The 72,089-nt window shown below is 34.5% G+C and overlaps 2 protein-coding genes and 1 pseudogene across 2 annotated transcripts; 1 reads left to right on the top strand and 2 right to left on the bottom strand.

The window, feature by feature from the left end:
* Nucleotides 1–39: 39 nt before the first annotated feature.
* LOC120197124 (isocitrate dehydrogenase [NADP]-like) lies at nucleotides 40–4,548 on the bottom strand. The gene is made up of 16 exons (XM_039198736.1): nucleotides 4,396–4,548; nucleotides 3,776–3,819; nucleotides 3,564–3,673; nucleotides 3,418–3,455; nucleotides 3,205–3,282; nucleotides 3,056–3,109; nucleotides 2,868–2,969; nucleotides 2,687–2,778; nucleotides 2,479–2,582; nucleotides 2,313–2,381; nucleotides 2,116–2,231; nucleotides 1,955–1,989; nucleotides 1,375–1,517; nucleotides 1,163–1,285; nucleotides 884–982; nucleotides 40–343 (listed from the first exon to the last, which is right to left on the bottom strand). Exons 1-15 carry the CDS (start codon nucleotides 4,442–4,444, stop codon nucleotides 901–903), a joined length of 1,239 nt encoding a protein of 412 aa, XP_039054667.1. The 5' UTR covers nucleotides 4,445–4,548; the 3' UTR covers nucleotides 40–343; nucleotides 884–900.
* A 14,603-nt stretch (nucleotides 4,549–19,151) lies between these two features.
* On the bottom strand, nucleotides 19,152–19,932 carry LOC120197111. The gene is made up of 2 exons (XM_039198726.1): nucleotides 19,864–19,932; nucleotides 19,152–19,811 (listed from the first exon to the last, which is right to left on the bottom strand). The coding sequence occupies exons 1-2, from the start codon at nucleotides 19,930–19,932 to the stop codon at nucleotides 19,152–19,154; spliced, it is 729 nt and encodes a 242-aa protein (XP_039054657.1).
* A 37,159-nt stretch (nucleotides 19,933–57,091) lies between these two features.
* Nucleotides 57,092–63,129, top strand: LOC120197110 (annotated as a pseudogene).
* Nucleotides 63,130–72,089: the final 8,960 nt, after the last annotated feature.

Raw genomic sequence — 72,089 nt, 5'->3', positions numbered from 1 at the left:
TAAATAACGTTCAATAAGGTCAAGTCATCATCACATTTCTTTTCCAAATATCTATTCATTTATTTGCTGCATCATACCATGCAATACGAGTAAAAGCTGTAGTGTACGAATGGAAAATTTAATCAAACTCCAAATCCATTGAATAAATGTTGCATTAATAATCAAAAGACATAAATCAAGTGAGACTGCGCTTTTTGCATCTGAACAAATGGTTGCTTAAATCGTCAACATCCCCTACCCACCACTCTCACCTCATTCGCGCTCCCACACTAACGCTTTTATTATATATTAATTCCCAGCAAAACCATCAACCGTAACCCTCCATCCCCTTGCTATTTCCGACCTGCAACAAATAAATTATGCAAACGTTACCAGCACTGTCTAGGCAATCTTTCCGACGAACACAGCAAAAGAGAGATTTTACCACAAAATAAATTGTTCAACTCGCCCTTCACAAAAGCAAACATCATCCAAAATTTCCAAGGACTTGAAACATAATCTCTTCCATTACCATTTAGTTTTAGACAAGAAAATACTTCAAAACATATATGCCTAACATTCATGCAGTTACCCTTATCAAGTCACCCTTAACCTTGCTTGAAAAAGAATTACTCCGATCTCCACTAATATATCAATAAAAGCATGAAACATGCTAAAAGGATAATACGTTCACATGGTTACCCAATCTTATAACATCTATTGAAAAATGTGACTTGCCAGGGAGTTTAAGTGCAACCACATTTGTCATCATATAAAACGTTTTAGACTTATCAATTACGATTAAAACTTCATTTAACATATTTATCTTCCGAATAAAATGGCCTCTTCAAGGTGTAGGAGATAAAAAGAACCACAAAAGGTATTATTGGTTAGGTGTAATTACCATGTTCAGAACTATGCTTAAACAGAGAGTCTTGCTTTCAGATCTGCTGCAACAGCATCAAGGAACTCCTCAGTATTCAGGTAATGGTCCCTAGAAAGCCTGCAGCATTCATATCAATGTTACAACCATGTTCTGTAGAACACATTTATACATGTATGCAAACTGAAAATAGAACAATCATGAGCATCCATTGACAGGTACAGTTCTTACATAGGTAGACCACAAAGTGTACGTTATTGGGCATTTAAATTGCTTAGAACATGCTTGACAAATTCTTACTTAGAGCCGTGAATAATAAGTGCAAGATCTTTGGTCATCTTTCCGGATTCCACAGTTCCAATACAAGCTGCCTCCAGTTTCTCAGTGAAATCCAATAGTTTAGGATTGTCATCCAATTTTGCCCTGAAAGAAGGTAATTCCAGTGAACATTTTAAAATTCCCATTCCGTGCCAACACGTAAAAGAAAAAAGCTTAAGTGCTATAATGACTACCTGTGTGCAAGTCCACGAGTCCAGGCAAAGATAGATGCTATGCTGTTTGTGCTGGTTTCACCACCTTTCTGGTGAACTCTGTAATGTCGCGTAACAGTACCATGAGCAGCTTCTGCTTCTATTGTCTTCCCATCTGGGCAAACCTGAACACAAACCAATTCGTTCTGTAGTTAGGGTACATTTGGCATGTAGGATGGTAGTCAGATAGGATCAAACTTGCATCATCCCACATGTTTGGTATTCCTCTTGAGAGGAAGATTAGATAGACTAGTACCCTTGGATAGAATGAGTAAATACCATGGAAAAGGACGGTATTTTGGTCCTATGAATCAGGATGATAGATACAACAAAAGTCATCACATTCTACCCTTGTAAAATTATCAAACAGTACCCTCAATCATTGCAACACCGAACATAAGATAGGATAGATATTAGTTAACCCAATCCACTTCAACTTCTATTTTATATTATCTACGTTATCCTATGCATCAAACAAACCCGTAGTCCCTTATATATAAAGTTATTTATCGCCAACGTATAAGAAGAAAAAAATGAAAGGAACTGTTGCCATGGGATATACCAGCACAGATGTCATCAATCCAAGAGATCCAAACCCTACAAAAGAAATTCAGGTTTAGTTCCAGAGCATTATAGCTTACAAGCCACAAGAATCATGCAAAACTTCATCAAATAGGCTGAAAGGGGAAAACATTAGTCTGGATATTAGTTTGCGACACCAACCTTGGGCTAAGAAATCACTCTGGACATCACCATCATAGTTCTTGCATGCCCACACATAACCACCTTCACTCTTTAGGGCATATGCCACCATATCATCAATGAGACGGTGTTCATACCTTCAGTTAGATCATATGAATCAATATTTGACACGGACATAGAGTATTGATTAATGTCTTTGAAACCAGAAAGATAATTACCATATCCCAGCAGCCTCATATTTTGATTTCCAGTTCGCTTCATAAACCTCTTGAAAGATATCCTTAAATCTTCATTAAAGAAATAAACATGGACTATAGGAGTCAAAAATTGAATAATAAAGTGCTTCTACTAGTAGAAGTTTTACTTATTATGCACGTCACATACCTTCCATCATACTTCTTAAGGATAGTATTCTTGGTACTTAGATAAAGAGGCCACTTCTTCTGATAAGCAGTGTTCATGGAAGCCTCAGCAAAAGCACGAATGGACTTCATTTCCATGTCAAAGATAAAGCAAAAGAATTCAGACACTGCTAGAACCCAAAAAAAAATTAAGCTACAACAAGACCATCAAAAGACTCATAGGTTTTTACCTCATCTGTGTTATACATAGCAAGTGAAACTCCTCCCTCACCGGTGAAGTTGAAAACTTCATACTCTGTCGTCTCACCCTGTCCCTCTGGAACTGCCAACAATGGCAATCAATGCTAGTTAACCACAAATCAAAATAAGCAATGCAATATCAGGAATCATCAAGCAAAGCAAAGATTTTACCAAAAACAAGTTTAAGTTTCCCAGCTCCTTTAATGACAGCGTCAGTAGCTCGATATTGATCACCAAAGGCATGCCTTCCAATGCATATAGGCTTTGTCCAACCTGATGGCATAAGAAGTCAACATATCTTAATATAAATGTAAGTAAATAAAAAAATATAAACTACAAAATCAAGAAAAACTGAATACCTGGGACCAGTCGAGGGACATTTTTGCAAATAATTGGCTCTCTAAAGACAGTGCCTGAAAGATTACTCCATCAATAACAGCTAATAATGAACAATGCACAAAATAATAGGAAAATTTTTCTAGAAAGATATGAATGCATTAAAGCTAACCATTCAAAATGTTCCTAATAGTCCCATTAGGGCTCTTCCACATCTGCTTCAAGTTAAACTCCTTAACACGAGCTTCATCTGAAAATCACCAAAATCATATTGTAAGAACTTGCTGAATTTGATGAATACTATCATTGTGATAAGAAAGAAAAATTCACTAATTCAACAAGTAAATGCATGCATCTATCCAGTAAAAAATTCAGCCATGCATACCTGGAGTGATTGTAGCACACTTGATGGCAACATTGTACCTAAAATAAGAACCAGAAACACTCAAAATCAGCAGAAAAAAACACAAATAACACAATGCAAGTACATTCACTGAATTAAACACAAGAGTGAAAACAACTAAAACATACTTGAGAGTAGCTTCTGCACTTTCAATTGTAACTTTGTCTTCGGTAGCATCCCGACATGGAAGCCCAAGGTCAAAGTACTTTATGTCCAACTCCACAAACGGCAAGATGAGCTACAGAATAATCAAAATGATATTACGCCATAAGAATCTCTTAAAAGTCTTCAACAAAAATTAGGTACATGTCATCATATAGATTATAGATCAATGAACCACCTTATCCTTGATTGATTTCCAAATAACTCTGGTCATTTCATCTCCTGCGCCACAGAAATGGTCAAATGTAAACAAAACTTTTGGTTTCCATATAGACAAGTTGTTATGATCAGCCATGCAGTGAGAGTAAGATGGCATGCTTCAGATAATCCCTTTTTGTTCATTAGTAAACCACCAAATATGGTTTTGATAATCCTTTTTATATAAAATACATTAAACATAAATGAAAGTTCTGCTGATTCCAATCCAATCAACTTGACGTGAAGCTCAAAATACGGCATATGATAATAAACATAATCGAATTAAAAAGATGGTGAAAACCGAAGTGTTTCACAAGTTAGGTTGGCCTAACAGACTGAAAGGATGTTGTTAGCTTTCAGTTTATAAGATCTGCATCGAGATTCATTTTTAATATCGGTTTTCATTTCTGTTTACTTCGAAACTGTTCATAAGAAAGCCGATCGGAGTCAGAAGAAACACGAACAAAGAGCAAAGAAAAATGGACCAGATCTGAGTGTGAAAGCAACAGCTTATGTATTGAATCGAAGCAAATGAAATCCGAAGGTGAATCTGAATCTGAATCTGAATCTGAAATGAAAAAGAAAAGAAAAAGGAGATACCGTCCATCTCAACGATGGGATTGGCGACCTTGATCTTATCTAAACCCATTGCTTTTCCACTGATTTGAGCTTTCTTTACTTTTCAGATGAGAGAACTAGATGAAAAATAAGAATTGAGGAGCCGAGTTTTACGAAGTCTAGTTTATGTAGATGGAGCCGTGTTTTATGGGCGATCCTCACCTAACCCATAACCATCTTCATTTTAGGCGTTTAGCACTCTAACTATTATTGTTATTCTACTTTAATCACTCATTTAGTATTTTTTAAAATAATATCTAATATTATGTTTTTATTTCATTTTGATCAAATTTAATAGAATTGATGTTGTGGTATTAAAAAAACGTTTAATAGTAATACATTATCTTATGATGACACATTAATATAACCGTTAATTTTTTAACAGTGAGTGATCAAAATAAAATCAAAAGATAAAATTAGATATGTTTTTGCATAAAAATATAATTAGGTTACCAAAATGGAATAAAATTAATAGTTAGAGTGCTAAAAGTGTAGTTTACTTTTTTTCCTAGATTAATGTCTTAGCGGCGGTCCCCACCAACCGATATTATAGTATCCTATATAATTACTCATCCGCCTCCATCTCCACCTAATCCCGGATGACGGTTTCCATTTTTTTTTCTTACTGAAAAAAAGGGGGTTTGGGATAGCTACGTTTTCAACACAGTTGACAAAACCAAATTGAACATAGCATCAATTGGGTCTTCGATTTTGTTCATTGGATACTAGCATAAAATATCAAATTTAAAATTACATATCAATTTTGATAAAATATATAATATTATTTATAAATTTTGATTATATTTGTTTTTAAAATTTTTATTCAATTTTTATAAAGCATCAATATTGCGTAGTAGAAGTATAATTGCACAAAATATAATCAATTATAATTGTATATAATTTAATTGAAAATAAAAATATTTAAATGACATCAGTATATTTTAAAACTTCAATTAATATAAAACTATAGCTGAATTTACACATATAATTTTTTATATAAAATTTCAATATAAAATTCTAAAAAGTTTTTTTTTTTGCCTTCAGGTTCCCAAGGATCTGTCTTGACTAATCTGGACTGACCCGATCACACACCTAGTTTTAGTGGGTGAGTCTCTCAGCGGGTATTTTCTGCATACACAATGACTTAAACTCAAAAATTGTTTAAACGATATCAAGTTGCTTACCACTTGAACCTACCTAAAATTTAAAATTTTCAACAACTCAAAATTAATATTAAGTCAAAATCTTATAGATTGGTAATAACAAAAACTTAAGGGTCCATTTGATATTTTTATTGGTTTATAACTATCATATAATACCTAAAACTATGAATAACAACATGAAAAGTGAATACTAAAAGTTTTTCTTCGATAATCTAAAATAATTATAAGATAATATCTGTTTAAAATCTTATTTAGTCATTGACAAGAAACATACTCTACAAATGTAGCTATTTAAATTTGAGACCTTAAGGGATAATAATACTCTTTAAAAATGCTTGAAGAGTTTTAAATACCAAAAATTGAATGTAAAGAAAAGCAAAATTAGATAGGTTAGGTTAGGTTTCAAATCAGCATCTACCCATCTAATTGTATTTGGCATTTCTCTTTCAAGTAATATTTTTCATATTTTCATGAAAGGATGACAAAAGAAATATTTTTCAATAAAAGAAAACAGACATGAAATAATTCTGTCTTTGCTAGTAGATGCTAGCACTCAAATTTTAACTTAATAGATATTGCCTTTCATATATAATTTATATAAATTAATTGAATTAAACTCTGAATATTTGAAACATAGATGAAACACAAATATGAGTGTCTCAAAGGTTTGAGCACCTCATAAGTTGTATGATTAAAGGAACCAATAGTAAGGACCATCATGGAGACACGCCAAAATGCAATTAATGAATCTCATTATTTTAATTTGTTAATGGTAATGTTTTTTTTGGTAATAATAGGGACCCACTAAAAGGTTAGTGACGATATCTTTGCTCCATTGCAGCACGATCAGAGGCTAGCATTCTTTGAGCCTCGGTGGGGAGTTGCTAGTATATTTTAAGCTCTGGGTTTGGCCCTCGATCAAGACTTGATATTTTATCAACCAGGCAGTTGTCCTCGCGGGAAATATGCTTAAATTTAAGGTTCCAAGGGAGGTTAATGTAGGCCCTTATCCTTCGAACAATGGTCGGCTCATTGGGACCATTCTTGGTGCCGAAAAAAGCAGAAAACTTCCATGTTATCAGTTTCAACTTCCAGGTTCCGAATGTCGCGCTCCCAAGAGATCTAAAGCTCAATTGGCCAAAGCTCAGCTAGTAGGATGGTAGCACAGCCGATATTTCTTGAAATTCCTTATATATGTTGGGAAATAAACGAGTAACAAGTAATTTCCCTATAACCATATTAGTGAGAATGCGAAATAAAAGCGAAAAAATAATACTTGAAATTGATAACGGAGTTCAGCCAATTGTGCCTACGTCTCCGGACTGCTGCAGATCTTTTACTAAGAGAGAAAATTTACAGGTGTTTACAAAACACTCACTACTCACAATAAAACTCTCTAGTATTGGGAGAAATAAATGATTTGGGATTTTGGGATGATTATGAAGCTAAATGAGCTAGGTTATTTATAGTTGAAATTTAAGGACTAATTTGTAAATACCGTAAAAATTCAAGGACTCAATTTTATAATTATCACTTGATAATTTCAACAATTTGGTGCTGCCCAAATTGTTGAATTCTTCAGCCACCAATGTGGGAAAAAAACCAGCTGCCCCACTTGTTAATATTCAACAATCTCCCACTTGAAGACTGATTTTAATCTGTCTTCACACCTCGATCAATGCAGCAACATTTATGCTCTTGTTACTGTAGCATGCCAACTGAAGCTAAACACAACTTCAGTTTGTCCGTAGTCATCGGCCTGTACACCCACTTGTTATTGGGCAGTTTCTGCGTGGTTGCCTTGTCTCTCAATGTCTTAGCTCCTTTCGAATTTTGTCCACTGGTCTTTGAAGGATTGTTCCTCACTTGAACATCCACGGTAAGCCCTTGCTTCGACCCTTCTCTTAAGATGGTCTCTGAAGCCATGTTCTCTACACGAACATGCTCGACAAATTCCTTGGACATGGACAACTCCTCCTACACTTAGCTTCTACTCGTCTTGGCAGAAATGAACCTTATTGAGACAACTCTCAATGCCTCTTCGATCCTGGGTTCGTCCTCTTCTTTAGACAACTCGATCTCGGGCTCATCCATCACCTTGGATGACTCGGCTCCCCTCGGGTAATTTTGGAACACTTCTGGCATCTTAAGTCTGTGCCCCCTCGTTTGCTTGACTTTTACCCTCGGTTTAACATCTTTGACACTCAAACTTGTGCCAAGACTGCACACATTTTCACCAGATCCACCATCTGACTCATCTATGAGTGGACTTTCTTTGCCACTCGAGGAACAACCTTCCTTATCCTCTGACTGGCCTTCATTACGGAATCTCTTGCCGCTACCCTCATATTTCGGCTTTGCTTTGGAAGTCTTGTTCTTCTTGACTTCAAATTCTTTGATGGACTCTATGGTTGTCAAGGCTTCAAATAATCCATTGACTTCCCTTCGCTCCAACATTTTCTTTGCCCATGGCTTCAATCCGAACATGAAGGTGAAGAATCCATTTTCTTCAGTCAAACTTGGGACTTTGAGCATGAGTTTTCTGAATCTACTCACATACTTCTTAAGTGTCCCTTTATGCCTGAGACGCCTCAACTTAGACCACGCCTCCATCCCGGCATACTGTGAGTGGACTTGCTCACATTGCACACTTGGCTTGATAGCTTTATCTCTTGCTATCGCACCGGGTCCCTTCTTGTGTTCGACTGCTTTGACACCCGCAGTCTCGTCACGTTTTCTTCCGGGTTCGGCTGTTTCAACATCAACAACCTTGCCTCGTCTCGATCCTTGCTTGGCCGCATTGATCTCATTAATCGGGCCAAGTCTTTTTGCTAGCTTGGTAGCTTTAACACTTACGACCGCATCAATTCCCAGTACTTCTCCTTCTTCCATCCTCTTCATGATGGCTCTAAGGCGACACTTCTCGGGGCATCCTCTAATCAAATGAGGACCATCACAGAAGTAGCATTTCAATTTTTCCTTGCTCTCATTCTTCTTTACACCTGACTTAGCCTTGCCATTCTTTCCCGATGGCTTTCCTTGGCTACGAATAGTCGATGGCTCACCTTGGCCATTCGAAGAGCTTTCTCTACTATTTCTCTGTTGCATCTTTTCCCTATCTCCACCATTGTTGCCACTATCTCTGGGCATGAGCCTGGACGACACATCGCTACTTGGCTTGTTACCTACAAGCTCAGTCAGCTTTCGTGCTACATCTATGGCCTCCGAAAGTCTCTGGGCATTTCATTTCTCTTCCTCGAGCATTACCCCTAGTCTAAGTCCTTCCAAGAAGGTCTTGAGCGCATCCCATTCACTCATTGTTCCCTTGCATCTAAGTAGCTCCCTCTTGATCTCATCAACTTCGTTTCTCAAAGTCATAGCTCCCACTCGAATCTGGCTTCTTTGGATCGTTTCTGACAATTCTTGCAAACCACCGTGTATTAGAACACATCCGTCGATAAATTCGTATCACCGACAAAATATTTACTATTCAAAAAATTCACTATTCACGAAATTCACTATTCATGTAAATAGTAATGAATAGTAATCTCGCAAAAAATTGACAAAATTCACAACCAAAAGCTCTGATTACCAGTTGTTGGGAAATAAACAAGTAACAAGTAATTTCCCTATAACCAGATTAGAGAGAATGCGAAATAAAAGCGGAAAAATAATACCCGAAATTGATAACGGAGTTCATCCAATTGTGCCTATGTCTCCGGACTGCTACAGATCTTTTATTAAGAGAGAAAATTTACAGGTGTTTACAAAACACTCACTACTCACAAGAAAACTCTCTAGTATTGGGAGAAAGAAATGATTTGGGATTTTGGGATGATTATGAAGCTAAATGAGCTAGGGTATTTATAGTTGAAATTTAAGGACTAACTTGTAAATACCCTAAAATTCAAGGACTTAATTTTGTAATTATCACTTGACAATTTCAACAATTTGGTGCTGCCCAAATTGTTGAATTCTTCAGCCACCCATGTGGGAAAAAAACTAGCCGTCCCACTTGTTAATATTCAACACTATCAAATCCCCAAGCTCATTCCAAAAAACACCATCGTAAGAAGCCTTCATCGTCGTGGGGTTTATGGAACCATCCGTATTGAGTTTGATGTAACCAGTTTGAGGCAGCTTCCAATGGTCTCTTCTTCTGCTCGAGCAATTGGAAAGATTACTTTGTTGCGCTTTCTTGACGGTTCTCACCCACGATTTAGCCGATTGAATAGTCTCCATTGTTGCCCGTATTTTTCAATTGAAGACGAAATCATTTTTGTTCTTCCAAAGCTTCCAAATGAGGATGCCAAAAAGATGCTTCCAAAGCCAATCCTCAGTTTTGAAACCTGCAATAGTGTTAAGATTAAACTGCAGCCAATCTAATAAATCAGGGAATGAGAAAATTTGAGATTAAAGTTGGTCCGGAGTAGCTGGTTCCAGATATTTCTAGCTTGATAGCAATCACGGAGTAGATTCAACGTTGTTTCTTCCGAAGCCCCACAACTCGGACAACTAGGATTCTTGCAATACTGGACCAACAGCTTGGCCAGGGCATTCCTATGATCCACTGAAGCACATCGCCATCCATGAACTATTTTCACTTATCAATATTTCAGCCCCCATTTCTAGTGATAAAGTGACGCACAGCAGCTTGGGTTAAACAATCCGAGTAGGCAAAACTAGACCGACTAGGGGGTAAAAGCAGGGAATCCAGGCATTTAACCAGAAACTTGTACTCCTTGCATCACATATCGACCAATAAACGTTCTCTCGAATGTGAGGCCAAACATGAGAAAGATATTTCCATATAAAGGAACCATTCCTTGCCTCGAGAGTGCTTGGCATAATTTCCTTGACTTTGATTGTCTTCGTCGAGTCTTGAGAACTACCCCAAATAAATTTATGAGTGATTTGCTCAATTTTATTACAAACGCCTTTGGGAATGGCCACTATCCGCATAAAATAGTTGGGAATGGCAATGAGCGTTGACTTGGCAAGATTGACTCACCCAGCTAAGAAAATTTTAGAAGCCACCCAATTGTTCAACTTGTTGCGCACTTTATCGATAATAAACTGGAAAGTGTCTTTAGTAACTCTGCTGTGGAAGAGGGGCATGCCTAGGTACTTTGTGGTCAGAGAATCTGCTAAATTGGTCCAAAATTGCTACCATCAGGTTAACCTGAGCAGAGTTAGCCCTGCAAAAGAGAATGAGATTGTAACACCCAACTCGTACCCGACCCAGATACGAGTCTGAGATGTCACATTGACTTTTTAAAGCAATATTCTTATAAAATAACAAAACGTTTCGACTTATATTAAGAAAATATGATAATATATCACTGAATTATGTTCATTATAACAAATTTAAGGAAAAATACATTTTTATGAACATTAATATATGGTATGAACAGTACCGTGAATAGTGTTACAGTGTACCGATGCACTGCTACAGTGTACCAATGCACTGCTACAGTGTACCGATGCACTGTTACAGTACTACTACAGTAACTTCATCAAAACATACATAAAATTCATAAAAATTTAACCTTTCATCGTTATACAGTTACCATTTACATAAATATTTAAAACATTACAAAACTCGGTCAGAGCATAAATACTATTTACTGACTTTGTTTACATGCCAACCTATTTATAACATGATAATACATAATGTGTAATTTACTTCTGATCTGATCTTCAAGTGGAGATATGTTGTTCTGTTGCTTAGCTTTGATCCTCTCATTTTTCAGTACCTACGTGTAAATCACTTACACACTAAGTCATAGACTTAGTGAGACTTAACATATAATAATAATAATGCATTTCATATACATATGAACATATCATCTACTTATTCAATCAAGTCATGTATGATCCATGTAATAATAATAACATGCTAACATATAATAACACAAACACTTTTTATACCTTTTGTAAGCCCATGTACATTACTGAGAACTCAAGGTATTTGAGTACATTGAGGTTGTGCACTATTGCTGTCACCATAGCTCATATGGGATCCCACTAGGGGCATGTGAAATTTGTCTCGAATGACCTATGTATTTGTCCTGAAGGACCTCTGTATATGTTCCGAAGGACCGCGTAGACCCTCGACTCTTGGCATGCCAACTATACCTATAGCTCTCGTATCATATACCATGGGCATTATTTTTATGTTTCATATGTTCATGTACTCTTGTCATTTCTCTTCTGATCACATATACCTTTTCTTCTGTCACATACCACATGTATGTGTAAACATCTATGTAATTTCATATAACATGTAATATATATTGCATATTCATGTAAGCATGTATATCCTGTCACATATAATATACTATACCCATTTTCATGTATTCATGCATATATAAGAATCACAATCAAATAACATTTTAGGAGGACCTTATCACCAGCCAATGTTCGTTCAATAACATAAGAACAATTAAAATTGCACTCACCTTAGCCTTGCTTGCTTTGAATAAATCCTAATTCTTCGATTGTTTCGAAATTCGTTTAGGCTCTGTATCTACATAAATATAATTTTCAAGATATCAAATGCCTAAACCTTGTAATTTGATACTAATAGCTTAAACTAATTGAATGAGCTAAAATTCTTATTTTACTTTAGGAGTGTACCGATGCATTATGGGTGCATCAGTACCCAAAATAACATCAAAATTTCCATTCATCGATGCACACCTTATGTATCGATGCACCTTCAAAATTGGTCTTAGTGCATCGGTACCCATTCATAATGTATCGATGCACCTATCAATAATAAACTGGTTTCACCCAAAAATTCTACTACTTTTCATTAAATTTCCTCATATAAAACTCCTTTCATACCACTAAACTCAACTACAACCATTTTAACTAACTTTTATCATTCCAACACTTTATAATCTCCCATATTTCATCCAAATTCTTAAGGCTAAGAATCATACCAAATTTTTCATGTTATCCAAACTTAATTCTAACACTTATAACTTCTTATTCTCATAGACGACAAGTCAAATTCAACCTCCAAATTCATTTAAACACTATTATTCAAAATTTCACTTTGAAACCCATTTTCTTTAATCTTTCATAACTTCTTCATCTTTTGATTATAAGATAACTTAAGATTTTCTTAAGCTTAAGTATCACTTAAGGATCATAACCCAACCTTTAATTCAACAAATAATCAACTAATTAAGAAACTCACATTTGCTTGTATGCTTCACGGTGAAGAAGGAGAAGAAGATGAAGAAAGAAGAGAGAAGAGTTATCTGGAAACTATGTTTCCCAAAACATGATCCATGTGGGTTATAAAATAACCCCACAATTATTATTTTATTCCATCCTTTGATCAATGACCTTTTTACCCTTTTACTTCTCATTCATTTGTTAATTCATCCTACACCAAATACTTCAATTAAATACTTGAATTTCTCAATTTATTTAATTTAGTCACTGAAATTTTAAAATTTCACACTTTGGTCACTAACCCGGTATTGAGGATGTTACAAATCTCCCCCTTAAGAAAATTCGTCCTCAAATTTTCATTGCACAAACAAATGAGGGTACTGATGCAACATATCCTCTTCACGTTCCCACGTTGCTTCCTCTATCTTGTGATTCCTCTACAATACTTTGACCAATGGAATAGTCTTATTCCTTAGTTGTTTCATCTCGTGAGCTAATATTTGAACATGTTCTTCCTCATAAGTCAAGTCAGATCGAACTTCGATTTCTTTTGGTGTCACAATATGAGAGGGATCAGATATATATCATCAAAGCATTGAGACGTGAAAGGCATCATGTATCTTTTCCATCTCATGTGGTAAAGCTAGTTGATATGCCACAGATCCTACTCTCTTTACAATCTCATAAGGTCCAATAAACCGAGGACTAAGCATTCCTTTACGTCCAAACTGTAATACTTTCTTCCAGGGAGATACTTTAAGGAAAACTTTATCTCCAACTTCAAATTCAATCTATTTTCTTTTAAGATCAGATCTGATTTTCTCAAACTTTCTCTTCCACATCTTGATAAGAACATCCCTTCTACTATTCTCCTGTTGCTTCTCTTACCTAATCTTTCTTGTCACTTTTAGAATATTTCTCAACTACCTTCTTCCTTTATATCCATCTAATGCCACTTATAATATAAATAATAACTAGTAATCTTAATCATTTTCAATCAACATCATGAATCAAAATACTTCATCATTAATCTTTAATTACCTTACAACAATAACCAAATTTCTTGTTCTTATAACATCTTTATTTAAATCACAATACTCATATTCTTTTATCATCTAGAAGATAATACTCTTATCTTGCTTGATCCTTTAACTCTATCATTTTCATTTCTTTCTCCATTTATCCTTTCATAATCAAAATCTCCTTATTACATAACAAATCATATCTTTCACTCATTTTCTTCTATTCTTTTCGTATCACTTATACTTATCTCTGATTATCCTTCTCTTTATTCCCTCTTCATAACTCTTATAATCCATATGAATTGCTCAAAATCTTATTCTTATACCATATCTTTATTCTATCTATTACTTTCCTTTGAATACATTCATCTAAATCCACATCATACTTGATTAACTTAGTCTTATATCCTTTTCACATATTATAATTATGTCTCCTTATTATTACAACTATTCAATTTATGGTACAAACCCTAATTAACCAATCATATACATCCTTTCTAATCAGAATTATCTTAACCATAGTTTATTTAACTTATCAAATCCACATTCATTCTCATACACCATGAAATTTCCATTATTCAAACTCAACATTCTAACTTCATTTGTCTTATAAACTGATTACTGATGTATCCATTCATAAACTCTTCTTATCAATCCTTAGCTTTACTCAAACATATGAATCCTTACTTTCTTCACTATCTCATATTACTATGATCAGAATATATACAATTGTATCCATATCCACTTATATTTGGTTATCTTAACATGATAATATATTATAATCTTATAATTCCAGCACATTTTCATCACATACTCTTGTTAGCCAACGCTAACTCTTTTCATCTAGACTGTCAACCCTTATCATATCCACTCTTATTTATACACAGTAATATCCCTTTGTTTGGAATTCATACTTCTAGTTTCATTTATCTTATAAACTTATCACTGATGCACTCATTCTTGAACTCTTCCAAAACAATATTCTCCATTTCTTGGTCTTTTAATATTCTCCTAATAACATACATCCCTTCTACTTTATCTTGTCAATGTAGCAAAGAAATCACTCTATTTCAGAACGATAGAGATCCTCTAACACTATAATTTTCAATCCATCTGAACTATTTAACTTTACTATTTTCAATTTGCAATTGACATTTGTATGCTAACTATATAACTAGTTCGGTCTCAATTATTACTTCAAATCCCTCGAATAATAATTCCGTCAAATTAGTTGGGAATTCAATTTTTTGAATTCTAATGAAACACCCTCAACATATCTTATTTATCTAAACACTGTGCCCTAATAAAGTTGTTGTTACCATATCACTATAAATATCTTCTAATTGAATTCTCATTTCTCTCACCAATTTACTACTAATATATATATATATATATATATATATATACATATGCAAACTCAGATCCACCAATATCATCACGCATTTAATATACAATAGAGTTGAAATATAGCTGCTATTAACTCTGGATCTTCACAGTCTTCATTGGTTTTTATGTTATATACTCTAAGCAGTAGAGCGTAATTCCTGTTGAGTAGAAGATTCAGGTTGACTTCTACCTATTCCTCTACCTCTTCCTCTTTGAGACATCGAAGCATATCGCTCCAACTGTGTAGGCTCTCCACCCTCAACGAACAATCCCTCATGTAATGCCTTGTTTCTCTACATCGAAAACAAGCTCCAGTAACCACTCTACACATTCCACTATGGTTTCTTCCACAAAGCTGGCATTGCCTAATTTGACCTTGTTGTGCTCGCCCAACACCAGACCCTACAGATTGAGTCTGTCTAGCTCTCATCTGATTTTGTTCTCTAGCAGAGGATACCATCGATTGTTACTGTACTTGAGATCGAAAACCAAAATCTCTACCTCTTTTGGGTAGTGCAAAACTTGATGAAGCCCCAGTTCTTTTAGATGGTTGAGTTCTTTGATCCCCAAACCTTTCATTATAAGCTCTCTCTCTAGAGCTTTAGCACGATTTACTACTTTTTGAAATGATGACAAGTTCAACACAATCAACATTTCTTTTAATCTCAGGCGCAAGCCCTCCACAAACCAATCGCATGAATCCTTCTATGTCGGAACTAACTCAATCGCAAAATGACTTAACTTATTGAACTCGCACTCATATTCATACACAGTGCGATTCATCTATTTCAAATTCAAGAATTATTGCTTCATTTTCCTAATAAACTGATCTCATATATACTTGTGCTTAAATTCTTTTAAAAACAAAGACCAGGTCACTTGGTCACTTGTCATTCTCAAAGTGACATTTGTCCACAAGATTCTCGCTTACCCACGAAGTAAGGAGACCACTCCATCTAATTTCTCCACATCAGAACAGTGGAGTCCCTCTAACATAATTTTCACATCATTGAGCCAAAGGTCCGCAGCAACAGGACCTTCCTCTGCTTCACCTTTGAATTCAGGAGCTCCTAATCTCTTTAACTCTTTTGCTACATTCATCCTCTGAGTAGAGGAATTAGGAGGCTGTTAACGCGTCAAAATAGCGTCCAACATCTTGAAGAAAACATCTTGATCTTGTACAGGCACTCCAGAGGGTGCCTGTTCTTCACCTTGCCTGGCTAGGGCAGGTGAATTACTACTCTTAATGGGTTGATCATCTCCCGCTTCACTTTGAGAACTATCATGTCCGGACATCTAATAAAATACAACCATATAATTTTATTAGCAAAACAACATACTTGTTACTCATGTCAGATCAAAAGTTTTCACATCTATGTTGGCATGTAATACATATTGCATATTCATGTAAGCATGTATATCCTGTCACATATAATATACTATACCCATTTTCATGTATTCATGCACATAAAATCACAAATCAAATAACATTTTAGGAGTCACTTCTTACCATAGTAACTCCATCACTGGCTCATCGCCAACCAATGTTCGTTCAATAACATAAGTACAATTAAAATTGCACTCACCTTAGCCTTGCTTGCTTTGAATAAATCATAATCCTTCGATTGTTCTGAAATTCGTTTAGGCTCTGTATCTACATAAATATAATAAATAGATGATTATCAAATGCCTAAACCTTTAATTTGATACTAATAGCTTAAACTAATTGAATGAGCTAAAATTCTTATTTTCCTTTAGGAGTGTACCGATGCATTATGGGTGCATCGGTACCCAAAATAACTTCAAATTTTTCATGCATCGATGCACCCCTTAATGTATCGATGCACCTTCAAAATTGGTCTTAGTGCATCGGTACCCATTCATAATGTATCGATGCACTTATCAATAATAAACTGGTTACACCCGAAAATTCTACAACTTTTCATTAAATTTCCTCATATAAAACTCACCACTAAACTCAACTACAACCATTTTAACTAACTTTTATTATTCCAACACTTTATAATCTCTCATATTTCATCCAAATTCTTAAGTCTAAGAATCATACCAAATTTTTCATGCTATCCAAACTTAATTCTAACACTTATAACTTCTTATTCTCATAGATGACAAGTCAAATTCAACCTTCAAATTCATTTAAACACTCTTATTCAAAATTTCACTTTGAAACCCATTTTTTTAATCTTTCATAACTTCTTCATCTTTTGCTTATAAGATAACTTAAGCTTTTCTTAAGCTTAAGTATCACCTAAGGATCATAACCCAACCTTTAATTCAACAAATAATCAACTAATTAAGAAACTCACCTTTGCTTGTATGCTTCACAGTGAAGGAGAAGAAGATGAAGAAAGAAGAGAGAAGAGTTATCTGGAAACTATGTTTCCCAAAACATGATGTGGGTTATAAATAACCCCACAATTATTATTTTATTCCATCCTTTGATCAATGACCTTTTTACCCTTTTACTTCTCCTTCATTTGTTAATTCATCCTACACCAAATACTTCAATTAAATACTTGAATTTCTCAATTTATTTAATTTGGTTATTGAAATTTTAAAATTTCACACTTTGGTCACTAATCCGGCATTGAGGATGTTACAGAGATCATCAGCGAAAATGATGTAAGAGGGAGACGGTCGTTAGGATAGAATCATAGGCTCCCAGAGCCCAATATCCATAGCATAGTGAACACTATGTCCAAGCCTCTTCATGTAGAGCAAAAATAGATAAGGTGACAAGGGGTAGCCTTGTGTGATTCCTCTGGATAGTTTGAATTTTTCAGTGAGCATACCATTCCAGAGAACTTGCATGAAAGAAGAGGAAATCGACTCCATCATTATTCGATGGATGTTACTCGAACAACCCATATCAATGAGAGAGTCCAAAAGGAAATCTAAACCAACTCTATCATATGCTTTCTTTAAGTCCACTTTAGTAGTCATCCAATAGGTTTCCCCTTCTGCTGTTTCATCGAATGAATAGCCTCTTGAGTGACAATAATATTGTCGTTGAAGCTTCACCTTGTAATAAAACTAGCTTAGTTCCAAGAAATAATTATGGAAAATATTGCTTTGAACCTATTAGCAATAATTTTCATAACTAACTTGTAAAAGACAGAACATACTAATTGGACGAAAATCAGCATAGGTGACAGGATTGTCCACTTTTGGAATGAGGACAATAAGAGTTTTATTGAGTTCAGCGTCGATAACATTACCATTAAAAATACCTTTAACCCAGCTACAGACTGATTCACCTACGGTTTGCAATTGATTTTGAAAAAACATGGGATGGATACCGTCTTTTCCAAGGGCTTTGAGTGGATTCATGTCGGAAAAAAACTTTATTTATTTCTTCATTATTAACCGCGCACTTGAGGCTATGAATTTTCGCCGGTGTAAACTTGGGAGACATGCCTTTTATAGGGAAGTTATCAGTTCTCTTTGCATCTTCTCAATAAAGCTCTTTAAAGAAATTTGAAGCCTCCCTTCGAAGTTTATTATCGACGTAACACCATTGCCCATCAATTTTCAAGGCTTGGATGCAATTGGATCTTCATCTGTTCAAGGCATGCATGGCTATGGAAGAACTTGGTATTTCAGTCACCATCAATGGCCCAATTACTTCTCGATTTTTGAAGCCAGAGCAGTTCTTTGTGATCGAGAATGTCCTCCAGTTTGGTTCTAATTTCAAGTTCTTTGGCGATAAGTTGGTCCGTATCGTTTATGTCGCGCTCATGCTGGATGGCAGAGAGATATTTTTTGAGTTTCCTTTTCTCCTGGATGATGTGCCCGTACACCTCTTAATTCCAATTATCCAAAGAATTAGTAATATTATGTAAAGAATTTAGCAAGCTACCTTCGTGCTCCAGTTACTGCGAACGAAGTTGGAGAAGTCTGAGTGTTTAGTCTACCCGACAAGAAAGCGAAACGGTTTGGGCAGGTGACCGTTAGTCGATTAGGCCGGAAGGAGGAGAATAGGACGGTGGTCTAACTTGATCCGGTATAGATGTTGAACAGAGTAGTGAGGCGCGAAATCATTCCACTGGTTGTTGGCTATTATTCGATCTAACCGTTCAAAGATTCCAGCTCGGTTCCATGTATATTGAGACCCTTTAAAACCTAGATCAACCAAATTAAAATTATCCATAATCTCAAGAAAGTGTTTACAACCTTTACATCTGTTGGCTCCACGTTTTTTCTCGTTTCTAGCCAATAGGGAAATAATCACCAGCCAATATAGCCAAGGGGAGTCCTCGGCTACTTGGATGTTCTGGAGGTCAGACCACAAGGCCTTACGTTTCGTCCTATCTGGGTGATCGTACACAATAGTGACAAAAAAATGATAGGGAGGCTTATTCCATTCAATGCTGACATGAACAAACTGAGGATGAGCTGCCAACACAACACCGTCTGGGAGGGAATTATTCCATATGAGCCATATTCCACTAGAGAAACCGGTTGCCTCAACTCTATAGGACATGTCATAACCAGTGCGCTCGATAATCCGATCGGCTTTGCTCTCACTCACACGAGTTTCAAGGAGAGCTACCATATGGGGATTATTCTCCTTAGTATATTCTCTGAGAATTCTGGGAAATCTCCTCCCGTCACTACCCTGACAATTTCAAGTAAAAAGTTTAAAATTCATGGATACAGAGATAGGATACCTTAGTGACCGTTGCCTTTAGCAACGGCTTTTGACTCTTGCACCCCTTCATGCGGATTATTCTACTCATGGCTTTCTGCTAGATCTATCAAGGATTTCTTAAGGGTTGATCGAGCTTGGTTGAGTCCTTTCATTTTGGCCCCTTTGTTTCGAATGATATAGGGAGAAGCTCTATCCTTTGAAGTATGGGAACGTCGACTGCTAGAAGTTCCCTGGGATTCTAGTTTGCTTGAATTTTAAGCGTCAATGAAAGCGGCGACGTTATGAAAGTTAGTTTTTAGAGTAGTTTCCACCGCCTGGCCCTTAAGTCCGAGTGAATTTTCGAAGATAGGATTATTGTTCGACTGAAATTGAGATCCATTGAGCGTGACTACTTCAGCTATTTTAGACACGTTATTTTGCATGGGAATGGGTCCCTGTCTAAGACTCTGAACGTGCTCCACTTGCATGGGTTCTGAGACTTGCGAACTAGTGCCCACGTGCCCAACCTGCATGTCCAAAGAATTTAAATTAGAAACCATGTGTTGGACAGGTTGGGAAGAATTTACCTGTGTTAAAGCCATGAGTTGCGGGCCCCATGGAGTTAGTGTCCACCATTTTGGGGCCATTAATGTTGCCTTGTTTTCCATTTTTATTTTATGGTCATTGAACATGAATGCCTGAAGATTGATTGGTCTTTTGGTGACACCTCACGTCATTTACGGGCGAAGATTGAGGTTGAGTGGCCATGATTTTATTGCTTTCACTAATTGTGGGATGGATCTTGGGTAATATATTATTACCGTTCGCCTCGATATCCAATTCGATTTGACTAGGCGTCTTTCCATTCTTTGGGATTCCTCAATTAAGGCATCATATCGTGTTCCAAATTTCTTGGTTCCCTTATTCTGTTGATTTCTTCGATCCGTCGAACGTTTGTTTTCGACGTCGCTTTTCAACCACCATCCAAGGTCCGTATGGGGCCAAAATCGAATTGTTTAGATCTTTGTTGTTGTTTACAGCGTTCGCCCGCCCCATTGTTGGCTTGCGTGTTAATGGGGTCTGAGGTAATATTGGAACAAGTAGACTGGTTCTGTTCTGTGCATTCATGGCTTTGGTTGGCTAGCTCGCAAGTCTCTTTCAGGTGACCAAACCTGCCACAAGAAAAGCAAATAAGCGGAAGATTCTCGTATTCAACCATTTGAATCTTCTCGCCTACCACCACTTTGGAAACTAGAAGTTTTGTCAGGTTCACAGTGACTGCTATTCTGGCAAAACGTCTTCTGTTGCTAGTGTCTTTGTGGAAATCTAACTTAGCAGCCTTTCCGATGAGATTCCCAATGCTATTGAGAACCTTCCTGTTATAAAGATATTCCGGTAGCCCTGGAAGTCGGATCCAAGCAACAACGGTGGTAGGATACGGTTGGGATGTACGAAAGTCAAAAGTCCATGGTTACACTGTGAATTGGCCAAAAACAATCCAAGGATCCTCTGCCAACACTTTGATATAGTCTTCATCTGATTGAAACCGGGCAAGGAAATATCCGTGTTCCAGGTCCATAAGCGTGAAGGGACGGAATGGTTTCCATAAGGTAAACCTTATTATTTAGGACATTTAGTCCTCGTCGGAGATGTCAATCTCTTCTTTGATGAAGTCATTTGGTGTGCCATTCTCAGTATCGATCCGGTATTTTCCGGCTAGGATTGCAGCATATGAGGGGGCCGATTTAACTTGATTCTCTGTTTCGGTGGATGGTGTCTGGTCTTCCGTTGCCATTTCAACATCATGGACGAATTGATCCCCCGGTTCTTTGAATCTCACCTTCTTAGTGGCGTCGTCTTCTTCCTGAACCACCCTGGCAGAGACAACGGCTTCTCTTTCACTTTGTATGAAGACATCTTACGTGAAAAAAAATGTATGGTATATTTACGATGCAGTGCTACTTTATTTATGTGTGTTGTTTTTACTAGGGAAAAGAATGTTTACGGTAGTAGTAGGTGCGAGTACTTGGGTGGAGCCGAAAATTTTAAGTTAATTTAATGAAATTTAATTCTATTCTAATTTACTTTTTAGAATTTAATTAAGTTTAGCTTTTATATAAGAATAATTCTTGTATAAGTGAAACTCAAAAACATACATATAAAGACGTCAAAGGGTCGGGTTTTTGGTCGACTTGACCCGAAAATATGCACCCTCCACCTGAATCATGCTCGACCCAAAAATTTTATGCCCTCTATCGACTCGACCCGAAAATATTGTTGGGATTATTGAAGCTCAATTTGAACAACCAAAAAAAGTACAAGAGTGATGAATTGGCAAATTGTGTTTAGGGAGTAAGGAGAAAGAAAAGATATACAATTTGGCACAACGATTTATAATGGTTCGACTTCTCAACTAAGTCTACATCCACTACATAAGCTCTTCACTTAGAATTTTCCAACAAATCTACTAATTTGTTATTTCTTTTTCAAGGACAAAGAGATAACCTTTACACAACTCACTAGCTTTTCAAAGGCTCAACAAGAACCAAAACCCCTTTACAAGGAAAAAGATGTAAACAAAGAAAACCTCTAAAAAAAGAAGATGTTTACAAAGAATTAAAGCTCACAAGAACAAATATTTACAAGAGAATATGAATAAAAACTCTTCTCTTGTGTTTGATTGCTTGGATAGGTGTTCTAACCTTCTTCAAGTGTCTTCAACTTGTTATATGTTGAATATTTGTAGTCGTTCTAGCCTTTGGGGATAATTTCTAGCCGTTTGGGGATGTTTTCTCTGCAAATAAACTGCCCAGTACAGAGGGTATCAATACTCCTATACATTTTATTATTATTATTATTAATATTTATCATTATTAATATTATTATTATTATTATTATTAGTATTTATTTATTATTAATATTATATATATTATTATATTATTATTATTTAATAAATAATTACAACTGGACCGGCCCAGTTACAAGCCAACTAGAACCGGTCCAGCCAACCAGAAACCCTAAACAAATTAGTAAGGTTTCAGCTAGGGTTTCTAAACCCTAGCCACACCCCCGCCTCTGATGCTTCCAGATCCCAGCCGCCGCCTCACTGCCAAGTGTCCAATGGCCCACTGCCCGACGCCTCCGCCGCTGCCACGTCCCGAATGAAGGCTCCAGAAGATCAACGCCGCCGTCCACGCCAAGGCTACGGGTGAGTCACCACTGGTAGTCCGGTGACTCACCAAAGCCCTCTCTTCGGACCGGTCCGATGACCGCACCGGTGTGGCTATAAAAGCCACCACCCACCTGAAAAAAAAAAAGGAGAGAGCAAAAGAGAAAAAACAGAAAGAAAAATACAGAGAAAAATAACAACAACAACACTACCAACGATCCCAGTCCACAGCAGCAGAGCAAAAATAAGAAAGAGAGAAGAGAAGCTTACCAAGGAAGCTTTGACCACCACCGGAATCACTGAACATCGGAAAATCAAAAATACCGAAGGTATTTACAGATCTGCTCTGATTGGGAGCCATTTAAGGAAAAACATCGGAACCGTCCTTAGGACGGTCCGATCTATCTACTAGTATAAGAATAATTTTTTCCGGCCACCGATGCGGTGGCCGCGGTGACATTCACGGCGGCACACGGTGGCCGACCGATGACCGGCTTCCCTCCGGTGAGGGAAGCTAGAGAGAAGGCAGAGAGTTTGAAACTCTCTCGGTTTAGAGAGAGAGAAGAAATGAGGAATGAAATGGTTGGCCCTTCGGGCCAGCCGATATTGGACATTTATAGTCCTTCCCGAACGACGTCGTTTCGGGAAGGACTATGCGCGTAATTACAAATAATTAAATCCCTTCCGCAGTCCTTAGTACTTGTAAACTTACATTTTAGTCACTAAATTGAATCCAAAATTCATTATGATGAACTAAAAATTATGAAAAATCATTAAGCTTTAAAATGTTCATCATAACATATTTCAACATACATGATATAAAATTATTTAAAATCAAAGCTCATGCATGCTTAAATCAAATGAACAACCAATTAATCAAAGCAAAAACATTAAGCTTAGGGGTTACCCATTCCTTTTCAAGTGTGGTTAGAGCATTTGAGTATCATCACTTTCATCACCATTGCTCCCACACTCCTACAAGACATATAAGTGTTTTGTATCCAAATTGCTTTGGAGCCTTGGATGTTAGTTTCAATGCATATTGTTCACTTAGGAACCCATATTTGTCTAATTTTAAAAGATTTCTTTTCTTTATAGGACAAGCATGTTCCATGTGACCATGAAAATGACAATGTGAGGCTTTTTCCATTTTTAAACATAATGAGTTGTTTTTAGAATTAATTCTTTTTCTTTAGTTAAGCTCTCAAGTTTAACTTTCAAATCAAAATTTTCTTTTTCTAATCTTGATTTTGACTTTTGAAAGCTCTAATCATTTTTCAAAGATTCATTTTGTTTTCAAAATCATGTTTGCTTTCAAAACCAAATCATTTTCAACTTTAAGTTTGAAATTAATTTCTTATATTTGGAATTCATGGTCTCAAATTACAATACAACTCATTGTAAGCACTTGTAACTCACAAAATAATAAGAATCTAATTCATTTGAGCTAGAAGTTACTAAAATATTCTCTGATGCTATGAGGCATAGATGGCTACGTCAATTCATCATTAGAGTCATCTTCATCACTCCAATCCACCACAAATGCCTTTTTCTTGCTTGATCCCTTCTTTTTTAGGAGGGACTTCATACTTGACATGCCTCGTTCCTTGACATTCGAAGCACATCGGGGGACTCTTCTTTTGCTCGATTCATGCTTTACTTTCTTAAAAGTCATGAATCTCTTAAATCTTTTGAAGAGCTTGGCCATCTCTTCTTCATCATCATCGTCTTCATCCACCTCTTCATTTGAATCTTGATTGCTCTCATTGGTGGATTTGAAGGCAATGCATACCTCATTTTTTTTTATTGTTTGCTTCTTTTCATCTCTTCCTTTTCCTTCACCATCAACTCATGAGTGAGAAGAGAACCATAAGCTCATCGAGAGTAAAGGACTTTAGGTTTTTAGCTTCAATAATCGCTGTCTTCTTCGATTGCCAAGACTTTGGAAGAGAGTATATCATCTTCATCACAAGCTTCTCATTAGGGATTACTTCTCCAAATCCCTTAAGACCATTGACAATCACAAAAAATCTATCCCTCATAGCTTTGATATCTTTATTCAGTTTCATCTTGAAATTTTCGTAGCTATGGTTGAGAAGACTTATCTTGGTTTCCCTCACTTCATCGGCTCCTTCATGAGTGACTTGGAGCTTGTCCCATATCTCATTGGAACAAAGAGAATCTTCCTATTCATCCTGGCCTAATGCAAAATAGAATGTCTATAGCCTTAGCATTGAGTTAGAACTTCTTCTCCACCACTTCTATCCATCTCACCGGTGGAATGAAGTTCTCTTCATGATTGAGTTCCAAGCTCCTAGATCATTGGCTTGAATGAAGAGCATTTCTTCCGATAGCATATTTACTGCATTGAAGTAAGGTGGCTTATTGACATGTTGAGAATCTTTAATGTAGTAAGAGCCGGAGGTCGAAGCCATCTTCTTGTCGGTTGTGTAGGGAATCGGTAGAGTTTCTTCTAGGACTGTCTCAAGGTGATTAAACATTCTAATGAGTCAGCTCTGATATCAATTTTTGGGATTGTTGAAGCTCAATTTAAACAATCGAAAAAAATACAAGATGAGTGAATTGGCAAATTGGTTTAGGGACTAAGGATAAAGAAAAGATAGACAATTTTGCACAACAATTTATAGTGGTTCGATTTCTCAACTAAATCTACATCCACTATTAAGCTCCTCACTTTGGATTTTCCAACAAATCCACTAATTTGTTCTTATTTTTCAAGGACAGAGAGATAACTTTTATACCTCCTTAGCTTTTCAAAGGATCACTAGAACCAATCCCTCTACAAGGAAAAACAGTAAAAAAGAAAACCTCTAAAAGGAAGATGTTTACAAAGAATTAAGCTCTCAAGAACAAAATATTTACAAGAGAATAGGAATAAGAGTGAAAAGCTCTTCTTGTGTTTGATTGCTTAGATAGGTGTTCTAACCCTTTTTCATGTGTCTTGAACTTGTATTTATATGTTGGAATGTGTTTGTGGGCATTTTTAGCCGTTGGGGATGATTTCTAGCCGTTTAAGGATGTTTTCTCTGTAAAATAAAACTGCCCAATACATAGGGTATCAGTACTCCTATAGGGAGTATCGGTACTACCTTTGTTATTTTAAATAAAACTAGCTATTACTAGCCGTTGGGCCCGACGTTATTGATACTAAGCCTATGGTATCGATACTACTATGTAAAGTAATATCAGTACCCCTTTGGGTATCGATACCTATTTTGCATTCTGGAATTTGTGCAAGCTGGTAGTATCGGTACTACCTTGAGAACATCGATACTTCTCTTACCTAGGATATCAGTACTACATGAACAATATCGATAATGTTCATATAATATCGATATTGTAAGAATAGTATCGGTACTACGTACGTTGAAAAATAATTTTGTGCTCAAATTCACTTTTAACGGACTTTGAATTATTTTTGAAAACTCTGAATAAATTCAATTCAAGTCCAAAAACATTTTTCCTTAAATTGTTATATCAAAACATTATAAAAATGGTTCAACAAATATATACTCCACTTGACTACGACCCGACCCAAAGTTTAAGAGCATAAATCAGACCCAACCAGATATAAAATAAGGACTTAATTAAAATAATAATAATAAAATTTTTAAAGAAATTATGTTATTATCCTCAGGTTTTTTCACCCTTCACCCGAACTCGGCTCGACTAACCCAACCTAAACCTGAATTTTTAAAAAAATCGGAAGCTATCTGGTTGGATCGGGTCGAAACCCGTCGAATTCGGATTATATTGTCATCTTTACGTACATATCTTAATGTAAGTGAATTTATTTTGTTTTAATTTTTACATCCCAACCAAACATTCTTATGGAAATGAAGGTGAGGGAACAATAATATGTTGGTAACTCGTCTTTAGTGATAACATGAGAATGGGAGGTTGAGGGAATCTAAGATCATGAAGACGCTTGCATGCATAAACAACCAAGATAAAATGTTGTTAGTTAGGGTGAATAAAATTTGATTTGATTAATAAAATTATTTTTAAATTTTGTGCTATTGAATCGAATTATTAGAATTATTCTATTCAGTTTGATTAGTGGTTCCATTTTTAGTTTGAGTTAAGTTTTAATTTTACCAATTCAAAAAACTGAATTTTAAGAAGACATTATTTTGATTTTTAACTAAGTAATTTAACAATTTTGTGATTTAGTCCTTAATTTTCTTATTTCTTCAATTTCTCCTTCATTTTAATTCTATTTTTTTATCAAATTTAAACTGCGTGCTCCTAAACCACAGTCGAATATATATGTAGCTTCAATTTTTTGTTTAGAAAGAAATTTCCTCTTTTTGTAGTTTAGCATTGACATTACATAATTTCCTTGTTTCTTCATTCCTTTTTTATTTTAAGTCTATTTCAATAAGTTTAATTGCATGCAACTCTAAAACTGTAGAATACCTATGTAACTTTAGCAATCGTTGAGTCTTCTCCAAGTCGCATGGAACCATACACATCTTCAAAGATCACTGTAGAAAATGCCCTATTTGGGTAAATAAATTGTTGGGTAGATTATTTGGGGAAATAAAATTTCCCCATGCATTATCCTAGCAAAAATTTCATTTAAAGATAGAATTATTGAAAATAAAGGGTAAATTATACCAGTGACTACTTAACTATTGCCCATTTTCATTTTTGACCACTATTTTGAAAATTTTCAGTCAAGGTCACTCAACTATTTAAACCATTCAATTAAGCCACTTGTCGTTAATATTTAACGGAGAAGTTGATGAGGCAGTTAAAATATTTGGTATAATTACACATTTGATCATTGTAACTTATATATTCTATCGATTTGGTCCTAATTTTTAATAAATTAAAATAAATTTAACCCTCAAATCAAATGGTGTCATGTGTCACTGGTGCCAAGTGTAATGACATGTCTCACCATCTGATTAGATGATTAAATTTATTTTTAATTTAATATATTTGCATTAACCAAAGGGTGACACGTGTCACCCTCTAGGAAAGAAAATTTAGGCGCTTAAATGATGCCTAGGGGATTCAAAGCTAGGGTTCCTAGGTTGAAGACACATGACTCAACCATTAAACCAAAGTAGTTATTTGGTTAAACTTGACTATATAAATATATTTGTACATTAGTGTAAACTTAATTTCTTAATATCGTACGTATCTTAACTTTAATTCACATATTAAATTAATTTTACATCTTAACGTTAACAAAAAAAAATTCTTAACTTATTAAATATTTTACTATTTTTAACCTAATAATATTTTATTCCTATTTTAATTCAAAAATATATTTTAATATTATCTTAAATTAAAAAATTATAATTTCTTATTATCTTAACTTAAATATTTATATTTATTTTAATAATATTTTAAATTTGAGATAAAAATGTATATTTTGTAGTTAAGATAAAAATAAATATATTTGTAGTTAAAAAAAAATATATTTTTAAGTTAAAATAAGAATAAAAGATATTTTTACGTTAAAATAAGAATTAATTATTTAATAATTTAAGTTAAGAATATAATTTATGTAATCAACTTTTTTGAAGAAGAGTGATTTTGTCACTTAGCTTCTGGCTTCTCCTTACAGTTATTTTCAACTAAACACATGGCTGGAGTAGGAGAATGAGAATGAGCAGGAGAAGTTAAAAGCGGTGGAGCAGAAGAGGTTATGGCTGGAGCCAAAGAATGCAGCAACGCGAGGGTGTGGCTGTTTTTACAGATAATATTAGCAAGAGGTCCAGTCAGCAGTCGATAAAGGCAGTGTTTCAGATATTCAGGAATGTTTCGGATGTTTACATAGCTTATTGAACCGAAAAGGATCGAGAAGCAAACAACGTTTCCTTTCATTAGGTTTAGCAATATGTCAGAGGCTAACACCGCTCACTACAGCAAAACAGGTATATAGCGGTGTTTGTCGCGACGTTTTCAAAGCAAACGCCATTAAATTGTACATATTGCGATGTTTATATCCAAAACGCCACTAAATGGTAACATTAACGGCGTTTTTCAACAAACGCTGCTAAAACTCGTACTTTAGTGGCGTTTTTATGACAAACGCTCAGCTAAAGATAAGTACTTTAGCGGTGTTTGTAAACAAACACTGCAATATGGTACATATATTATGGCGTTTTTAGACAAACGTCGCTAAAAATTAGTACTTTAGTGGCGTTTTAAGCAAAAATGCCGTTAAATACTCGTACTTTAGTGGCATTTTTAGACAAACGTCGTTAAACCTAGTACTTTAGTGGTTTTTTGACAAATGTCGCTAAATACGTATTTTAGTGACGTTTTAAGCAAAACACTGCTAAATACTCATACGTTAGTGGCGTTTTTATTTACAAACGCCGCAAGTTTACATTTTCTAAGTCTCGCCCCTTTAACCCTTTCTCATTTTTTCCCATTCACTTATTTTTCATTCCTGCCATTTACCCAAAACCATATGCTGCTTCTTCCCCGATCTCACTTTCTTTCGCTGAATTTGCTACTTCTTCGCTGATCTCACTTTAAGCAACGCAAACAAATGGTACTTTTAGTTAATTATAATTAAATGCTAGTTGCAGAGGAGTGCAATGAAAAATGGAGGAGTAGATCGTAGACGAATGTTTCTGTGGATTGACTGATAATGATTTTCGATTCTTTATCTCGTTTCGGTTCGTTATTTTTGGAACTCTAATATCTCTTTGTATTTCTTTCTTTCTTTATTTTTTTCAATTTTGCTTCAGACAAGAATCTTATTTAGATTCCATTTCTGGGCTTTTTTCTTTTCCTTAAACTGAACAGAAAAAAAAATTATGCATCTTCGATTTAACTTCCTGAAATATCTTCTCAGTAGAAGAATGGGTGTATTGAGCTCTATATTGGTGTTTTTGTCTTCAGAATTGGAACTTCTGTTGGGATCGTCATTGGGTATTACATGTTACTTCCTTCCACTGATGTTAAGGTTTGTTTTTTCTCTGTTGAATTTTCCTTATTTTGGTTCTTTTTTTTTCTTTTGATTACTTTGCAATAAGATTTATTAGTTTAAAGAATGATATGTATTATAAAATGATAATTTTACTCTAAGCTGATAAAAAATTTCATTTTTACTTGTATTTATGGTTAAATCAATTTGTTTTCTAAATACAGTTCGAGTTTTAGTGTGCTAAGATTTGTATTTTTTAGTGTTCTTGCTTTGACAGATGTATATCCATGGTTTTGAAGTGATCAAATTGATAGCTTATGTTTTCTAAGAAAGTTTTAAGTTTTAGGATTGAGAAACTTTTCTAACATTCACTAGAGTTATTTATGTTCTTGTTGCTCCTGTTCCACCCCTGCTTTTCTGGGATTTTTCTTATTGTAGTAGAGGTATTTACCAAAAAATTTGGGTTGTTTTGATGTCTGCAAATGGCTGAACACGAATTATCTCCATTAACTTAATTCATCCTTCGAACCATTGATAAGTTGATTATGTTAATTCTTTTCCTTATTAACATTCCCTGTGTTCAGGATCCTAAAATCCGTCCTTTGGTTGAGGAAGACAAGAAAACTTTGCAACGGATGCTTCCAGAGATCCCCTTGTAGGTCAAGAATTCGGATTTCGACCGTGTATGTTCTTCTGCTATGTCATTTCAGTATGCCTGGTCCTAAGTTATGCACCAAGGTAATAATTGCATGTTTCTCTCAAGGTTGATTGGCTTTAACAAATTTATCGAGAACGTGTGGCCTTATTTAGACAATGCATGTGTAACTGCAGTGATCTTTGACCTATTATGGCCTCTTATATATTTGTTTGGCCATATTTTATTGAACACCTTAATACTCGTTTTTCAAGGCAATTTGTGAAACTGCCAAGAATATAGCAAAGCCTATCATTGCCGAGCATATTTCAAATACAAAATTCAGTCAGTTGAATTTGAAACGCTTACTTTAGGAACCCTACCCGACATTCCAAGGTTGACTTCTCTTTCTCAAATACATTCTACACACATAATCACAGATGTATGACATATGAAATGTCACATTGTATCATTGATTGATCTAAATTCTTCTTTGCATTCCAAGAAGAATCCGAGTACCACCGCATTCATGATACAAGGCATTGCAATTCTAAAATATCTTTTTTTACTACTATGAAACTTGATTGTATAGAAAAGAGTGCATGCTAGGTGTATTGGTTATGCTTTAGACTAGCAAACGAGTTAGAAAAAATGGCCTTGAGGCATATAATTATGTTGTGAAATTATTCAAGAAAAGTATTGGAAAGTAGCCCATTTGAGAACATTTAATTTAACATACTCGCAAGCATGTGGTGGTTATGAGTTTTTAGCTTATTTGTACGCATTGTGTTATTCGTTTGTTTCAACCACCACCACCCCGTGCGTAAAGTACAAATTCGATAGTTATACTCATTGTTGATTTATCATATGTTAGGAATGAAAGTCTATTTCATCGATGACAAGGAAATTATAATGGAACCATCATTAAAGTGGGTGGGGAATCCTAACATAGTTAACTATCATTAATTTGTTCTGTCTATTGATGTATATATTAGTTCCTTATTAGGCTTTTTGTGCATCATGCAGAAAATCATGTATTTCATCTTGTTCTAGAAAACCTTGCACTGTCATCAATGACAATGAGGACCTGATATATTGTTTGAAGGTAATGTACTGTCCTACAGGTTATGGTTGTGTTATTATTTCTTAATGGCACCAATAAATTCTAAAGTTATAAACTTTGGGGGTCAGATTTCATTATTGATAATATCTACTTATCTCCTAAGATTCTGTAAAAAAATGTATTTCAAATTGTGGTAAAAGATAATAAGGAACTGATACTGAGATCATAAGTTATTTCGAGGTGAACCTTTGGTAAATGTCTATGTTACAAGATAAAAACACTTTATCTTGTCCCTACCTTTTTGATACTCAGATCAAGAACTTTTGATATTTTTGTACCGTAATTGCATTTTCTCTTCTATCTTGTCCTACCTTTTTGTAAATCATGGGAGACATTGATGAAAGGATAATCTTGAGGGTTTATAATGTTATTCATTTTCCTTATCAACTGGTGAAGTCTTGATTACGGTAACATGAACATGATGGTGTTGTGTGTTGATTGCTCTAAATTACTAAATTAAAATCAATGTTTATCTGCTTGTTCCTGAATTGGATGTCTGGACAAATACAAACTATATTTTTCCCCAGTTTACATCTTAATATTTCTAAATTAACTTTTATCATATTTGAGTTAAAGAGGGGAAGCCCACTTGGTTTGTACATGTGATGCTTTTAAGCTTGTTTTAATAGCCAAATTACATAGGGATTAATTATATATTTCTTTATGGTATAACTCTAATCATCTGATATTCATTATCTTTAAGCACCAATATGATTATTACAGAGACATGGATTATAAGAGAAGTTGTAGTAGGAGTTATGACCGGTTTGAACGTGATCGATATCATGAGAGAAACAGAGACTATCGGCGTAGAAGCAGGAGTCACAGTACAAGTCCTGGCTATTCTAAAGGTCGAGCAAGAGGGCGAGATGATGATGATCGGCAGTGTAGTAGAATGAGGTTTATATTTTACTTCGCTTACATTTTAGAAAGTAATTTCCTCTATTTTCAAAATATTTTTTCTTCAGCTTTGTAACGATACCTTCTCTATTTCAGTACTTATCATGCTTGCTGCAGCCCTAGTCCTTGAAAGAGTCTTCCCCCACACAAGGCACCCCCAGGGGTGAAAGTCCATAACGCAACTTTGATGTGCGGTCTCTAAGTTCTCGAAGTGTTTCACCACGAGGTCGTCCTGCTAATTCTTGTAGCCCATCTCCTCAAACTCTGATGTTGTGAGTTTCACTTATAATGTATTATTTTTCCCTTCTTCTTTTGTTTAATCTTTTTTAGTAAAATTACCTTTACGAGAAGTTGGTCTAATTATTTACCATTTTCTTCGATTTGAATTTTGTAGGAATGATCTTACGGATGGATTACTGGAGAGGCTTTAAGTAGCAAATTTCTGGTTGTTGATCTTGAGGACATTCATATATCATGTGTTTCCTAGTATTGGTAGGATTTTTATGTGTTTTAATCAACTGTCCTAAACCTTCTCTTACTTAAGCTGTATTTTGGTGTCTAAACTTATGTAACGTCTAGCTTGATGTTTCAGTACCCACCGAAATTTATTTATTTAACTTGGATGTTTGTAAACTTTGATGATTTATGTTTTTATGTATTATTACTTAATTAGAATCGTAATGAAATTTAAGATGGTTATTGGATATAGTTGCAGGTTAAATTGGGTAATACAAAATCGAAAAATATATGTTGAAAATTATTTTTAGCGGCGTTTTAGGGGAAAAATGCCACTAACAGAATGCATATATAGCGGCTTTTGTATCAAAAACGCAGCTATAGAGCTGACCTTTTGTGGCGTTTGTATCCAAAAAACGCCGCTATAGATCTGACCTTTTGCGATGTTTGTTCCAAAAATATCGCTATAGATCTGACCTTTTGCGGCGTTTGTATCCAAAAATGCCGTTATAGATCTGACCTTTAGCGGCGTTTATTCTAAAAATGTTGTTATATATATCGACCTTTTATGATGTTTATTCCAAAAACATCGCGATAGATCTTGACCTATTTTGGTGTTTTTTATTCTCAAACGTCACTAACTTTAGCGGCGCTGGTATGACTAGCACTTGTTGCGGCGTTTTTCCTATCGCCGTAAGTGCTTTTAGCAGCGCTTAAAAATGCGACTATGACTAAAAAAATGCTGTTAAAACTCTTTTGCTGTAGTGATTGTGGAGAGAGGAAATAGAGTAAAGATTGATGGGTTCCCTGTTAGGGTATTCATATCTAAAAATATAAACTCCAATCAGGGGAAAGGCAACATGATCAGTGAAAAAAAGAGTGACCAGTGTTAAGAAAGTCTGGAGAGGAGTATCTCCCTTCAAGGATTCAAGATCGTTCAAGGATGTGTTGCTGGGTAAGGCCCCTTCTAGCGTAAAGTATCATAGCGAAGCTATGGAGGAAATTCAAGTGGTGATAGTGGATGATCACCAATGTCGCAAAGGACCCTCAAGGAATGAGAATCAAACTTTGACATTTATTTCTAAAACTGAGGTGGAATGAAGAAGGTCGTGCTTGGTTAGTCAAGTAAAAGGGATTTATAATGTGGAATTAGTCAAAGATGCCATAAGGGCAGAAGGATTCAACGTCAAAGTCAGTCCATGGTACGAGTTACTTTCAGTTATTCAATTCCAAAACGTAGAGGAAATGGAATTGTGCCGGAGTAAGAGAGAATGTTAAATCGTTGCTGGTTTGATGACTTGGAGAGGTTAGAAGGTTTAAAGAAAGTTGAAGGTCAAGGTGTGGGTAGTGATGCAAGAATTTCCGTTACAAATATGGAATATGTTATACTGTTATAGTTAGAGACACATGTGTGTTTGCTAGTGGCTGAGGTGTTAAAGTTAGTTAGTTTTTTAAGCTGCTAAGCTAGACTGTTATAGTCAGTTAAGTTGCAGTTATGAGGAATGTGAGCTGCACCAGTGTATAAGCACGTGTAATTCAATGAAGTAAACATCTTTCTTGTTCACTATTGTTTACAATCTTTCCTAATATGGTATCTTTTGCTGAAGATCTTGGGGTTTCTTGTTAAACCTCCGTTGCTACTACTCGTTCTCGCCTGGAAATGGAGTGGTCCAAAGGCTTCTCGCACAAGAAACTCAACGTTGTTCTCGATGAGACGAACTTCCTACTATGGAAGCAACAAATCCTTCTGACTGTTCGTAGCCATCATCTAGAACGGCTGTTGACCGGTGCTCTGAAGCCACCACCTGAGACGATTACTGGTGACAATGGTGAAGTGAGCGTTAATAATGCTTTTGAGTAGTTTGTGGTGCAAGATAGTGCGCTTGTGCCATGGCTTCTTTCCACCATCAACTCTCATATTCTTCCCCAGTTTGTTGGTGCTGAATCGGCTGCTGTAGTGTGGACTACGGTACAACAACTCTTTGCTAATAGGTCTACAACGGCAGTGATGAGCTTGCATTGTAAGCTGCAGTCACTCAAGAAAGGTAATGACAACATGCGAAGTTATCTTACCAGAGTTAAAGAGGTCTGTGATGCACTTGCCTCTTGTGGCAGTGTTGTTTCACATGTTGGTCATGTTTCCAGCGTCTTGAAATGGTTAATGTTGGGATTTTCGGAAGCTCGAATTGACAACCGGAATGATATGTAAAGAGGGGTTAGAACGGTTTTTGTGTTTAGGGAGTAAGGAGATTAAAAGATAGAAAATTGCACAGCGATTTATAGTGGTTCGACTTCTCAACCAAGTCTACATCCACTACCTTAGCTCCTCACCAAGGATTTTCCAACAAATTCACTAATTTGTTCTTTCTTTTTCAAGGACAAAGAGATAACCTTTACAAACTCCCTAGTTTTTCATGGGCTAAACTAGAACCTTTCCCTAGTTTTTAGTAGGCTAAGCTAGAACCAAAAACCCCTTTACAATGAAAGGAAATGTAAACTAGAAAACCTCTCTAAGGTAGGTGTTTACAACATTTAAGCTCACAAGAACAAAAATATTTCCAAGTGAAAGATGAAATAAGAATGAAAAACTCTTCTCTTGGGATTGATTGCTTGGATAGATGTTCTATTACTTCCTCAAGTGTCCTCAGCTTGTATTTATAACTTGGAATATGTTTGAAGTCATATCTAGCCGTTGGGGATGTTTTGGAGCCGTTTGGGGATGATTTTTCTACAAAACTAGGCTACTCATAACAGGGTGTATCGGTACACCTTCATAGGGTATCGGTACACTATCATTAAATTCAAATTAAACTAGCCGTTACAAGCCATTGCAGCCAGAGTGTATGGATACACTACAGACTGTATCGGTACACTAATTACATTCAGTGTTTGAGCAGTCATAGGGGTGTGGATACACTGCAGGGTGTATCGGTACACCAGTGTATGTATACACTGCAGAGTGTATCGATACACTTTAGCATTTTTTCTCAAATCCAAATTTAATGGACTTTGAATTATTTTTTAAACCTTTTTAAAATTTTGAATAAATTCAATTCAAGTCTAAAAACATTTTGCCTTAAATTTGTTATATCGAAACATAATTCAACAGTTACCCAGGGTGTACCAACCATTTATGGCTGTCATTACTACAATGAAGGAGACACTCTCGTTGGACAACCTTTATACAGTCCTTTTAGACGTTGAAGCGCAGTTAGCTGGCTTTGATGAGCAGTTAGGCTTGCTTTCCATGAGTGCTAATTTAGCTAAGCATTAGGAAGATTACAATTTTGTTAAAGGTGATCAATGGGAGTCCAAGGTTACTCGATCATCTTTAATGCATAGACCTGGGAGTCGAGGTTGGGGAAGAGCTAAGATTCAATTTCAACTATGTGGGAAACTTGGTCACCTTGTTGACCATTATTGGCATCGTTTCAATGAGGAATATGTGTGTAACCTCTGATTCATGATCTCACAAAGGCCAGCCTGCTAACACATTATTCAGTGTCAAAACCCCTAATATGAGCTGTGAGTGCTGTGAAGGGTGTTGTCAATGGACTGGTCAAGCACAGGCTAATGTGATATCCAAAGCTGCTGATCACTGGGTTGTCGACTCGAGTGCAACACATCACGTTACACCTGATGTAACAAATGTTTCAAATTTAGCTGAATTTAGAGGTCTAGGTAAGCTCACTGTGGGAAATGGAGTTTCCCTTAATATATATAACATCGGTAATACTGTTGTGCTTCTTCTTCAAGAACTTTACTGTTAAATGAATTATTACACGTGCCTCGGATAACCAAGAATTTTCTTTCGGTTTCTAAGCTTGTTAGGGACAATGTTGCCTTCCTTGAATTTCATGTTGAAAAGTGCTATATTCGTGATGAGGCTTCTATGGAAATTCTCCTGCAAGGTGAAGAGAATGAAGGGTTTTACACCTTTTCGTTTGGCTGGGAGCGTGTAGAGAATCATAATGTTGTAGCTCATCTCATATCTGCTAGTATCTCACAATCTGAACTGTGGCATCGTCAATTAGGGCATCCAGCCAGCTATGCTATTAATAAAATAGCTAAAGGGATTGATGTAAAACTTGATTTGAATGTTAATAAAACGTGTGTGTCTTGCTTTATGGGAAAAAGCCATAAACAACCATTTTCTTCCTCAAAGAGTCAATATACTACTCTATTTGAACTTGTGTTCTCTGATTTGTGGTGACCTCCCCATGTTGCATCTAATGGATTTCATTACTACATCTCATTTGTTGATGTATGTACACGTTACACATGGGTTTATCTCCTCAAAAGTAAAGCACAAGCTTGTACATCTTTTCAGCTGTTTTAAAAACTTATAGAAAATCAGTTTGGGCTGACAATCAAGGCAGTCCAGTCAGACTGGGGTGGTGAGTTTTGCTCACTCTCAATGATTCTAGCAAAATCAGAGATCATTCATCGGTTGTCCTGCCCACACATCTGAACAGAATGTTGTTGTGGAACATAAACACTGACATATAATTGAACTCGGCTCGTTCTTCTGGCTCAAGCATCCCTGCCTATTCGATATTGGTCATATGCAGTAGTAACTGCAGTTCACCTCATTAATCGACTGCCTACAATAATTCTTGATGGAATGACACCACGAAAAGTTGTTTCAAAATAAACCAGAGTATGATTCGTTGAAAGTTTTTGGGTGTCAATGCTTTCTACATATGAGACCCTTTCAGAATCACAAGTTAGATTTTCAATTACAACTATGCACTTACCTTGTCTTCGGTCCTCAACACAAAGGATATCAGTGCCTTGCGAGTGATGGTAAATTGTATATATCACGCCATGTCGTATTTAACGAAATAGTTTTTCCCTTTGCAGATAAAGTAGTGTTATGTTCAAAACATCATTGTTCAGGAGTGTAGTCTTAGGATATCCCTATTGTTGCTGATGTGAGAAACTGGTCATGTAGTGTTACTCTAGATGAGGTAGTTGACTGTGTTCATGATAATGAAGCTACGTGTCAGACTCAGTTAGATGTTCCTGATCAACATGGATATACATCATATGTGGTTGAGGAAGTCACAACAGAAGCAACCACAGATACCATTGTGAACGATGATATAAATTTAACTATGCCTCTGAGCATGGCTGGTGTAGATGGTTGCGCTGAATCAAGTGGAGGGGCTGGCACAGTAGCATGCAGTCGGCTGTCGAGTAACACATTGCTACAAAATCTTTATCTCATGCTAAGACGCAGCAAGTGTGGAGTGTTTAAACCTAAATCCTACACCAGTTGCTTTGAGAATGAAGTGCCCTCTATGATTTAGGAAGCATTACAATGCTAGTTGGAGAGAAGCAATTCAAACTGAGTATGATGCTCTTCAGAAGACACGTGGATGGTTAAATTGCCAGCAGGTCATGCTCCCAGTTGGCTGCAAGTGGTTGCTTAAAATCAAATGCAATCCTGACAGTACTATACAACAACATAAGGCACGATTGGTTGCAAAAGGTTTCTCACAAGTGTCTGACACAATTTTACTGACACCTTTAGCCCAATTGTAAGGTTTTCTTCCTTTAATATTGTGTTGCTTTAGCTGTGGGCTAATGGTTGGGAATTGAGATATGTAGATATCAATAATGCGTTCCTTAATGGGGATCTTGATGAAGATGTCTTCATGCAGCAACCACCAGGATTCTAGAAAAATGTGTGGATGGAACTCTCCTTGTTTGCAAACTTAAAAAGGCTCTCTATGGTCTTAGGCAAGCTCCACGAAATTGGCACCAAGCTTCGAGATAGTCTAGTTTAGATTGACTTTGTAGCCTCAAGAGCTGATCCCTCATTGTTCATCAGCAAAAGGGATGATGGAGAGTTATTTCTGTTGGTATATGTTGATGACATTGTCATCACTGGGTAGTCATCGAGTGTAATTCAAGAGGTGGTTCAGCTACTCAGCAATAGGTTTTCGTTAAAGGACCTTAGTTTACTTAGTTTTTTCTTGGAACTGAAGTGCATAGGGCACATGGATCAGTTATGTTGAGTCGGAGGAAGTTTGTACTGGAATTGGTTGAAAAGTCTGGAATGAAAAGAGCTGTTGCGTGCACTACACCAATGGTAGTGTCTTCTAAGCTTTCGGGGGACGAGGGTGAATTATTAATAAACCCTAGTGAATATAGAAACATCGTTGGTTCTATGTTATATGTGTGTCACACACAACCAGACTTAGCTTACAGTATTGGGAAGGTGGCACAGTATATGCATGCTCCACGAGAAACGCATATGCTTGCAGTTAAGAGAATATTGAGGTTTTGGATGGAACTGTGGACTATGGACTGTTGTTTTAGTCGATTGATGAAGGGTTGACAATTTCAGCATTTGCTGATGCGGATTGGGGAGGTAGTGTTGATGATAGGAGATCTATCTCTGGCTATGGAGAATTTGTTGGTCGATGTCTTGTTGCATGGAGCTCCAAGAAGCAGAAATCAGTCTCCAGATCAACTATGGAAGCTGAGTACAAATGCGTTGCTGAAACTGCTGTTTAAGTAACGTGGGTGAAAGCCTTACTTGCTGATCTAGGTCTACAGCAACTACAAGAACCATTAGTTTGGTGTGATAACACTGGTACAGCGGCAATGAGTGATAATTCAATTTATCACGCTCAGTCAAAACACATAGACTTGGACGTGCACTTTGTTCGGGAAAAGGTAGTTGCCAAGCATATTCAGGTTAACTATGTTCCAGCTGCACATCAGATTGTTGATGATTTCACCAAACCTTTTACCAGAATTGCCTTTGAAGTGTCGCAGCAGAAGAATATTATATACATGTTTTTAAGAAAAAAACAAGAAAGCTGGAAAAGTAGGGGGAATGTTAGACTGTTATAGTTAGAGACACGTGTGTGTATGCTAGTGGCTAAGGTGTTAAAGTTAGTTTGTTAAGCTGCTAAGCTAGACTGTTAAAGTCTGTTAAGGTGTAGTTATGAGGAATGTGAGCTACACCAATGTATATAAGCATGTGTAATTCAATGAAGTAAACATCTTGCTTGTTCAACACTATTGTTTACGGTCTTTCCTAATAGAATAACAGGTGTTTATAGATCTTGGAAGCCGATGGTGAAATCGTTCTGAAGGTCGACGAGGACACCATGAATCATAATGGATTTGATGAAGCATGAGTATTGATTTTAGTAAAAAAATGTATCCCAAATTCCTGAAAAAATAATGTTTAACATTGGTGGCAGTGTAGCTACAATAAAAATGAGAGTCGAGGAATATGACGGAGATCGTTTTTTTTATGGAAATTCGTCATTTGAAAGAGGTGATGGTGAAACACATAGGGAGTCTATTGGTCTTCCAAACATTACTAGCACATATGACGTAGGGAAAATTTCAAGGAAAATGCGCTAAAGGTGGCGCTTGCAGAAATTAATTCGCAACAAGAGCAAAAGATTGCAGGTGATAGCGTTTCTAGTTCAGAGGAAAACAATAATCAGGTGTCTTTGGAAACTTTTCCTACTGAAGAGTTACATGAGGTTCCAGTACGTTCTAGTAGTGGAGTACAGAGTGTAGTTATGCGGGCTGATATTGGGCCAATTCTAGAGTTGGCGAATCAAGGATGGGAAAAGAAACCCAAATTATTTCTAATGAATCCAAGTTAGTTGAAGTGCCATTGAAGAGAGACCGAGAACATTTTTTGTGAGCCCAAACTTTCTAAATGACTGTTTTGGGGAAAATTAGTAGTGAATTCCCAAATCAATTTTAACCCAGGTCCTGGGTACACTGGGGGAAGTAATATCTCCATCTCGAGTCCCAAAAGATTAAAAAAACAAAACCAGAAGTGTGAGTAAAGGGAGGAAAATTATAAGCAAAGTGGAGGTCCCCAATTGGGCATATATAGAATGTGTGAAATGCTGGTCTTTAAGCTCCCCAGGCAACTCACGATCTGACCAAGAAGTACTAGCCACTTTCAATATTGGGTCGAAATTAGGAGCAGAGTTCGGCGTTCCAAAGCAGATTGTCATCGTAAGATTTAAAGAGTTGGAAGAGGGTGTTGGGTATTAATATCTCAGGTATGGCTCTTTCTATATGACAGTGTTTTTTCCAATTTAGAATGATCATCTTTGTCTTAACGTGGAATGTTTGGGGGTTAAGGAAAGGGGGAAAAGTTAGAGCAGCGTGTCAGACGTTAGTTGCTAGCAAAACCAATATTGTGTTTTTTACATGAATCCAAATTAACAATGAAGCACCCAAGAATCTTCAATCGGTTAAGCGGTGTTAGGCTTAATGAATATGAATTCGTCCTCTTGGAGGAGGCGTTAGGAGCAGGCAATCAAATAGCGAACCGAAAACATTATCGCGAGTGCTATTTAACGGTAGCGTCGCCGTCCGAAATCGAGATTGATAAAATTAGCGGTGGGTAGCAGATTCATGCCAATAGCGGCCCGTTGCGCCCGTAATTTAATGGGTAACGATGAATAGCACCGATAACGAGACGCTATTACCGTTTTCGACCGCAACAGTGAAACAAAAAAATAAAAAAAATAATGGAGAGATTAGTAAGAGAAGAAATGAAGGACAAAAAGTAGGAAACGTTTAAGAATCCAAATCCTAAACTTAAAATAAGGAAGAGAAAATTAAAGAATAAAAAGAAACCTTAATTGTCACTCATACCCTAAAACAAAATTTGTAACAAGAAGAAAAAAAGAACGGTTAGAAACAAAATTAAAGATAAAAACAATGAAAAAAAGAAGAAATTGAAGAAAATAAGGTTTACCTTTGGCCCTTGCCATTTCTGGGTGATCAAAGCAATGAACAGCTTATCCCAATAGTAAGGAGTTTTCATTCGGTGAAATGACCAACATATATGAAAAGGGGCTCGATCCGACGATGAACGATGGAGTTTGGAGGGCAAGAATGAAGAACCCGAAAGATTTGCGACTGATTTGGAAATTTGAGATGTTTTTCGTTGATACCAAGGCTGGATTTGTACTTATGAGACCAAAGAGAATCTGTTTTTGCATTTTAAATTTAGTACGGTGGTCGGAAACTTCCAATATGGTGCTTGTTGTAACGGTTGGCAGTGAAAATGGGTTTCTGAGAGAATAAAGAGAGTTTTTGGGAGAAAGAGAATAAAAAGGAAAAGAAAATATAAGAAGATGTTATAATAATTATTGGGGTAATTAAAAATTTGTTGTCTTTTAGTTTTCCAAATATCTAATTTAGTCCCTAATTTCCATGTTTAGTTGTTTAGTTATATTTAATTTAGTCATTTTGTGTTCTTTAAATTTATTTAAATTTCACACTTTTATTTAATTATACTTAATTATGGCTTAAAGAAAGTTGTGTGAAATTATTATGTTTTAGGATAAGTTGTGTGAAATTTAAAAAAATTTAAGACCGCGACATCTGCGGTGATCGCGATAGTATACGTTACGTCTGTAACCGTGATAAACGCAACACAATCGAAAACCTGTCCACAAACGCTATTTAAATCCCTGGTCAGGAGGTATTATTTCGCTATAGGATACTAATTTTGTTGTGATGGAAAGAAAGATGTTATAGAGATGGTTTGTGATACTAGTTGGCTTTTTTACTAAAGATAAAATGAAGTTGGCGTTAATTAACGTATATATCCGAAATAATCATTCTGATAGGAGAGACTTCTTTGTAAAATTGGATGAAATTATAGAGAATTTGGGGTCCTTGTCATCTTGGGTGATTTTAACACTATAAGATGTGAAAGGAGAGGATTGGTGGGCTAGCCAACGTATCAGCTACGAAAGTGTTTGAGGAGTTTATTCAGGCAAGGAATCTGGTTGACTTGCCTTTTGAGGGGAGTGCATTTACCTGGTTTAAAGGGGGTATATCGATCTTTTCCAATAGACTAGACACGTTCCTCATTTCACCGGAAATTCTAGGAAGGTTTCTAACCTTTCTCAATCAGCTCTCTCGAGGGGTTTAGTTGACCATAAACCCATTCTTCTGAAAGACATGGATTTTTTTGTGGCCCCCAAGTCATTCAATTGGTTCTCCCATTGGGCGGTAGACCGTAATTATTTTAATCTGTTATCGGATGTAAGTAGAAAGTGTCGGAGTAGAGGCATTTGCTTTTTATTGAAAAAGTTAAAGTAACCACTAAGGGTTGGGTTTCTAAAGCCAGGGCCTCGGATCCAAAGTCCAAAGCAGAGCTGGAGAAGAAAATAGATGATTTAGAAGTTGTTGTTATGTCCTCTGGCAGAATCCATTCTGCCCACAAAGAAATTTGCTCACTCAAAAGCAAACTTTGGTTGAAGTATAAAATGGATGAAAGAGAATGGTTACAAAAATAAAGGCTTAAGTGGTTCAAAGCGGGGGATCGAAATATGAAATTCTTCCATGCATCTGCTGCTATCAGAGGCCAGAACAACTATATCTCTCATATTCGCATGGGGGATAGGTTGTTTGTAGATCCTAAACAAATATCCAAGCTGCTTGAAGACCATTTTAGATACAATTTCAACACTTTCAAAACTCTCCCCGTTAGCAGTTTCGAGATGCAGCTTCCTATCTTAAGTCATTCGTTAAGGGTTGCTCTTGAAATTCCTTTTTCAGTTGAGGAAGTGTATGGTGCCATTGTGTCATCGGATGGTTCAAGGGCGCTTGGGCCTGATGGGTTTTGCTTAGATTTCTTTAAGAAATTTTGGGATGTTATTAAATGGGAGGTAATATAGTTATTTGACATTTTTTTCCATGGTCGTGTGCAGAAATTTTCCTTCAATCACTCGTTTATTACATTAATCCCAAAAAAGATTGCACCGGAGAAGTTAGAGAATTTCATACCCATCTCCCTAGTGGGTAGCATGTACAAGATTTTTGCGAGGGTACTGTAAAAAAGATTAGTTTATTGCATTGGCGAGGTGGTTGGGGATACTCAGTTCGCGTTTATCACTTGGAAGCAAATTGCGGACTGCTCACTCATAGCAAATAAACTCACTGACGACTTGATGCTTAAAAAGAAAAAAGTAGTCGTTCTAAAAGTGGATTTCAGCAAAGCATATGATTCGGTTGATTGGGGTTTTTTGGACTTAATCATGAGTAAGATGAGTTTTGGGTCTAGATGGATGACGTTATGTATCTCGACAACTTCAAATTCTATACTGGTAAATGGTACCCCTACTCGAAAGTTTAACATAAAGAGAGGTTGCGTCAGGTTGCCTTCTTTCGTCGTTGCTATTCATTTTGGTTGGCGAGGGTTTGAGTGCATTGTTTATGAAGGCGGGTGTGCAGGGTTTAATTAAAGGCGTTCGAGTTGGTTCAAGTGGAGTCATTATGTCCCATATACAGTTCGCAGACGACCTCATAATTTTCTCTGAGGATAAGTTGGCATCTTTGATCAATTATAATAAGATATAATAGTATTTGAAGCTGCATCAAGTCTAAGCTTAAATTTATGTAAATCAAAGTTGTTTGGAGTGAACATCGAAAAGAGTTGTTTGGTAGATTGGGCAAGAATAATAAAGTGTGATTCATATTTTTTTTCTGACTAATTACCTTAGCCTTTCTCTTGTCTACTCGAGAAACTCTCTGGATCTTTGGAAGCCTATGGTGGAAAGAGTGAAACATCGCCTTGATGGGTGGAAGGGAAAATTCTTATCCTTAGCTGGTCATTTAAGATTGGCCAAAGCAGTATTAACGAACCTGTCGGTCTATTATATGTCATTATTTCATTTTTCACCCACTATAACTACAAAGCTTAATGGTCTAGTGGTGAATTTCATTTGGGGTTCTTGTTCGGGAAGGAAAATCCATTGGATCACTGGGATACAATCTATAAACCTAGAATTCAAGGGGGATTGGGAGTGTTGATGTTAGATTGAGAAGTCGTGTTTTACTAAATAAGTGGATATACAGTTCGGGGAGTGAACCGGATCATTTGTGGAGGAAGCTAGTGGAAGCCAAATATGATTACGATCATAATTCTTTGTTGATGGGTACTCTTCCTCGGGGTAAAATGATGTAAAGCTATTCAAGCTTCTTCAATGATGGAAAAGATGGCAGCCTTGTTGTTTCCCGATCTATGAGAGACGCCAAATGCCACACTTGAATTATAAGCAATCTGTACAAAGATAAAAAAGATATAATTATAATGAAGTTATGAAATTGGGAAGCAAATGAAAAGATAATGAAAAGATGAAAGGAAAGAAAAGGTTATCAAAGTGGCTGCGGAAGTAGTGAAGTTGATGAAGAATTCTTCTTTAATTATTGATGAACTTAGCCTCTAACGATGATGATGGATGACTACCTTTGATGATAATTGAATGATGCTTTAATGGTGATGAATTATTAATGGAAATGGTGAAAGGGAAGATAAGAAGGTGATGGAAGATGGAATAAGGAAGGTAGTATCTTAAATAAGCCAAAGAAGACGAAAAACTATAAAAAGCTTATCCCCGTTCTCTATAAACTCACTTAAGGGGGTAGTATGTTTGGACTTGAACACTCTAATTATGGAAACTAGTAACTCAAAGTATCAAAGGAAAGGAATAATGCCACAAACTTATAAAAGTTTGTTTAATCGATAAAGTTCTTAAAAAACTTGCAAAAGATAATTCTCGCAAATGAGTTTTATATATTCAAAGGGTATGTTTAAAAATGAACTAAGCATCCCTATATATAGATTTTGGAAGGGTTGGCCGAATAAATAGATGACTATTCGACTAGATACATGATTTAAATGAACGTGCATGATGCTTTAGATAAATGAGGATATCCCTTGGACTTATGTTGGTTCGACTACTTCTTTATGTATGTGCATGACTATTCAGCTTGAAATGAAGGTGCATCTCCCTTGGTTGAATGGTTATGTGTTGTTTCATTTTGGCACCAAGTCTTGTGCATGTGCTAGGTGTGTGCTAGCCGTGTACCATGGTGTGGTCGAATAGTTATAGGAGTTGCCTCATGTCTCTTCGCAATTTAGGCTTCATTTAGCTACAACGAGCTCATCAATGTGCACCTAGGTGTCATGGTATCCAATGGGCAGCAACTTGTCATGAAAGGTCACGTTGTATGGAAGGTAACCTTTCATCATTTGAGCTACTTCCCATGTGATTGAGCTAAAGGTGAGCTGGTCATAAGTGAGTTACATTTAGATGATTCATTTGACATCTCCTTGTGGAAAGACAGCTCTTGGAATGGCAACTATTCTTGAAAGGGCACGATTTCTGTAATACCCCAAATATCGGGTCAGTGATTATATTGAAATGATTTAACATTTAGAGGATTAAATCGAATAAATGGTAAAGTAAAATAAATGATTTAGGAAATTTTGTTTAAGACCAATTAGTAAGAATGGAATAATGAAAGGGATATTTTGGTCCTTTTGAGGGAAATGGATTTAAAATTTATTTTATTAGGGATATTTAAGAAAGAAAAAGGGGAAAAGTTGAGAAAAAAGCTAAGTTATCTTATCTTCTCATTCTTCACGTCTCGTGCTCTCCTCCATAGCCAAAGGTGAGTTTTCTTTTAGTTTATGGGCTGGTTTTGAAACCTTAAGTGATATAGAGGTTTAAGGAAGGTTCAAGGATGATTAAAACTAAGTGATTAGTGAATTATTTGATATTGAAGAAAATGGGTTTTTGAGTGATATGATGAAATATGAGTTTTTATTGAGGTTTACAAGTAAATTTGACTTGTCAAAGAACTAAATGAGAGATTGAAGTTTTGTGGATAAAATATGTTAGAAAAAGTGTGATTCTTTGTTTAGAGTGTTCTTTAGAGAAATTGGATGTTATAAGAAGATTAATGAAGAAAAGTTAGTTGAGTTAAGTAATGATGAGTTTAATAGTATTGTTGGAGGTAAAAGTAAGAGAATTTAATGAAATTTGGGTAAAAATCGATTGAAAATTGGAAAATATGCGTAAAGGTATCGGTATTAGAAGAACAATACCGATACTATAGGTTTAAATTTAGGAAAATATGATGAACAGTATCGACACTGATGTAATTAGCATCGATACTGCTTTGGGTTTTGATACTAAGAGGAAGGTATCGATACCATGAATTCCAGAATGCAGAAATGGTATCGATATTGAATGGAGTATCGGTACCATAGTATAGAAGTATCGGTATCGGTACCATATTAGGGGTACCGATACTATTGAGCCTGAAATGTTTTAGATATGATGAATTTTAATAGAAATTGAATATAATATTACTTTTGAGTATTATTAAAGTATAAATGTTAGAGATTATATTAACATTTGTATGGTATTTGTAATAACGATACTTGTGTAGATCGTAACCAAGCTTCAGAGTCAAGCAAGAAAAAGGACAAGGATAAAGTGCCGAGTAGTCGGACATCATTACAACATACTAGTGAGGCATATCAGGTGAGTGCACTTGTTGTACTTCTTTGAAATGAGGGAGACTTGCGACGAGTCAACCTCAAATGTTTTCATAAAACATGTTTTATAGTACATTGATATGATTTCATAATGTTTATGGGAATAAGATTATAAATAAGTCTTAGAGTATGAACTGCTCTAAAATGAATAGATGAATGTTGATGTTGTTCAATGGTTATCGATGTTGAAGAAATAAATGTGTACATCTGTGAATTGGATTTAAAAGCCTATTGTACATGCATTGAGAGTCATAGGTGCATTTCGACATACTTCGCGTATGATGGTATCGATCTATTTTTTTAATGCATAATGATTACTATTTCGATATACAATTATATAAGTTATCGATCGATTTTGTTTAATACAAAATGGTGTATTTTCGACACTATATGTGTAACCATGGTTATAATGTGTTTATGAATTACCATTTCGACACTATGTGTGCAATCCATGGAATTCATAATAAGTTTGTGAATTTCCATTTCGACACTTCGGTGCAATGCATGTACCTTGTATTCTCATTTGACATACATTGGTCTAAATAAAGGATAAATTGGAAAATACTGATTGATAGGTATGCTGGACATACTAAAAGATTTATCATGTTATTTGAATGAAGATTGGTTCACCAAGCCAAGTTAATGTATTGATATGAATCGCACGATTTCATTCGTATCTTGAGAATTTGTGATATGCTTATATTTAAGTATAATTCATTTTGTATTACTACGCCTCATTAAGTAAATACTTAGCGTTTGTTGATTTCACACGTAGGTATTAGCAAAGACTAGCGAGTAAGGAGTGTAGCAGCGATCATCAATCCCAGGTTGACTCATCAGTAATAGTAGGACAATTATGCTTATTTTGATAATTAGCTGGCATATATTAGAACTTAAGAAAAATGCTCTGAAATGTATTAAAGTGATAATTTTGTAATATGTTACAATAAATGTTTTATCGTTATTATTATATAAATGAAAATGTTTTTTTTATTTTCGAAACAAAATTTTATGGGTTACAAATAAAGAAATATTTTTATGAGTCATGTGACACATGTGACTTGTGTGCGAAAACGTATACGGGAAATAGGTGTTACAATTTCACAAAAATTGACTTAGGCCTTATTTAAAGTACTATGTGTGGTGGTGGTGATGGTGCAGCTCCCCAGCTGAAATGAGATGTCTAGCTAGCTCAAAAGTTTAGCTCAAGTCAGCTATGAGATCAGAGTGTAGCTGAAAACTTTCCTCCAAAATGATCTTGAGTTACCCCGGAGTTGTCCTAGTCATGTTGCCATAGCTCTTGTACTTCATTGCTAGCTTAAGTCAGCTCTCATCATGTGGTCGCCTATGTACCTTCAAAAGAACAAAATAAGCTATGTATTTAAAGTAATAAATATTAAATATAAAGATGTGGACTATAGGTTATAATAATAACTCATGCATCATATGATAATGAATAAAATGTTATCATCATAGCTATAGATGTAATATATGTATATAAATATATCTATATTATAATAAATAAGATATGAATCATATATTATGAATATAATCATCATAATCATAGTGTAGAAAAATAATAAGTTAGAGAAAGTCCCCTTTTGAATCCAATGAAAGGTTGGAGATGCAAGGATGAATATGATGCAAGGATGAATATGATGTTGAATTGGTTTACATCATAAAACTTCTTGGGTTTGGAGGAATGTTATTTCCCATTTATCTCGACAGGGCGATTCCTTTGTGAAAGACATTAGAGTTCGTATTGGGGATGGTAGCTCAACGAATTTTTGGAATAATTTCTGGACTGAAGTATTATCCTTAAAAGAAACATTTCCTAGGATATTCAATTTATCTGTGAAAAAGGTAGGCAAGGTGTCGGAATTCGATGTGAAGACTCTGCGGTGATGGGAGTGAAATATTATAAATGGGAGAGTTCTCTTTGTGCGGGAGCACAATATATGGGGAAGAATTCTTAAATGTTCTCAATAATGTAGTTCACAGGTATGGGGATTCTGATAGGTTAGTTTGGTTAGGCTCTTCTAACAGTTTAAATGTATTTAGAGTGGACTCAGAAATTGATAAGTTCTGGAACCTTGTGTGGGCTAATCTCGCTCCACCAAAGGTTGAGGCATTCGTATGGAGGGCAGTGTATAATAGAATTTCAGTTTTAGTGGAATTAGCTAAGTGTGGCGTGGTGATTCGAGACTTGTGCTTATGTGTGTTCTATAGAAAAAATCCTGAATCTAGTGATCATCATTTTTTGTCACTGTTTGATGGTTTGACCATTGTGGCAAAGGTGGTTTTCAATCTGGAATTTGCATTTCGTCAGTCCATGTAGTTTTCATACTTTTCTTTTTGCTGGAAAGGTATTTCATTGTCTAAGGTTGGCAGGAAAGTGTGGGGTACTGCGCTATTTGGGTTCATTTGGTCAATTTAGTTAGCCATAAATAATGCAATGTTTAATGAGAAATCCCTATTCTTAAATCAAAATTTTGAGGATGCTATGGTTAACATTTTGTTATGGTACATTTCTATTAGCCCTAAGCTCATTTCTTCGATGCAAGATTTCATTTCTAGCCTGGATGTGATTATTCATATTAGATAGTTGGGTGTTCTTGTTGAATGATGGTGTCATGGATTATGTATTTGTTTTGTCTGGTGTGAATTCTTTCTTGTGGTATTATGAGGTTGCTGGTTTCTTTCATATCGAGAAGCTCTGAGTGAGTGCTTTTTGGTCGACGGTTGGTCTAGATTTTTATGGTTTAATGTTGCAGATTGTTTATTTGTTTTGTTTATGTGTCGGTGCTTGGTTTGTTTTTTGGTCTTCGTGTTGGCCATGTGTATTATCGGCTGCTGCTAAACCTTCGTGTTGAAAGTTTATGTATTTATTTTGTTTATGTATGTCCCTGCGATTGTTCTTTCTATTACACTCTAAGGTGCACTCTTTTTCCTCCAATTAGGATTAAGGAAATTTTTAATGAGACCCTTGGGGTGGTGTACTCTGTATATTTCCAGTTATATACAAAGTGCCCATTTTCAAAAAAAATAAGTTAGATAAAAATAAATATATTTTTAGGTTAAAATAATAATAAAATATATTTAATAAGTTAATATAAAAATAAAATATATTTTTAATGCTAAGATGTAAAGTTAATTTTATATGTGAATTTAAGTTAAGATGTATAAAATATTCAAAATTTAAGTTTACATTAATATACAACATAAATAACATATGTAGTCAAATTTAAACTAATTAACTACTTTATCTCAATGGTTGAGCCTTACTTCCTCAACCCAAAAACCTCATGTTCGATTCCCATGGGTATTATTTAAGCGCCCAAAATTTTCTTTCCTCTAGAAGTAACACATGTCACCCTCTAATCGGTGAGAAAAATATATTAAATTAAAAATAAATTGTGGCACGTGTCATTATACTTGGAACCATTGATTTAAGAGTTAAGTTTATTTTAATTTATTAAAATTAGGAGCAAATTGATAGAATATATAAGTTACAGTGACCAAATGTTTAATTATACCAAATATTTTAATTGCCACATTAGCTTCTTCGTTAAATATTAATGGCAAATGACTTAATTGAATGCATTTAAATAGTTAAGTGACTTGATTGACAAAATTTCAAAAATAATGGTCAAAATAAAAAGGGACAATAGTTAGGTGGTCACTGGTGTCACCCTCTGATTGGTGAGAAAAATATATTAAATTAAAAATAAATTGTAATACATATCATTATACTTGGCACAATTTGATTTGAGGGTTAAATTAATTTTAACTTATTAAAATTATTACCCAATTGATAGAATATATAAGTTACAGTGAACAAATGTGTAATTATACCAAATATTTTAACTGTCACATCAGCTTCTCTATTAAATATTAATGACAAGTGACTTAATTAAATGCATTTAAATAGTTGAGAGACTTGATTGACAAAATTTCAAAAATAGTGGACAAAATGAAAAGGGACAATAGTTAGGTGGTCACCAGTATAATTTACTCTTTATTTTAAATAATTTACCTTTAAAATTTTAACTAATTTATAATTATACGTTGAATCATTTAGAATTTCAAATTTTTATAAATTAAATTAATAGTTCTCATCATTAGTAATGCTCATCGAGCAGCAACTCATCATATTTATTAGGGAATATTTTACAGTGCTCGACGAGTGCCGTTAAAAATAAATAAATTATTTAAAATAAACGATAAATTATACCAGTGACCACTGAACTATTGCCCTTTTTTCATTTTGACCATTATTTTTAAAAAAAATTCAATTATGACACTCAACTATTTAAATGAATTCAATTAAGCCATTTTTCGTTAAAATTTAACAGAGAAAATGATGTGGCAGTTAAAATATTTGATATAATTACACATTTAGTTACTGTTACTTATAATTATATCATTTGGTCCCTATTTTAAATTTATTAAAATTAAATATTATATAAAATTATTAGATGTATTTATAATTTTATTTTTTATAAAAGTATGTTAAGAATAAAGTACTGATTAAAGTATAAAAAATCAAAAAATTGATTTTAGGATAGAATTTACAAAAAGAATTGTAGAATTTACAGAAAGAATTGTAGTAAAAATTCAAGTTGAATATGATATAGGGTAAATTCTATATTTAGTTACCTAATTATTCGTGTGTTTTCGTTTTAGTCACCAAACTATTTGTTGTTAAAAATCATCACTAAATTACGTTTTTTTTTCATTTTAACCAACAATCTTTAAAACAATAACGGTGATGTTAACATGTCACCATAAGGTAATGCTACATCATCCTTGAAAAATAAAAATTTCAAGTCAATAGTTCTATTAATTTTTTAATAATATATGATCAAATGAAATCAAACCTAACATTAGTGAAGATTTTGAAACAACAAGAATTAGATAAGCTAACAAAACCAAAGTGATAGTGTACAACCCAACCCGTACCCGACTCAGACAAGTCTGAGGTGTCACATTGACTTTTCAAACCTTGACTCTTAAAGAAATCATGAAACTTTTAAACTTTCTTTAAAATAAAAGATGTTAATTTACACAAGTTGGACTCAAAATAAACAAAATTAATCAGAGCATTAGAAATCCACAATTTTGTTACATGCCAACACACTATATACAACCAAATACCTACACTTAACTACCATTCTGATATGATTTGTGGAAAGGGGAGTCTGACCTATCTTGCTCCTCTTCACTTCTCTTCTCGCTTCCAAAACCTATGTGTGAACACCACACCTAAGTCGATGACTTAGTGAGGCATAAAAAAAACATATATAGAAACTCTAACTCAAGCAACGCATGAACACTTAATATGATTCTACCATTCACAAACATATACATATATAACATACTACATGCACCTGTATATCATCTTCACACTTAGCATTATTATCAAACCTTCTTATCATATAATCTCATCTTCACTAAATGTGCACATCATCAATCACTTAGTAATTCACAAAGAATCAACATAACAGTGAAATTTACGTTTGTTGACTAAACTATAACACATATGATCATGTTATGCACATATGCAAATAATCCTCTTATGCAAATTCCACTTAAATTTTTATCTTTGAATTGCCCATGTACATTATTGAGAACAGAAGGTACGTGAGTACACTGAGGTTGCGCACAAATGCTATCACCACGGCTCGAATAATTCCCACTAGGGGCACTGAAATTTGTCCCTAAGGACCACTATGTCCCGAAGGACCACTATGTCCCGAAGGACCACTGATATGTCCCAAAGGACCACTGATAATCCCTCAACTCTTGGCATGCCAATTATACCTACAACTCTCATATTAAATAACATGGGCTTAAATATGGATACACTTCACATTTTCATATTTCTCTTATCACTCATCATATAACACATCATTCACTTCACATGTACATATATGATCGCTTAGCATTATCCTTTGGTAATACCGCTCATTACACATAATGTCATATTAAAACATGGATGAATTATGCATATAATCACTTGCACATAGAACAATTCCATATAAATCACATATCACATGTCTTATAACTTATTCTTATATTTTCTCATAAACAGATACTCTTATAACTTCTTATCATAACATTCTTATCATTTGATTTCATATAGCTTAATAGTCACGTGACTTATTTTATATACATATATTCATATATTTTATAATTACATAGTTTACTCCATTTCACCCATAGTCACATAATCACTAATTCACTTACATATATATCATTTTCATACCTAAATCATATAACCACTAAATCTTCCTCATAGTTACTATATGTTCATATAATCTCATTTTATCCTATAAGTCATACTTATCTTAACTCACTTTTCTTTTCTTTTCACATAATTATATCATTCATATAATTTATTATACTATCTTGCATTTATATTGATCATTTAATCTATATCATAACATAATTTATATACTAAATTAATCCATTTATCTAGCTTCATGTCACATGACTCCTATATCATAATTTCTTTTAAATATAGTTCTTCTATAAACACTTAACTTATAATTTGGTATCATCATTTATATTTATGCACCCTAATTTACATACTATTCTCCTAAAGTCTTATAACCTTTTCTATATAAACCCTTATACCATATATATAACATATACTTGATTATCTTATGATCACAATTACTTATATCAAATAATTCTTTAACTTATAACCTAGGTCACATGTTTTTTTATTCCTTATGACTTTATCACACAGCTTTGTCACATTTCATACAATTTTATATTCCCTTATTACTTGACTTATTTCTTGTTCCTATATCTTCTCATACTATAAATATAGATTTCTCATCTTATAACTTATATTACATATGCATGAAATCTTAGAAGTTAATAATCAGTAACTCAGATAATTCTTGTATTGTTTCATAAATCATTATCATATAACACAAAATGCACACACACATAACAGTAATGCAAGCATGTCACATTCCCATAGCACGCAATCTATAAATCACATATCACATGTCTTATAACTTATTCTTATTTTCTCAAAACATATACTCTTATACTTCTTATCATAACATTCTCATTTGATTTCATATAGCTCAATAGTCCGTGACTATTTTATATACATATATTCATATATTTTATAATTACATAGTTTACTCCATTTCACCCATAGTCACATAATCACATAATTCACTTACATATATATCATTTTCATACCTAAAATATAACACCTAAATCTTTCATGAAGGTATACTATATGTTCATATAATCTCATTTATCCTATAAGTCAATACTTATCTTAACTCACTTTTCTTTTCTTTTCACATAATTGATTATATCAATTCATATAATTTATTATACTATCTTGCATTTATATTGATCATTTAATCTATATCATAACATAATTTATATACTAAATTAATCCATTTATCTAGCTTCATGTCACATGACTCCTATATCATAGTTCTTTTAAATATATTCTTCTATAAACACTTAACTTATAATTTGGTATCATCATTTATTTATGCACCCTAATTTACATACTATTCTCCTAAAGTCTTATAACCTTTTCTTATATAAACCCTTATACCATATAATATAACCTATACTTGATTATCTTATGATCACAATTACTTATATCAAATAATGCTTTAACTTACAACCTAGGTCACATGTTTATTTCATTCCTTATGACTTTATCACAGAGCTTATGTTACATTTCATACAATTTCATATTCCTTTATTACTTGACTTATTTCTTGTTCCTATATCTTCTCATATACATATAAATATATGTTTTCTCATCTTATAACTTATATTACATATGCATGAAATCTTAGAAGTTAATAATCAGTAACTCAGATAATATTCTTGTATTGTTTTCATAAATCATTATCATAACACATAATGTACATCACATACATGTAATGCAAGCATGTCACATTCACATAGCACGCAATCTTAATCATGCTTCGACTCATATTATCATATATTCAAAATATCTGGAACAGACTTATCATAAGTCCAATTCCCTTGTAAAAGTACATATATTCCAATAGTATGCACTCACCTTGGCCTCACTAAGTTCCTTTATGATTTCCTTTCTTTCAATCGAATCTTAACTTGATAGTCATCCCAGAACTTGTTCGTGCTCGATATCTACATAATCATGTACTAATACTTATCATTATCCAATTGATATACTTTAATCTATCATTTATTAGAATGAAAGAAAGATTTATTCCATTTCCCATTGAAGTGCATCGATACAGTCTACAGTGTATCGATGCATCCTTTAACATGTGCATCGATGCACTACCCAAGCATCGATACACCATTCACCTTCGATGTTTTCATTTTAAAGGGTGCATCGATGCACTCCTTATGCATCGATGCACTAATTGCATTCGATGTTTATTCTTTAAAGAGTGCATCGATACACATTGAATGTGTATCGATACACCTTGCCCAAAATTTGCATTTTAAGCCCGAAAATCATCAACTTTTCACTCAATTCTTCTATTTTAAGCCCCTATCATGTCATTAAACTCAAGTACCATTACTTAAACCAACTTATATCCATATAAACCATCTTTATCTTCCATATCTCATCATGATTCTTAAAATTTAAGAATCTTACTAAACTTTCAACTTTGTTAGTAATCCTTTCTAATTTCATAAATCTCTTATTCTTATTGATGGCAAGTCAAATTCAACTTTCAATTCTTATTATAAACTCTATTTCAATATTTCACTCAAAACTCCAAATCTTAATCTTCCTTAACTCCTTTATCTTTTGATTTTAAGTTAACTTAAGCTTTCCTTAAGCTTAGTTATCATCTAATGATCATAATCCAACCTTAAATTTAACCAGAAATTATCTAAATAGAAGACTCACCTTTTGTTCAAGCCTTCACGTATGAAGAAGGAATAAGAGAAGAGAACTCTGGAACCTTTTCTCTCTTCCCACGTGATTTCCTTATCTTATAAGAGAAAATAAAAATCTTCCTTGTCAAATGATCATTTTACCCTTTACTTCATTTAATAATTACTAACAACTTTTATGATTTATTTCCAAATAAATCATAAAACTAATTCATTGTTCTACTATAGTCACCAAATTCTGAAATTTTACAATTTGATCACTAACTCGGTATTGAGGATGTTACAGATAGTTAAGTGATTAAATACATAATTAATCTTTTTTTTTGTTGAGAAACTTTCTCTACTCGTGATAAAAAAACTTAAAATTCATATTAATTTAGACTAAGTACACAATGATATATGTTATAAGATAACTCTCAATAATTTAACTGCATACTAAAATCCAAAAAGTTAAATAATTTATAGTAATAACTTTTTTTTATTGTTATATACTTTATTTCTTTTATTATTATCATAATTTATTATTTTGTGACAGTATAATTTATAATAATTTTATAAAGTACATAATACACATATTAATATTAAACTAAATATAAAAATTGTTGTTAAATCAATATTTATATGTATATATCATGACAACAGATCTGCATATTATATTAAAACAAAATGTATCACCGACACCCTTTCTCTTCGTGGGAAACTGGTTGTGCACTCGTTATCAGCTCACCTCGCTCGTCTTTAGCTTAAGACTTGGTCTTCTCTTTTGAAATAAACGAAGCTGGTTTCCTTTCACAAAGTTTTTGCAGTGAGGGAGAAATGGAGAGAATAAGGGCTTGTTTGGTTGCATTGGCTCTGGCGAGCCTCTGCTGCGTAGCCCCGGTTAGATCCAGTGCCTCTGATCATCGTTACAAAGCTGGAGATGAAGTTCCTCTGTACGCTAATAAAGTCAGTCCCTTCCACAATCCCAGGTTTTCTCTTCTTTCCCTTTTCCCTCTTAATTTCCCAATTTTTATTTTCCTTATCGTAATTTTTTTCTTTGATTAACGGTGAGACATATCGTTACTTTGATTTTCCATTCTGCTCCTCGGGTTCGTTTAATTGTTTTTCTTCGTTTCATTATTTTTAGTCTTCTTCTTTCCTTTTTGAGAGTTTAAGACGAATTGAAATAAATGTTATGCTGCTCCCGTGAAGGAGAAGAAGGAAGTTTTGGGAGAAGTGTTGAATGGCGGTCGGCTTGTGAGCGCCCCTTACAAAATCGATTTCTTGAGTGAGAAAGATGCCGAAATTGCTTGCAAAAAGAAGCTCACAAAGGAAGAAGTTGCCAAATTCAGAACCGCCGTTTCTCAAGACTAGTGTTTCCAAATGTACTACGACGACCTTCCGATCTGGGGCTTCTTTGGCAAAGTTGATAAGTAAGGCCAGGCCGATCCGAGCAACTACAAGTATTTTCTCTTTAAGCGTCTCGTATTTGAGATCCTTTACAATAAGGATCGTGTTATCGAGATTAATGTTCAATCTGATCCCAACGCTATTGTTGATCTAACTGGAGATGAACCGATCGACGTGGATTTCATATACACTGTTAAATGGAAGGAAGCAGATACGCCTTTTGAGAAACGGATGGAAAAGTACTCCATGTGATCTTCCTTGCCACACCACTTGGAGATCCACTGGTTTTCAATCATCAATTCATGTGTTACCGTTCTTTTATTGACTGCTTCCTTGCCACCATCCTTAGCACATCATCAATCACTTAGAACAATTCACAAAGATCAACATAACAGTGAAATTTACGTTTGTCGACTAAATTATAACACATATGATCATGTTATGCACATATACAAATAATCCTCTTATGCAAATTCCACTTAAATTTTTATCTTTGAATTGCCCATGTACATTATTGAGAACAGCAGACGAGGAGGAGGAGAATGGGTGGAAGTACATTCATGGGGATGTGTTCAGGTTTCCAAAGCATAAGTCTTTATTGGCAGCAGCTCTTGGTTCTGGTACCCAGCTCTCTACTCTGTGAGTATTGGTCTTCTATTTAATTTAGTTTTTGGGTTAGTGTTTATGAGTTGGTGACTGACTTATTTGCGTCATTTTCCAGTACAAATTTCATTTTTATCCTTGCTCTAGTTGGGGTATTTTATCCATATAATCGAGGAGTTTTGTTCACTGCTCTGGTTGTCATTTATGCCCTTACATCTGGAATTGCTGGATACACTGCAGCCTCTTTCTATTGTCAACTAGAAGGAACAAACTGGTTATGTAATTCTGGTCTCTCTTCCTGTTTCCCAATCTATAATTTTTAGTAGTTTAGAGATGTGATTGAGATTTTAGATTTTCAACAATCCTTTTCTGGTTTATGGCAATCATCATTCTATTGAGTACATATGAATTGTCTATGTTGGTCAAACCTAATAAATTGTTTATGTTCTATATTTGTTTATTTGTGTGTTTTCTTTTCCCTTTTTCCATATATTGAGAAGATGTGAGCCATTAGGGAGAATTTAACGGGAAACTTAAGAAATATGGGAGAAAACCATAAGGAATGAATTAAGGGTGAAAATTTCTGTCATTTTCCAAAATCCAATACAAATCTAAATATGCTAGATATTTATTATTAGCTAAACCCTAAATAGACAAAATTACCAAATAAGCAAAATAGTAATAAATACATAACATCCTAAGACCAACTCCAGCGTATTATTGGAGTGGCTGCAATCTCCACTTTGGAGTTAAATTTCAACTCCAGCCCATCGTCACTTTAAATGCTAGATTGTGGCGACAGCTACAGTTGCACGCTATAACTGGCGTTGATGTAGATGCGCTACATATTATATTTTTTTGTTATTTTTCTGATTTTTTATTTTTTTTACTTTTTTGTTATTTTCTTTTCTTTTCCTTTTCTTTGTTACATTATTTTCTTTTATTCTATATTTTATGTTTTTTTATTGTAATTTCTACACAATAAAATAAAAATTAAACATAATATAATAAATTCAAGTAGATTAAATTGCAAGATAGATAAAAATACATTGAAATTAGATAAATAAACATACTAATTTTTTGAAACATAAAAACTACAACAAACATAAAAACATAGAAAATACTAATAAAACTCAAACAACATTTTAAAAAACAACCCAAACACAACAATTTAACTAATAACTAGACAGACCTCTTACACTCCCTCCAAGATCATCAAAGTTCATTCCAAACACATTAAAAGTAGTAGAGGTTGATTGTTCTCCTTTTCGTTTCTGAATAATTTTTTGTTGTTCGTTTTGAAAATGGTGGGGGTCAGGAATGGTATCTGGATCCATTGCTAGAAGCTTGTCATCTCTCTTCAATTGTGCAATTTCAGACCTTTTATTCGTGGCCTCTATCCTTTCCTTTTCCAGTTGAAGAACAAGATCCCTTTGTGCCTTTGATAAAGATAATGTTTCCCGAAGCTTTGCAGTTGATTCATTGAAGGAATTTGCAAGAATAGAGGATTTTTCGATTTGCTTCCTTTTTGCTTTGGATTTTTGACACACTCTGGTCACTTGAAAGAAGAACCACCTGTACTAATAATTTCATCGCTACTTAAATTGATTTTAAATGAAGACAACGAAGGGTTAACGGAATCTGGAATATTTTTTGGAGGCAGTGAAAACCTGCACTCGTTTTTTAAATTGCAAAATATCTTTTACCAAATCGAACACATGATCAAACTTAAATGCACAACCCCTTTCTTGCACGAAAAGTTCACTTGCACGTTATAGCTGCATTATAGAAAATAAAATTATTTATTGTTCATGTAAACTAAAAAAATAATGAAAATAATATAAATTATTACTTACAATTATTTGTTGATCTACACCACTTGGATGACTATATTCAACTTGTTGTATACAACTGTTGAATTTGCGCATCTATAATTACGATCGACAATGTGAGAAGGTTTTGATTCGCTATTGTGTTTTGCTTCAACATGCTGCCAAAAACAATCTTTCGTTTGATTGTTGTCGACGATCAGATCTTGTGTGATATCAAGATAGACATTGCAGAGGTATCGATCTTCACCCGATTTGAAATTAGCGCGTGACTTTGTCGACATTTTAGAAATGAGAAATATAAGAATTGTAATTTTTCTAATGTGTTGGAAAAAATGTGATGCCATCTATTTATAGAAAAAGTTGGTATAAAATTGAATGGTTGAGATTTAAAGAGTCAATTCTTAATCAATGGGTAGAATTGTTTTCACATGGATTGTGTTTTCTTGCAAGCACATGTGAATGAACGGCTGAGATTGAAAGATTTTTTTCTTTATCAGTGGTTGTAATCCAATTAACATGGATTGTGAATAAACGGCTGAGATCAAAAGATTCCTTTCTTTATTAATGGTTGTAGAGATAGTGCTGGAGATGAATTATTGTTTTATCATCTCTATCTCTACTCTAAAGATGAAACATTAATTCATCTCCAGCACTATCTCTATGACCATTGATAAAGAAATGAATCTTTCGATCTCAGCCGTTCATTCACAATCTATGTGAATTGGATCACAACCATTGATAAAGAAAATAATCTTTTGATCTCAACCGTTCATTCACATGTGCTTGCAAGAAAATACAATCCATGTGAAAACAATTCTACCAATTGATTAAGAATTGACTCTTTAAATCTCAACCATTCTATTTTATACTAACTTTTTCTATAAATAGATGGCATCACATTTTTTCTAACACATCTTAGAAAAATCACAATTCTTATATTTCTAAAATGTTGACAAAGTCACGCGCTAATTTCAAATCGGATGAAGATCAATACCTCTGCAGTGTCTATCTTGATATTACTCAAGATCTGATTGTCGGCAACAACTAAACGAAAGATCGTTTTTGGCAGCGTGTTGAAGCAAAACACAATGACGAATCAAAATCTTCTTACATTGTCGATCGTAATTATAGATCGAAACAATGTCGCATGTCTACCATTCTCAAAGACAGCCGCAAATTCAACAATTGTATACAACAAGTTGAACATAGTCATCCAAGTAGTGCAAATAATCGTAAGTAGTAATTTATATTATTTTTTTAGTTTACATGAACAATAAATAAATTTATTTTCTATAATGCAGCTACAACGTGCAAGTGAACATTTCGTGCAAGAAAGGGGTTGTGTATTTAAGTCTGATCATATGTTCGATTTGGTAAAAAATATTTTGCAACTTTAAAAAATATTTTGCATCTTGAAAAAACGAGTGCAGTTTCTTCACTGTCTCCAGAAAATATTTCAGATTCCGTTAACCCTTCGTTGTCTTTATTTGAAATCAATTTAAGCAGCAATGAAAATATTAGTACAGGTGGTTCTTCTTCCCAACGCCCAAAGGGTGTCAAAAAATCTAAAGTAAAAAAGAAGCAAATCGAAGAAGCCTCTATTCTTGCAAATTCCTTCAATGAATCAACTGAAAAGCTTCGGGAAACATCTTTATCAAAGGCATAAAGGAATATTGCTCTTCAATTGGAAAAAGAAGGAATAGAGGCCATGAATAAAAGGTTTGAAATTGCACAATTGAGGAGAGAGGACAAGCTTCTAGCGATTGATCCAGATACCATTCCTGACCCCGAACGACGCCACTATTTTCGAAACGAACAACAAAAAATTCTTCGGAAATGAAAAGAAGAAGAACAATCAACCTCTACTACTTTTAATGTGTTTGGAATGAACTTGGAGGGGGTCTGTCTGGTTAAATTTTTGTGTTTGGGTTGTTGGTTAAAACGTTGTTTGAGTTTTATTACTATTTTCTATGTTTTATGTTTCAAAAAATTAGTATGTTTATTTATCTAATTTCAATATATTTTTATCTATCTTGCAATTTAATCTATTTGAATTTATTATATTATGTTTAATTTTTATTTTATTGTGTAGAAATTACAATTAAAAAAGTGAAAATAATTTAACAAAGGAAAAGAAAGTAAAAAATAAAATAACAAAAATCAAAACCAAAAATCAAAAAATAACAAAATATATATATATAATATGTAGCGCAGCTGCAGTGCAACGCCAGTTGTAGCGTGCAACTGTAGCTGTCGTCACAATCCAGCATTTAAAGTGGCGATGGGCTGGAGTTGAAATTCATCTCCAAAGTGGAGATTGCAGCCACTCCAGCGATGCGTTGGAGTTGGTCTTAGTTGGGATGCTAATTTTAGGTGGGGTAACTCTGGCCTTTACCTTACCAAAGCAAGCTGTCCTCATTTTAGAATGGTGACTAATTAGTGAATATCTTTTTGGTCAAGTATAATGTTTATTTCTACCCCTTTTTTGTGACAGGTGAGAAACTATTACTGACGGGAAGCTTGTTTTGTGGACCTCTTTTTGTCACATTTTGCTTTCTTAACACTGTCGCAATTGCTTATAAAGCCACTGCAGCATTGTTATTTGGAACCATTGTAGTGATTTTTCTCTTATGGGCTCTGATCACATCTCCTTTATTAGTATAGGAGGTGTTGCTGGAAAGAATAGCAAGGCGGAGTTCCAAGCCCCTTGTCGCACCACAAAATATCCTAGAGAGATCCCACCATTGCCTTGGTACCGGAAAACTCTTCCTCAGATGGCAGTGGCAGGATTCTTGCCATTCAGTGATATCTATATTGAACTTTACTACATATTTGCCAGTGTGTGGGGACATAGAATCTACACCATATAGAACATCCTGTTTATTGCGTTTATCTTTCTCTTGATTGTCACTGCTTTTATTACCGTAGCTTTAACATAATTATTTTCAACTTGCTGCTGAAGATCATGAATGGTGGTGGATGTATGTTATTTGTGGCTTCTGGTATGCGTGTATATTCATGCATTCATGACTGGGCACAAGCAAAATACTATGAATACATGTGCATGGTTACTTCAAGAATATTTTGAAATTCTCTTTGTTGGTGCATGTGAGGTATGTTTGATTTTCAGCTATAGTTTGCATAATTTATTGTGATATATTGTTCAATTTTTTATATCCTTTTCATAATTGTCCTTTTCTTATCCATTTGTACAATTAGGGATGAGTAAACGGTTTAAACGGCTGGTTTAAGTCCCTTTTTTTAAACTGACTTAACCGACTATAATCTAAAAGAAACGGAACCGACATAATAACTGACATCCCTTTTTCTCAGTACACTGACTAAAAACTAAAGCATTTCTCTTATTTTATTTATTACAAATTTTGTGATATGAAAAGTTGGATCTTTCTTTCGTTTTTTGTTCTTTAAATTAGTATGTACCCTAGTAGGGTAGAAATTAAGATATCTCTGCAGATTGAATGGGTAGTGCATAAATTGAGGAAGAAGGATAAAAACTAAGAATATCCTACGGATAATGCTAGGAGGGAATCCTACAAATCACTTGAACATGATGTCATTAGGCATGGACAAAATCCTGTCGCATCAGCCTGATAACATTAATGGATTGCTCTTCTTTAGGCTTTGTTTCGTAAGTTAGAAAGAACCTTTTTAATAAAAGATAGATTTGATATAATATATGTGTGTAAATATATATTGTCAGCTTGGTTGCCAAATAACGTGTTCTCCTTTCATGCATTAGCTGATAGAGTTGAAAACTAGAACAATAAAAAAAATTGAATATTTTTTGAAAAATGGACACTTGTCCGCTGTTGGAATGATTTGGCATTTGAATGGAAGATGTACAATTTCTTTTCCCTTTAGGAAAACCACTTCAGATAGCATTAAAATTTGTCCGCAACACTTTTTCACTATTATATATTAAACTTTTAATTTTGTAAATTATAATATTGAAGTTTAGTTTTACATTTAATTATATTATTTCACCATTAAATCAATAATAGGATGATGACAAACACTAATGATTGATGAAGTGACATGACACATTAAAATGATGTTATTTTGTTGTGGTTATTATGATACTTAAAACGATGTTATTGCATACACTGAACTTGAGGTATATCAATTTTACCATTCGATTTTTAAACAATTTTTTAGCATTGTACTCTTTGGTCTCCATTAATAGCCAAGTACTTCATGTCATCGGTCATATTTTGTGGTAAGATTAGTATAAAATGTTCATAATTCACCTCTTTTTCTTTTTTTTGTAAGATTGATTTTTTATGAAATTCACTCAAAATCAACGAAAATTCATTTAAAAGTTTGACGTATTAATAGTTCGATATCTTTCAATGACTGTCTGATTATGTTAGGTTTGAGATATTTTGTTATTCTTCTCGAAATAAATGTTTTTCTCCATTCAGATTTTCAAACAAACACAAAATTCCGTAAATCTAAGAAAATCTTCAAACATCTGAAAATGATATTTTTTTTGTTTCTTTTTTCGATTTTTTTGTAGAAAATTTTCATCGATTTTAACTAGGTTTTTTGGAAAACTGTGAAATGCGAACATTTTGATATTGATTTTGTCGCGAAAGATGATCTATGACACGCGGTGATTAGCAATTAGCGATAGTCAGAAAGTGCAGTGTTAGAAAAGTAAATTGTTTAAAAGTTTAGTAGCAAAACTGATAAGTTCATTGCTCAAAATGACACCGTTTTAGATATTATAATAGTCGCATCATAACGACGTCGTTTTGGTGTTACGTGTCACGTCAGTAATTGTTAGCTATGTCACGTTATGTTAGTGATTTAACGGCGAAGTAGTATAATTGAATATAAAACTAAATTTCACTATTATAATTAACAAAACAAAAAAATTCAATGGTATAAACGAATCAATGGATAAAGTTTAGTGATATCCGAATAATTTCTTTTCTTATAATTAAAGATGATGCTCGATTTCCTACCATTCTTTCGTTTAAATTTTATTTTCTTTTTCGAAGTTACCATTCTTGCACTCAATTAAGAAAGCTATAAGAGTGTAAAAGAAATGGCAGTTGGCATAAAAGAGACGGAAGACGGTATGGATACTCTCAATAACGTCAGTACAAAGAACATGGACTTAACATTGACATTGAAACATCTCAATTGCAAAACCATATGGAGAGTAGGAAACACCATGAATGGGAGACGGGGTTCAAGTCCAGTAAGCAAAGTACAAAGTCAAAGCTCGGTTCCTTAACTGTTATGGGCACCTCATAAATTTGGTTTTTTTCCCAATACTCCAAAACCAGAAATTATTTGGCCCAATAAGACACACCCGGTTTTATTTTGCGAAATACGGCAAATACTATAGTGTACAGTGACGAGTTCCGTTGGATATATTATTTTATTGGTCCAGTTAAGTGAGCCCCAGGTGAGCTAATATTTTAATGTATTTAATTGACTCATCACCTCTCTTAAGAAATTTTTTAAAAATAATTTGTGATTTTAAAAAAAAATAAAATAAAAAAATAGAACTCATCACCTCGAGGTGACCAGTTCCTTTGAATTCAAAAAAAAAAACTAGCTGTTAGGCAACAACAACTATAACAATCACCATGAAACTTGTCACCTCGAGGTGACGAGTTCGGTCGAATTTAGTTTTAAAAAATATATTAATTAAAAAGGTAAATTAATAAATTTATTACAAAAAAAATAATAAAAGAGTGTTTACAAACTAATACATACATAATAAAATTTATTTATATTTTGTAGTTCTTGAACGTACAGAGGAGTGGTCGAATGATAATGGCGTGGGGCTCGTCGAGTACGTCGGGATCGTTCACCTTGGTCTTCTTCGTCGACATCTTCGTTTGTTTGTTGAAGAGAAGGTGTACTGAACATACTCTTAAATTGATGTAAGGCTATTCAGGCTTCTTCAATAATGGAGAAGTTGGTAGCCTTGTTGTTTCTCGATCTAGGAGAGACACCAAATGTTACACTCTGAATTGAAAGTAATATGCACAAAAGAAGAAGAATTGATTAAGTAATTTGATAAGAAATGAAAATGAAATAAAAAAAATGAAAGAATTGAAATGGATAGAAAAGTTATCAAAGATGGGTGCGGAAGTGTTGTTGAATTGTCCTTCAAATGTAAGAGAATTCGGCCACCATTGGTGATGATGCACATGATTCTTGATGATAGATGATGGATAATTCAATGGTTAAGGAATGATGATGACATAGGCGTGAAATGGTGATAAAAGATGGTGTTGATATAAGCGTGCAATGGTGATGGAAGATGGTGATGATATAGGCGTGACAATGGTGATGGAAGATGGTGATGAACATATAGTATCTTATAAAACTAAGAAGGAACCAATGCTATAAAGGAGCAAAGGCCCGTTTCTTATCAGTTTTATAAGGGATGGTAGTAAGGACTTTGACCCACTAGTTATAAGAACTAGGAACCAGAAGTATCAAGGGGAAGGAATGACGCCACAAACTTAAGAATTAAGCTTGCTTAATAGATATAGTTCTAAAAAGAAATTGAAGAGAGAATAATCTCACAAGGATTTAATTTATCAAAGGGTTGAGTTACAAATGAAATACAATAGCCTATTTATAGTTTTTAAAGGGTTTAGGCCGAATAGATACTTGATGGTTCGGCCAAGGTTGAAACCCCTTTAAAAATACATGATTTTTTTATGAAAATACATGATTTAAATGAAGATATGTTCTCTTGGACGAAATTGTTAGGTGTTGGTTTAACCCTAAGGATGATTTGAATGCATTTGGAAGTTGGGTGCCAAAATGAAGAGGAAAGAGTCTTTGGCCGAATAGGAAGCATTCCTTGGTGTTTTGGCGCCAATTTGATGTCACATGGAGTGCACATGCTTGAATGATGCACATGGCAACCTACTTAAATGCACATGGGTCTTCTTCCAATGCTTTGGTGAGGTTTCAACCATAGGATGATGTTTGAAGTCCATGGAATGAAGATAGGTAGTAACTAGGCGTGACTTAGCTTCCAACGTGCATCTAGGTGTCATGGTCTTCAATGGGCAGCAACTTCTCATGAAAGGTCACATGTGTAGAAGGTAACCTTTCATCATTTGAGCTATTTCTATGTGTTTGAGCTGAAGATGAGTTGGCCATAGATAAAGTACATGAAGATGAGTCTTTGGTCAACTCCTTGTGAAAAGGCACCTCTTGGAATGTCAACTCTTCGTGAAAAGGTATGAATCCAAAAAAATTGACCTAGACCATATTTGTAGTGCTATGTGTTTGCAACTCTCCAGCTGAAATGAGACCTCTAGATAGCTCAAAAGTCCAGCTCAAGTCAGCTATGAGCTCGGGGGTCAGCTGGCAACTTTGTCCCAAAATGATCTTGAGCTATCCCGGAGTTGTCCTAGTTAAGTTTCCATAGCTCTTGGACTCCAATGCTAGCTTTAAGTTAGCTCCCATCATGTGGCCGCCTAGTACCTACAAAAGAAATCATAATATAATAAGTATTTAAAGTAAATAACTTATAATATAAAGATGTGGATTATAGGTTATAATAATAACTCATGCATCATATGCTAATGAATGGATATTATTATTATAAATATAGATTATATGCTTGAATATCAATCAATGATGCAAACCATATAATGAATGAATGCACATGTTATGATAATTCAAGTATAGTCTAATCTGCAATGAATGCTCATAATAATATATAGTGCATAAATAAGTAATATAAGATAAAGTAAGGAAGAACTCCCTTTGAACCAGCTTTGAATAATCTCCATGGTGTGATCAAGTCATGGATAAAGTTGGAAGCAAGACAGAATCACATCATAAATCCACCTTTAAAATACGGTGATGTGATACTTATGGTATTTGATATCATCATTGCCATCACTGAAAATTGAAAATATTTGCACAACGATTTAGAGTGGTTCGACTTTCTCAACCAAAGTCTACATCCACTACCTTAGCTATCCACACTAAGGATTTTCCATAAATTCACTAATTTCTCTTTCTTTTGAGGACAAAGAGTTACCTTACAATTCCCTCAAGAATTATACCCCAAATTCTTGAGAACACTCTCTCCCAAAGAGAAACTTATAAATTTTGCAAACTTACAGAAAAACCTCATAAGGTAGAATGTTTGCACAATTCTAGAACAAAGAAAGAACACTCAAAGAAAAATACAATTGAGAACAAAGTGTGTTCTTGAAAAAAAATGAATATTGAAAGGATTTTGGCTTGAATTGCTCAAACTTGAGGTTTGATGCTTTCTCTCTTGTTTCTATCTCAATTATTGTGTAATTCTTAATCACCAATTGCTTCAGAACTTGTTTAAATACACCTTGAATCAATTCTGAAGGTTGGAAATCACGGTGGAGTCAATAGAGTCGTTGTAGTGTGAAATCCACTTCAAAAAGTTGTTGGGAGCGTATGTGTATCGATACACCTTCATAAGGGTATCAATACTACCAATATAAAATTCAAATATTTCGACCATTGCAACCCAATGGTATCGATATTGGTCAAGGGGTATCGATACTACTTTGTAGTAGTATCGATATTGTCCATGGGGGTATCGATACTACTATTGAAAGTAGTATCAGTACCTTAAGTGGTATCGGTACCCGTTTTCCATTATGTTATTTCTTGGAGTCAAAAACAAAGAGGTAGTATTTGTACCATTGGCTATGATATCAGTACTACTATGTATAGGGGAATCGATACCGTGTAGGGATATCGATACCATTTTAGCATTCGATGTTTGGGGATATCGATACTGTATAAGCAGTATCAGTACTACCCTCTTGAAAATCAATTTTTGACTCAATTGTGGTTCGAAATACTTTGTAAAAATTGTTTCAAATATATTTTAAGTATAAAACTCAAATTTTCATTTAGTAAGGAGTAAAATTGATATTTGAAAACTTTGGAGTAATATTTGTAATATTCGAATAATTGAATCGAATATAAAATTTGAATTAAATATAAAATTTGAATCAAATATAAAATCTTAAAATTCATTAACATAATTATTTTTTATATCGAAATATCAAAATGTTTTCAACAATCTCCCCGTTTTTGATATAACAAAACATTTTTGAAATTTTAAGATTTTGTTTTTGAAAAATAATTTTTGAAAAATTACTCTCACTCCCCTTACTATATTCTCCCCCCTTTTTGTTAAATAAAAAAAACTCTATGATTCATTTTAAAACAAGTTTGCCAAATTGATGTATATAGCTGCTAAGATCAAAGTCAAGAGAAATATTAGCCATTAGTCCATAAAATCAATATTAATAAACAATATGTAATGGGGATTTGGTCATAATGTAAATGATGCATAAACTAATAAATCATCATAAAAATTCAATATAAGTTCAAATACTAAATATCATCTCTAATCAAACAAAAACATCTAAAACAAACAAACATTCAAACCAAATATCAAAATATCCAAAATGTTTAATAATTCTAAGTTCATAATGCAACCTAAGAAAACTAGCAAGAGTGGTCAATCATCCGTATAAGGATCAGGATCAAATCGATGTCCTCTAAGGAAAACAACATCATGTGTTAGTGCATCGAGTCTCACATCTATAGTATTGAATCGAATATCCATTGTTTCACGTTGAGCTTGAATTTCCCTTTTATTCTCCAACTTTTGAGTTCCCATAGCAGTCAAATGGGACTCTAAGGATGCGAACCTCAAATCCAATATCTCCATAAAAGATCAAAAGTATGAAGACATCGGAATCTCTTTCCTGACTGGTTCATCCTCGGGCTGGTTTGTGGGATCGTCGACATCCTGTAGAAGATCGTCAAGCTCTTGAGCAGCAGCCGAAGCCGGAGCAGCTCGTGAAGAGCTAGCACCAGGAGTTTTCTTTGTTGAGCGAATCCAATTTTTATTGTCGTCTACAGTCTATCCCGATTTCTTTAATGATTTGAGGTTAATTTTGGTAGTCAATGGGATGCCTATGTTTAGGTCTACCTTAAGACCTACTTTGATGAACATATTACTCAATAGACAACCATAAACTAAAGTTTCTACACGTTTTGAAGGAATATTGTTTACGGTTTATGAGTTGCCCAAAGATAATTTGAGGGAGATTTATTTTCCTATTATGTTGGATGCAATGCATCCACCATAGGTCAAGAGCTCTAAATCTAGAATATTTACCTCTGGATAGTCTAAACCACCAAGAGATCATGAAGTGTAGGAAACGCTCTTGATAGTCAAGAACGCTGCGCTCGAATTAACCTCATATTGTGAAGGCACAATCTCTCTCTCATTATCTAACCCTTCACTATCTAATTCAAAGGTTGTGGCTATAAATTCCGAGTATATATTGATGTATTGCCCCAAGAGATAGGAGAACACTTACGGTTTCGGTTCGTGACTCATTTTGTACACACACGACATTGGAGTAGAAAATACGGACAATTTGTTGATAAACAATAGGTTTAATTTTAAGTAGTTTATCAAACTTCCATGATATAAGGGTAGGAAGATATTTGAAGTTCATGTCAATCATGGCTTAAATAGATGGGATACGCTCTTCCCTAAGATTATATGACTCGAAATGGTCAACGTACCTAGTGTGAAGACCTCAACGGCTAGGTTCGTTGATACAAGAATTTAGAATGGTCATATTGGGTTCATTTGGATTGGGATTTGGAGGTAGAATAGGAGGCTGGTTTTGGGGTTGGTTTGATCGACAAGATGAAGACCTAGGGCATTCAGACATGATTTTAAATCAGAATGGGATGTAATACTGTAATTCAAAAGCACATATATGCAACAATTATTCCCAAAACTCAATATGAGTCCTCAATATTCAAGGTATTCTAAAACTAGTCTAATGGGCAAAATTTGAAACCTATTTTGAAAACTAAGTTTGAAAAATTATTATGTATATAGTTTTCATGGAAACACTATAATTAAATAAAAAACAACAATTTAAATCAAAAACAATTTTTTTTATTTCAAAAATTATAAAATAAATTTACAAAATCTTGTGTTTTTTATGAAATTAGTTGTAGATTCTAGTCCTAAACTATAATCTACTAAATGTCCATTCACTATTTTGATCTAAATCTAAATAAAATTATCCTAGATTCAAAAACTTAATAAAACAATGTTTTAGAAAATTACCTTGAAAAATCGGGATTGAGTGGAATGTGTTGTTGTTTGCACGAATTTGATGATTCCAACAGGTTTATAAGTTGAAGAACTATCGAATTCCGACTAAAAATCATTGGTTTTGAGCAAAGTGGAGAATTTGGGTGATTTGAGAGGGAACGATTGAGTGTTGTATTTTAGGGGTTTGGCAAAAATATGTTATTTTTAGGGATTTTAAAGCATGAACCCGACAGGGGTATCAGTACCCCTCTAGGAGTATCGATACTTTAAGGCATTTTAACGTAGTATTGATACAAGGGTATCGATACTCGTTGAAGCAGTATCAGTACTGTGAAGAACAATATCGATACCTATTGAATGAGTATCGATACTATGCTAGTAGTATCGATACCTAGTAAGAGGAGTATCGGTACTGGGTGACCAATATCGATACCAAATGTACAAAATAGTCAAAATTTTGCATTTAAACACTTTGCATGCTAAATTAATCATCTCTAGTGGTATTGGCAACTCATATTACAAAAATTAATTATGTTCAATCAAACAAATCACACTTAAGCCTAATTTGAACATATTATTAATTTTCACTAAATATCATAAACTCCCCCTAACTATTAGCATAGAATGCATTCAAAATTTTATAAGCATTTTTCTTTTTCTAATTAAAAGTGCTATAATTATTTTAAACGCTAAGTCAAGGTAGGTCGGTTAAACCTAATTCTCTCCTAAGTGTCCAAAATATATTTTGTCTAAAGGTTTTGTAAAAATATCCGCTAATTGATGCAAAGTATCTACAAATTCTAGAACTACATCTCCCTTCGTGACATGA

Source organism: Hibiscus syriacus, unplaced genomic scaffold, assembly GCF_006381635.1.
Source record: "Hibiscus syriacus cultivar Baekdansim isolate YM2019G1 unplaced genomic scaffold, ASM638163v2 tig00117046_pilon, whole genome shotgun sequence".
NCBI classification, from domain to species: domain Eukaryota; kingdom Viridiplantae; phylum Streptophyta; class Magnoliopsida; order Malvales; family Malvaceae; genus Hibiscus; species Hibiscus syriacus.
This window is presented reverse-complemented; position numbering and strand designations above follow the sequence as displayed.

Coding starts and splice junctions, on each gene's coding strand:
- LOC120197124 (XM_039198736.1), bottom strand. CDS start 4,444: ATGGGTTTAGATAAGATCAAGGTCGCCAATCCCATCGTTGAGATGGAC. Junction 3,820..4,395: donor TCCCATCGTTGAGATGGACG/GTATCTCCTTTT, acceptor TCTGTGGCGCAG/GAGATGAAATGACCAGAGTT. Junction 2,382..2,478: donor CTTAAGAAGTATGATGGAAG/GTATGTGACGTG, acceptor TCTTTAATGAAG/ATTTAAGGATATCTTTCAAG.
- LOC120197111 (XM_039198726.1), bottom strand. CDS start 19,932: ATGAGTAGAATAATCCGCATGAAGGGGTGCAAGAGTCAAAAGCCGTTG. Junction 19,812..19,863: donor TAAAGGCAACGGTCACTAAG/GTATCCTATCTC, acceptor TGAAATTGTCAG/GGTAGTGACGGGAGGAGATT.